General features: G+C 58.8%; 3 protein-coding genes across 9 annotated transcripts; 2 read left to right on the forward strand and 1 right to left on the reverse strand.

Annotated features, from left to right (window-relative positions):
* The first annotated feature begins 7,265 nt into the window (after nt 1-7,265).
* Nucleotides 7,266-23,023, forward strand: PPP1R9B (protein phosphatase 1 regulatory subunit 9B). Of its 2 annotated transcripts, XM_080827306.1 has the most exons (10): nt 7,266-8,798; nt 12,691-12,823; nt 14,057-14,177; nt 15,959-16,063; nt 17,133-17,268; nt 17,877-18,029; nt 18,118-18,171; nt 20,539-20,768; nt 21,107-21,203; nt 21,404-23,023. In XM_080827306.1, the coding sequence occupies exons 1-10, from the start codon at nt 7,413-7,415 to the stop codon at nt 21,455-21,457; spliced, it is 2,469 nt and encodes an 822-aa protein (XP_080683432.1). In that variant the 5' UTR covers nt 7,266-7,412; the 3' UTR covers nt 21,458-23,023. The 2 variants fall into 2 exon arrangements, with proteins under 2 accessions (XP_080683432.1, XP_080683431.1); XM_080827305.1 differs by lacking the exons at nt 20,539-20,768; nt 21,107-21,203; nt 21,404-23,023 and adding an exon at nt 19,482-19,677 and having other exon boundaries at nt 7,370-8,798.
* A 7,050-nt stretch (nt 23,024-30,073) lies between these two features.
* Nucleotides 30,074-42,562, forward strand: SAMD14 (sterile alpha motif domain containing 14; the record flags this gene model as incomplete). 3 transcript variants are annotated; one of them, XM_080826167.1, is made up of 9 exons in its annotated part: nt 30,074-30,122; nt 36,217-36,383; nt 36,875-37,163; nt 37,927-38,014; nt 38,114-38,188; nt 38,270-38,429; nt 39,634-39,753; nt 39,837-39,992; nt 40,868-42,562. In XM_080826167.1, the coding sequence occupies 9 exons, from the start codon at nt 30,080-30,082 to the stop codon at nt 41,021-41,023; spliced, it is 1,254 nt and encodes a 417-aa protein (XP_080682293.1). In that variant the 3' UTR covers nt 41,024-42,562. The 3 variants fall into 3 exon arrangements, with proteins under 3 accessions (XP_080682293.1, XP_080682291.1, XP_080682292.1); XM_080826165.1 differs by having other exon boundaries at nt 30,080-30,122; nt 38,270-38,480; XM_080826166.1 differs by having other exon boundaries at nt 30,080-30,122; nt 36,878-37,163.
* Nucleotides 42,563-42,837: 275 nt separating this feature from the next.
* Nucleotides 42,838-58,489, reverse strand: PDK2 (pyruvate dehydrogenase kinase 2). Of its 4 annotated transcripts, none has more exons than XM_080826163.1 (12): nt 58,233-58,364; nt 57,548-57,685; nt 56,222-56,363; nt 49,169-49,240; nt 48,604-48,788; nt 48,396-48,485; nt 48,113-48,190; nt 45,612-45,688; nt 45,424-45,522; nt 45,153-45,260; nt 44,474-44,587; nt 42,838-43,904 (listed from the first exon to the last, which is right to left on the reverse strand). In XM_080826163.1, exons 3-12 carry the CDS (start codon nt 56,287-56,289, stop codon nt 43,764-43,766), a joined length of 1,032 nt encoding a protein of 343 aa, XP_080682289.1. In that variant the 5' UTR covers nt 56,290-56,363; nt 57,548-57,685; nt 58,233-58,364; the 3' UTR covers nt 42,838-43,763. The 4 variants fall into 4 exon arrangements, with proteins under 4 accessions (XP_080682289.1, XP_080682288.1, XP_080682290.1 ...); XM_080826162.1 differs by having other exon boundaries at nt 45,612-45,691; XM_080826164.1 differs by lacking the exon at nt 57,548-57,685 and having other exon boundaries at nt 58,233-58,489.
* Nucleotides 58,490-60,140: the final 1,651 nt, after the last annotated feature.

A 60,140-nucleotide genomic window follows, 5' to 3' on the forward strand; every position in this document is an offset into this window, starting at 1 on the left:
GGCTGCCTGCTCAGTGGGGATTCTGCGTCTCCCTCTCCCACCACCCTACTCATGCTTTCGCTTGCTCCCTCTCTCTCAAATAAATAAATAAGTAAAATCTTAAAAAAAAAAAAAAAGGTGCACCAGAAAAAAAAAATGGGGGGAGCCTGGGTGGCTCAGTCATTAAGCATCTGTCTTCGGCTCAGGTCATGATCCCAGCATCCTGGGATCAAGCCCCTCATTGGGTTCCCTGCTTGGTGGGAGGACTGCTTCTACCTCTCCCACTCCTCCTGCTTGTGTTGCCTCTCTCGATGGCTCTATCAAATAAATAAATAAAATATTTAAAAGATAGAAAGAAAGAAAGAAAGGAGGAAGGAAGGAAGGAAGAAAGATAGATGGTTCAACAGCTAGTCTCACAAGAGCAGATGTGGGCAAGGATGTGGCCAGACGGGATGCTCTGTACAATGCTGGTGGCAAGAGCATAAAGGGGGGCTGTTGCTGGAAAGAATGGTCAGCAGAGCTAGCCGAGTAGAAAGTATGCCTGCCCACAAGCCTGTCTCCCTGCTCCGAGGTGTCTGCTCTCCAGGTGGCTTCACACCGGTACAAGGGTGCTCACCACAGTCCCGTTTACGACGGCAGAATGCAGCAACACGCCCAGTGCCCTTCAGTGGAGGAACCGATAAATGAACGATGGCTTAGCTCCGCGATGAAATACCAAACACAAGTTAAAATGAAGGAATCAAAGTCACAGGTATCATCAGTGTGGCTCGATTGGGAAAAACACACCGAATGGGAAAAAACGAGGTAAGTAAGGTGGTTGTTTTGTACATATTAATAATACAGAAAGTATTACTGCCTGCTAGTTTTGCAATATTTCAGTGTGTAGGGAAAACATCAAATTATGGGCTAGACTTATGAAGGAAGGGAATTCTGATGCTAGAGCGTGGATCAACCTTGAGGTTATTATGCTAAGCGAAATAAGCCAGGCACAGAGGAACAAATGCTATGTGATTCTCCTGGCATGAGGTACCAAGAGTTGTCACATTCATAGATGCAGGAAGTAGGATGGCGGTTGCCAGGGGCTGGGAGGAGGAAGACGTGGAGAGTCGGTGTTTAACGGGCATAGAATTTCAGTTGGAAAGATAAGAAAGTTCTGGAGATGGATAGTGGTGATGGTTGCACAGCAGTGGGAATGTACTTCGCCCTATTGGACACCGAAAATGGTTAAAAGAGCAAATTTTGTGTTATTTTACATATTTTACAGTTAAAAATAATAATAATGGTGGCACCTGGGTGGCTCAGTCGGTTAAGTGTCTGACTTCAGCTCTGGTCGTGATCTCAGGGTCCTGGGATGGAAGATCTCACTTTGTGGGCCTCCCCGCTCAGTGGGGGAGTCTGCTTGTCCCTCTGCCCCTCCCCCTGCTCACACGCAAGTGTGCTCTCTCTCTCTCACTCATAAATAATAAATACAATCTTTAAATAATAATAATAAATTATGGACTGTAAAAGGTGCATCCCAAATTTGTGATAGTGGGTATAGTGGACAATGGGACCCAGACAAAGAGAAAGAACCAACTTTCATGTCCTTTCCTAGGAAAGAACCTGAAGCAAAAATGACATAATGCTAGCATTTATAAATTCTCTTCTTTTTTTTTAAAAAAGATTTTATTTATTTATTTGAGAGAGCGTGAAAGAAAGCATGAGTAGGGGCAGGGAAGTAGGATGAGCGGACTCCCCGAAGTGCGGGGACCCTGACTCAGGACTTGATCCCAGGACTCCAGGGTCATGACCTGGACGGAAGGCAACCGCTTAACCCACTGAGCCACCCAGGCGCCCTGGTACTTTTAAATTCTCTTTGTTATGTGATTCTCTGAACTTTTCTTACTTTTGAAGAAACTTTTCAAACTAAAATGAATATAACAGATATATATCGTATGTATATGCATGCTTTTTTTTTTAAAGAAAGAAGAGTTGTCTCAAAGAGCGCTGCTCTGAAGCGGCAGGATTTGTCCCCTCAAGGTCACCTCAAGTGCAAGGGGTTGAGTGTAGGAGATGGGACGGCTGTGGCCTCTGGGGGTTGCTGCTGTTCAGGTACCATGCCGGGCTGAGCCTGGCGGTGCCCGTTCGGAAAGGAGCTGGTCTGGGCAAGATGCTCTTCTCCTGGCCCCAAAGCAGGTGAGACAAAAGCTCGTGGAGGAAAGTAACTCAGAGCCAGTCTCCTCCACAGGCACCCACTGCTCAAGATCCAGGGAGCAGATGAAAAATAGAAACCACCATCAAAACACAGGAATGTATATTATTAGCAGTTGGAGCCGGCAGTAGAAAGAGTCCTTCGAATCTGCTGATGACAAACTATATTGCCCAATCTTTCCGGGTAATTTTTTCTTTGACCTCCCTGCATATCTCCGGAGCTCCCACAGCTATGGCTGTCTGGGTTGCAAAATACATATTTACAGACCCTGTAAGCCTGGCTAAATATAGGCTTTCTTTAAAGGCAACTGATGAGTTGGAGAAATCTTTCCTGTGTCCCATCCCTTCCCGACATCCCAACACACACACACACACACACACACACACACACACACACACACCTGACTCCTCCTTCATCCCAAGGGACCCCTGTCCCTGTACAGGCAGTGGGGGAGTTGAGGCACCAAGAGGCAGGAGTGAAAAGTCTTTGGCAAGTAGAGAAGAGAGGTCACCTTCTCTCCAGGAATGACCCCAGAAAATTTGGAAGAGCTGCAGGCAGGAGATGCGTCTGTCTCTGATTTCCATAGACTTGACCTTAGAAGGAACCAAGAAGCCGGAAGTCTCATGCAGGCCCACACAGAGAGGCAAACACTGACGCCCATTTGGGCCACACCTGCTCACACATGGGCACACACCTCCATGCGTGTTCCCATACACTTGCTATCAGTAACAACAGACTCACCGAGCTCCTGCTTTGTGCCAAAAGCTGTTCTGAATGCATAAGGCCCTCACAGAGCTCATTTAATCATCAACTCTGTTGTCTCTGTTTTACAGATGAAGAAATTTGTTGCAGTCCCTTCACTGGGAAGTGGCAGGTTGGGAACAAAAACAGTCTGGCACCGGGGCCCCTATTCTGCTCTGCCCCACGTAGAGCAGGCGAGACCCGGGGTCTCTGAGCTCAGGAGACACACTCAAACATTCAAATTGAGCTTTTTGAGGAAATTAGGCTTGGGGAGGAGAAATGACCAACCCCAGGTCACCTGGCAACCGGGTGAAGCTATGATTCAGTTCAGACCTTGTGAACCACAGCCTGGTCTTTCCTCTAAAACTGGATAAGTCACTTCCCTCTGCATGTCTCAGCCCTCCTCATTCCCCCTGGGAACGGGTCAACTAAGGGCCATGGAAGGCCCCACCAGCACCGATATCCTGGACTTAAGTTTTCCTCTTGCAGTCATGTAACAACACATATGCCTTTCCAGCATGTTCTTATCTGCCCAAGTCCCAGGCAGAGGAGGACAGATGAAGGGGAGAGATTGGGGCAGGGACCACTGGCTCCCCACAAAATGGACGAAGGGAAGTGTCCAGGCCAGCCTCTGCTCAGATGATTGTGGCCACAGAAACACAATGTTCAGAGGCCAAGTCTCAAGGCCCCAGGGCTGGGAAGAGAAGCCAGCCTGGCACCCAGCCCAGGCCGAGCCCAGGGCACTGAGAGCTTGGGACTTATCACAGATCTCCCTGCCTTCATCACCCGTTACACCTGGTGTTTAAAACTGGCAAGCCTTGAGAAACTGTGTCAGAGGGCCCTCATCAGATCTGGGGGTAGAAGGAAAAACAGGGAGGGGCTCTATCAGGAGAAGAGTCAAGGGCAGATTATCTCTCTCTGTAGAAGCCTCCAGCATTTTTAGCAAGGACTGGGAAAGGCATCTCCTTCCCCACACCCCCTACCTTCTGTGTTCCAGCCACTTTCCTCAGTTTATCCTTTCGGGGGCAGAGACACCAAATGACTTTTCCAAGGTCACACAACTAGCAAGTGGTAGAACCAGGACTTGAACTCCGGCAGCCTAGCTCCTGGGTCAGCTTTGGGAACCTCACTCTCTCTTCCAGGCTAGGTGAGGAAGGACCACCATTTTTTTCAAACTTTTTTTTTTCATAAGATTTTATTTATTTGTCAGAAAGAGAGAGCGGGAGCAAGCAGGGGAAGAGGCAGGCAGAGCAGGCAGAGGGAGAAGCAGGCTCCCCGCTGAGCAACGAGCCTGATGGATGCTGGAGTCGATCCCAGGACCCTGGGATCATGACCTGAGCCGAAGGCAGACGTTTAACTGATTGAGCCACCCAGGCGCCCCAAGGACCACCATTTAAAGACCAACAGGCTACTTGGCCATCAAGGCCTTCTCCATGAAGGACAATAGAAAGGATGGTTAAGTCAGCGTGGGTTGCTGAACAGGAGAGGTGCGGATCACAGCCGGAGGAATGAAAATTAGGTTTAAACCTTTCCAGTTGGATGATGATCCCCCCAGCCTGCTCTTCTCACCCTCCTGGCAGGTGGGATTTCTGTCCAGGCAGGCAGGGAGGGCATGGAGGAGATAATACTCCATTCCCCACCCTAGTCTCTTGCAGGCCAGCCAGCTTGGTGCCTGACCCCAGTAAAGCACTTATTGCTCCATAAAAGCTTCTTTGGGAATTCTGGCTGGGGGTGTCACTGAGCTAACCAGGAGCCCATGAAATAATAATCCTGCTCATTAGCCTCAGCCATCCAAGCTCAGGCGAACTCCACCCTCTGGCATCCCAAAGCACTTAAAAGGGTTTCTCCCTTGGAAGTCTCAGGACAAGGGAGATCCAAGCATCCCAGAAATTCCAGTTCACCCCAAGCTGCTGCTGGAGGTGTTTGGGGTCCCAGGGTCACTGGGCCTGACTGCTGGTTCTCAGCTCCTCCCCCCGCCCTTAGGAGCTGGCTTTCCCACCTGGCCAGAAGCGTGGGCCCAGACCCCTTGGGCTGGGACCAGTTAAGATGACTCACTAAAGGGTGTGGGAGATTCTGGGCAGAACACCCAGGGGCCTGCACCCTCCTCCAGTCCACACAGGAACTTCTGGGGACAAAGCCCAAACTCCCATCCCTCAACTAAGTGAGGTTTCTGTCTCCCCCAGCGACCACAGTGGGGTTGGGGGGCCTGCGGGGGAGGCAGGTTTCAAGTCTCAGACTTTGAACTTGGAAACCCAAGTCCCAAAGCTTCTTCCTGAAAGGTCTTCTATAAAGGGTTAGGAGGGAGGGGAAGGTTGAGGCTGGCTTCTTCAGTCTGTCCCATCCCAAAGTATAAAATCAGGGAGGGTGAAACGTTCTGGGCAGCTAGGCAAAGAGGCAGGTGGCATTGGAAAACCTGAAGTCTGGGTTCATTTCCGGTCTCTGCTCAGAGCCCAAATCTTCCCTCTCCCTTAGTCTCAGGATCCAATCCTGTGGTTCCAGGCCCCTCCCCATCCCAATATTCAGGATTCCCAGGCAGCTTCCCACACCCCATCCCCCACGCTCTTTTGCACGTGCTAACCGGCTTATATCGGCAAAACCCACACACACCCCTACAGTGGAGGGGTGGGAGGATTCCCTACAACAGCCCCCCTAGGCAGGCTGGGGGAGAGAGTGGGAGATTGGGACGAAGAGGAAGAGGATGGAAGAGAAGAGGGCGGGGGAGGAGGCAGAGACCGCAGGAAGGCCTGAGATGCAGGAAGCAGCTGGGAGTGGGGGGAGGCTTTGTGCCTGAGTTGTTCTCTGGGTCCTAGGGTCCACACTGTTCGTCATTTCCTGGGATCTGTGGCGTGAAGTAGTGCATCTGGACCCGTCACGGTCTAGGCGGTGGACCTTAACTCCCAGCCCTGGCAGCTGGGGACAGGTCTGGGGCTGCCCCAGACTCCTTTCTGTGTATCATATGGGGGTTAGCGAGAGCATCACAAAAGCTTTCTGGGTTGCCAGGACAGGGAATGGGTAGTCACTACCATCTTTCCCCCTGCCTCCCTAACACACACTTGCACACAGTGGCCGGGAGCCTTTAGATCAGAGACCCAAGCCAGAGCTCTCACTGGTGAAACTTTGGCCCCAGGCCTCCAGAATTCCTCCTCCCAAACGCCATCTTCCTGTTTAAGAGGCAAGGGTGCGCGGGCAGGGGCTTGAGAACAGGGATTCTGCCCCTCCCTTGCAGCCTGGGCGCAAAGCAGACAGGTGACAGGACACCCCCCTTCAAACTGCCAAAGGGCAAAGGACAGCTTTGGGCTGCCACCTGGGGGACGAGGACCATTTCCTTTCTCTGTTCTTCCTCCTCAACCACGAGGCCAGCAAACCTGGGCTAAACTTTCACACCTTAGAAGATTGCAAAAGGTTCTCTAGGAGAAATTGTTAAAATGCAGATTCCTGGGCCGGCCTCTGAGCTTCTGCTTCCCAAAGTTTGGAGGAGGGCCCAGAAATCTGGATTTAAAAAATTTGCAAGTGCCCAGCTATTTAGATGCTGCCAGTCTTGAACCACACTGGGGAACTCCGAGGGCCTTGAAGGCAACCATCCTTTGCCCCGCCCCACTAATCTCCCTTCCCATTTGGGTAGGAGAGGGGCCCACACTGAGACCACTGGGGCAGGCTTGTCTCCCCCAATATTTGGTGGGGCTGTGCTTTTGTGGGTTGTGATGATCCGCAGTCAGAGGTTGGGATGGAAGGGCTGAAGAGGACAGGCCAGGACCGGGGGTTCAGCGTCAGGCAGTCGGAGAGGGACGGGCAGCGGAGGGGATCCATTCGGGAGGAGGGGAAGGGGAGGGCTCACAGACTCCGGCCCCGGAAATCCGTTCCCTTTAGGACCCAGAGGTGCCAGTCCCCCAGCGGCGGCGGCGAGAAGGGCAGCCGCTCGGTGTCGGGCAGCCGCCGCTCCGGCTGAGCCAGAGAAAGACCGAGGCTCGGGGCGCGGGGGGGAGGGAGGGAGGGAGGGTGGCGCGGCGGCAGAGCGGCCCGGGCCGGCCGAGCAGCCATGGGCGCCGGGGTGCCGGGCCCCCCGAGAGCCGAGGCCCCCGGCCGGGGCGGGGGACGCCCGGGCTGCCAGCCCCGCTGACACCGCCTCGGACGATGTGAGCCGGCGCCTCCGCCGCTGCTTCGCGGGCAGGGCGCGCGGTCCCACCGGCCCCGGCCGCCGCTTCTCTAATTTGGGTGGGGGCGACCGTAGCAGGCCGCTCGGGCTCTGAAAGAGGGGCTGGCTGTCTGTGGCAGCTGGATTGGGGGAGGCGACCCACACAGGGCGCTCGGAGATTTTTTTTTCCTTTTTTTTTTTTTTAAGCGGGGTTAACTGTTTTTGGCAGCTTGGTTTGGGGGGAGCCTAAAAAAGGCCTTCCGGGGTTTCTTTTCTGGGGGGGGAGGGGGCGGTGGTCCCGACTTGGCCAGCCGCCTGTTGGAGGGGGGGAGCGGGAAGCGAGGGGATGCGCCCCCGTCTCCCCCCACCATGATGAAGACGGAGCCGCGGGGGCCCGGGGGTCCCCTCCGGAGCGCCTCCCCGCACCGCAGCGCCTACGAGGCGGGCATCCAGGCGCTGAAGCCGCCCGAAGCGCCCGGGCCCGACGAGGCGCCCAAGGCGGCCCACCACAAGAAATATGGCTCCAACGTCCACCGCATCAAAAGTATGTTCCTGCAGATGGGCACGACGGCGGGGCCGCCGGGCGAGGCGGGCGGCGGCGCGGGCTCCACGGAGGCCCCGCGGGCGCCCGAGCGCGGCGTGCGCCTGTCGCTGCCGCGGGCCAGCAGCCTGAACGAGAACGTGGACCATAGCGCCCTGCTCAAGCTGGGCACCAGCGTGTCGGAGCGCGTGAGCCGCTTCGACTCCAAGCCCGCGCCCTCGGCGCAGCCCGCGCCGCCGCCGCACCCGCCGTCCCGGCTGCAGGAGACGCGGAAGCTGTTCGAACGGAGCGTCCCAGCGGCCGCGGGCAGCGACAAGGAGGCCGCGGCGCGGCGGCTGCTGAGGCAGGAGCGCGCCGGCCTGCAGGACCGGAAGCTGGACGTCGTGGTGCGCTTCAACGGCAGCACCGAGGCGCTGGACAAGCTGGACGCCGACGCCGTGTCGCCGACGGTCAGCCAGCTCAGCGCCGTCTTTGAGAAGGCCGACTCGAGGACCGGCCTCCACCGTGGGCCCGGGCTCCCCAGGGCCGCGGCCGCCGGGGCTCCCCAGGTCAACTCGAAGCTGGTCAGTAAGCGGTCCCGGGTGTTCCAGCCACCGCCGCCGCCGCCGCCGCCGCCGCCCGCGCCGTCGGGGGATGCGCCGGCCGAGAAGGAACGCGGCCCCGCAGGGCAGCAGCCTCCGCAGCACCGAGTGGCCCCTGCCCGGCCGCCCCCCAAGCCCCGGGAGGTGCGCAAGATTAAGCCCGTGGAGGTGGAGGAGAGCGGGGAGTCGGAGGCCGAGGCGGCGCCCGGGGAGGTGATTCAGGCGGAGGTGACGGTCCACGCGGCCCTGGAGAATGGCAGCGCCTTGGCAACCACTGCCAGCCCCGCGCGCGAGGAGCAGAAGGCCCAGGCGGCCCCCGAGGAGGCCACGGCGACCGTGGCGGCGCCTGAGAGAGGGGTGGGCAACGGCCGGGCCCCGGACGTGGCCCCCGAGGAGGCCGATGAGTCCAAGAAGGAGGACTTTTCGGAGGCGGACTTGGTGGACGTGAGCGCCTACAGTGGGCTGGGGGAGGACTCTGGGGGCAGTGCCCTGGAGGAGGACGACGAAGAAGACGAGGAGGATGGGGAGCCCCCCTACGAGCCCGAGTCGGGGTGCGTGGAGATCCCGGGGCTCTCGGAAGAAGAGGACCCGGCCCCGAGCCGGAAGATCCATTTCAGCACAGCGCCCATCCAAGTAAGTGAGCCCCCCTCCCCGCCCCTGCGCCGCCCCTGCCACGTGCACGTCGTCGCCCCCGCCTCACCAGCCGGGTTTGGCAGGCTGAGTCAGCCCCTGCCACCCAGCCCCCTTCCCAGAAGTTACCACCCCGAGGGGGCGTGGGGGAGTTCCAGCTGTTTGTCAGAGGGGGACGATTTTCAGGCCCGAGATGAGGGCGGCCTGCCCTGACCTGTCCTCAGGTTCCTCTGTCTGATGCCTCGCCCTGGCTCTGCGGCACCCACATCCCGGGACACCTGCTTCCCCTTCCTCTCCCAGGCGCTCTTCCTCCCGAGGCTGGCGCTTGGGTGGTGGGAAGGGTGTGTGTGTGTGTGTGTGTGTGTGTGTGTGTGTGTGTGTGTGTCCTCAGGAGACCCTCCCCACATTGGTCCTTACTCCACTGGGGGGGAGAGGTGGGGGAGCTTAGGAACACCCCCTGCGTTTCCCCTATAGAGGAGGGAGGAGCCAAGAACTTCCTAAAATGAAGGTGTAGGGGACTGCAACCCTCCTCCGTCCTGTCTGTAGGCCCCCGCCCCAAGTTTGCAGAAGTGAAAGAGGGAAGCAGATCTTTGAGGGTGAGCTGAGCTGGGGCCATGTGACTGGTGGTGGGGGAAAGGCCTGGCACTGGGGCCCTGTTCCCTGGGGTCTGTGCTGGGCCAGCTGGGGAGGTGGAGGTGTTGGGTTCAGCAGGCAGCAGGCCCCTGGCCTGGCTCATGAGGAGGCTGGGCCTCGGGCAGGGGCAGGGCACTGGAGAAAGGGGTGGGGCTGGGAAAGCCCCCAGGATGCCTGGCAGCTGCCCACATGCCTTTGCTTTTGGCTGCTGGGTAGGGCAGACCTCCCATGGCCTTGGTGAACTCCAAGTGCTCTTGCCACATTCTCTGGGTGCCCTGAGAGATGGATGGGAGCTGCCCCCTTTGGGGGTCTCAGTGTCCCCATCCCCACCAGCAGTCTTAGCAATTGGTCTGTGGCTTGTGCCAGTGCCCCGAGATCCTCACAACAGTGCCGATGCGGGGGGGGGTGGATATCCCCAGGAAGAATTAAGAGCCCTAGGTCACCCCTGCTTCCTGCCACCCTCCAGTCTTGGCTGGCACATCCAGCCTAGATAGCCCTTTCTCAGTGCCCCAGGCTGCCCAGCACCAGCTTGGCTGCACGGGGTTGTCCAGGCCCTAGACTCTCTTAGGCCTGGACCCTGCCTTTATCCCTCCCCAGCCAAGCCCTTGTCTGTTTGCTCAAAGTTTCCATAACTGCTTCTGGACACCGAGGCTGCCCACGATTCCTCCCAGTCCTCCTAGAACGTCAGTGGCTGCCCTGCTCCCCGCCCCCACCCCAGCAGAGGCCTGAAAAGGTGCTACTCCCGCTAGGCCAGCACTCCCCCTTCTGGGGCTGTGACCTTACAAGTCCTTTCTCTGCCCTCCCTGTCCTGACAGCTAAGGAACCCTGGATGGAATTGAGGATGAGGGTGTTTCTTGGGACCTGAGGAGGAGGTGGGGACCACTGAGGGGCTCAGGACCCTGCACCCCCAATCCCAACCAGCACCACCATGACCAGTTCTCTGAGCAGCCTGATCAGAGATGGAGTTTGGTCTTTCAGTCCTGGGCCTCTGACTGTCTATATTTGACACCTTACCCTGATTTTTGGGTAAAAATAGCACATGATTCGGAGCAGTGCTCCCCAACTCCCTGGTGACTGCTGCTCACAGGAGTGTGGGAGCCAGTGGTCTGTGGTGCCTCCTTGGTGTGTCTGACTTTTGACTTTGCTGGGGATTTCCTTCTCCCCACCTGGACAGTGGGTCCCCATTTTTCCCCCTTCTGGCCCCCACCCTGAGTTGATGCTGATTCCCGGGTCTGGTGCCCTGCGGATGACCCAGTTGTTGCCTTTATGGCGTCTTCTGCAGAGGATAGAGAGCCCAATTCCATGTTGTCACTTGGGGCAGGGGACTGGGCCCAAGCCACTGATAGGCTGGGCACATCATGGTGGGCAACGTGAGGGGCGGTCTGGGGCCTCTGAGCCAGAGTCCTGCAGGGGGCAGGGTTTGATCAGCTGAGAAGAGAGGGGCGGGCAAAGCACAGGGCAGGCTGGGAGGGCATTTTGGAGGTCACAGTGTGTCCTCTGGCTCATGCACACGCATTGGGGAGGTTGACCCAGACCACCAGATGCAAAAGCGGGCCAAAGCTGGTTTGCCAGGCCCAGGACCTGAGTGCAAGGGGGACAGAGTCACAGGTGACCCAGCCACCAGGGCTCAGCTGGGTGCAGTCTCACCCTGCCCCACCACTGGCTGAGCCAGGTGACCTTGGCAGCAGACCTGGCATCTTCTACTGTGTGCAGACTGGGTGGCCCCTCCTGCCAGGGGACGCGGAGGCCAGATGCCCCGGATGTCAGGAGGGCAGTCCGACCCCTGCCCAGCAGACAAGGAGCTCTAAGGGCCTGAGCTCAGATTTCTCTGCTGTCGCGAAATCGAGGGCAGTGAGTGAAGTGACCACACAAGCCCTTCCCAGCTGCACTTCTCATCTCGAGAAAGCCCACCGGGGAGTGAGGCTCGGGTGTGGGGGACTGGGGGATGACACCAGGTGAGCCCAGACAAAGGCTGGGACACAAGTCTGCTGCCTGTGAGGGTGCCCATGGACCTGCTCCTGGAGGACAGGGAGCCCCGGTAGGGGCCTTGAGGACACGGTGCTCCACTCCAGCTGCTCAGGCCTCAGGCCTGGCCATCTGATAGAGCTGCCCCCCCTTCCTCGCCCCCACTTGGCTCCAAGTGGTGCCAACCTGTCGCAGCAGGCAGCGAAGCATGAACATGTCATGGTATCCCAAATGGCACTCATTAACCTCCCACCAGGGGTACCCTGCCTGGACCCAGAATTAGGCACGCCCCCAGAGCCCCTGCCCTAGTCTCTCTGTTCTGGAGGAGGGTTGGAATTCCTCATCTCGCTGAGAGACCCAGGAAGGAGACAGCAGAGGGGCACAGGGGACAACAAGGTAGGGCTGGCCTTGGGGCACCCAGGCAGGCTGGGTTCACTGGGGACAAAGTCAGAGAGGCTGCCAGCTCCCCCAGCCCCTTGCTTTCACCAGGGTTCTGGGCCTCTGGCCTAGGCCTTTTAGTGCGCTGGGGATAGGGGGCACACCTTGGAGCTGCTTCTCTGGAGGGAAACTGAGGTCTGGCCGTGTAGGCAAGGTCATGTGGGTCTGGCATTCTGCCCCATCCATGTCCTGCACCTCAAGGGGAGGCTGCCCCTTTCTTGGGGGGGGTGGGGTGGAGGTGATCGTTCCTGCTTCCTTCCTCCACCCCAGCCTCAACTTTAGAGGTTCAGGTCAGGTGGGTCCTGGGTGCCCCTCCATCTTCCTCTGTTTCTCTCTCTCCTCCTCCCTCCGCTGTCCCCGCGTCTCACACCCCCTCCCCTCCTCTCCCCATCTGGCCTCCTCCAGGTCTTCTCCATTCTTACTCCCCTCCTCCTCTGCCCCCTGCTCCTGCTCAGCCTGTTCTTTCCACTCTTCCTGCCGGCTGCGTCTGCCTCTGTCTGGCTCTCTGGGTCCCCGTGTTTCCTTCTGCCCCCTTCTCTTGGTCTGCTGCGGACCTGGGGATCTGGCCTCCTAAGTCGGCTGGTTTCTCAAGGAGTGTCCTTCTTTCTTTCTACAGCAGCCACGCTCACACCAGTTGCGGCTGTGGGAGAGAATAATGGTGTGGATGTGGCCAGTGTGTCCCTTTCTCCATTGCCCCGCGGGCTGGAGCACCAGAAGGGCCTGCCCTAGGAGCTGGGGTCACGTTGGGGCGGGGGGAGGCCTGCAGCAGGACAGGAATGCGGAGGGATGCTGGGCACCTGCCATGGCGGCCCCTGGGCCCCAGCTCTGCCCCTGCCTCTGATGAGCGGCCTCTCTGCAGGTGTTCAGCACCTATTCCAACGAGGACTACGACCGGCGCAACGAGGACGTGGACCCCATGGCCGCCTCGGCTGAGTATGAGCTGGAGAAGCGGGTAGAGAGGCTGGAGCTGTTCCCTGTGGAGCTGGAGAAGGGTGAGAGGCTGGGGGAGGCGCAGAGGTCTCCTCTCTGGTGCCAGCCCTGCCCTGGGCCCCTGTCACCGCCGCCAGCCGCGCAGACTCCAGCAGCCAGAGCTGCCGCCCCCACCCCCCACCCCCCACTGCACCCTGCGCTCCTGCGAGTGCCGGGTCCCCAGGGCCATGCAGTGAGGGAGCAGCGGTGACGGCTCAGTGTGTCCTTATACGCTGCAGTAGGTGCTGGGCAGGGACGGGAGAGGCACTACGATAGCACATGGACTCGGGTCACTGGGGTCCCCAAGCAAGTCATGCTTGCATTGAGCTCTGAAGATGGGAATTCAGGAGAGTGTGCGGGAAAGAGAGGAGGGGCTTGGCGAGATGTTGATCACCAGGACAAGAAGGGCACGCAGGGCCTCACAGGCCACGTGGAGGACACTGTTCTCTCTCATGGATGGGAAACTGCGGCAAGGCGTGGGCAAGGGATTTGAGAAAGACCACGTCAGGTTGTGCTATGGGGAGAAGGGTCCCAAGTGGATGGAGAGAGCCCACGGTGGTGTGGACAAGTTGCTGGCTGTGTGGGGAGTGGGTGTGCTCGAGAGATCCTTGGGAGGTGGAATCTGCAGGAGCTGGTGGTTTTTGGGCTCTGGCCGAGACAGTGAGGGGGAGGGAGGAATCCAGGTGACTTGGAGGCCCCAGGAGGGAGTGTCAGGCAGGAAGAGCCTGTTGGTGGGGGAAGATAAGAGTTTGGATGTCAGAGCCCATGAGACAGGAGGGGACAGTTCTGGAGAGAAGAGCGGGAGGTCTTGGGTCATGGAGACTCCATGGATGAGTCTGCGTAGAGAAGAACCCCATTGTGGCTACCCCCATGCCATTCCACCCCTCTCTGCCCCTCATCTGTGTATACAGTTGTCTCTGGCACCCTGCCACCCGCTGCTCCCCCCTCCCACCACCGGCCCCAGGGCCACCCGCCGCACACCCTGCTGCTCATGTGTTCTTGCAAGGGGCAAAGGGCAGGGGGCGAACCAGGAGCTTCCCAGTTGGCTTGGCAAAGATGGGGTGGACGGGACGGTGTCCCCTCCCCAGTTGTGGACCTCCCCTAAGTGTGGGGACTGCTGCTTGAGGTTGGGCCATGCCCTGGGGTGAGGTGGGGGATGGGGGGCCTCTCACTCTGTCCTCTGCAAGCCCTGGCTGGGACGCCTCACCTCACCTTCACCCCCAAAAACCCACCTGTCCCGACTTTCTGCTCTACAGACTCTGAGGGCCTGGGCATCAGCATCATCGGCATGGGGGCCGGGGCAGACATGGGCCTGGAGAAGCTGGGCATCTTCGTGAAGACAGTGACTGAGGGCGGTGCGGCCCACCGGGACGGCAGGTACCCCCTCCCCTACCTCCTGTCTGCTGCAGGCCACCCATTGAGCCGGGAGGGGCCCCTATCTGTGTGGGGCTCAGGTGTGGGTGGAGACTTCCAGAGCCAGGTGCGGGTCCAGGCAGCCAACAAACCCAGTGGGACCCCTGCCCTCTTGGTGATTACATTCTTTGGAAGGTGGGGAGGGGGCTGTGCGGAGGCATCGTATGCCCTGGTTTGGGGCTTGTGTGGGCTGTGGGAGGGAGAGCATGGCCCCAGTGTGGCTTCCTGGTGGATACATCTGAGCTTTTTTCTTTTTAAATTTTATTTTCACTTAGCAAATACCGAGTCGCTGGCTCTGTGGTGGGGCTGGAGGCAGGCCCGGGGGAGTCAGTGACGACTTCCCTGGCCCTTGGGAAGCACGTGCTGTGGTGAGGCAGACACACATCCAAGTGGACACACAGAAAATGTGGGGAAATTGGGGGGGGGGGCGTGAAGGCATAAAAAGCAGGACTTGCTCTCTCTGGATAGCAGGGAAGGCTTCCTGGAGGAAGTGACGTTGGCCCTAAGGCCTGAAGATGAGCAGGATGCAGTTAGGTTGAGGGAGTAGAATGTGTGAAGGTTCCAGGAAGGGGACTGAAAGCAGGCAGGCATGGCCAGAGCCCTGAGAGCAAAGGGGGTCCAAGTGTGTGGCCTGCCCACAGGGGAGGCTGTTCCTTGTGTGTGCGCATGTATGAGCATACAGGTCTGTGTTTGGCCTCTGAGGCTGGAGGAGTCAGAAGGTTCCGGGAGGGCCTCCTGGAGCCCCAGGTAGCCCAGGGACCCCTCTGTGGGCCACTCCACTGTGTATGTGTCACAGGGGGAAGGGGGAAAGGCTTTGGGGCATCCCCAGGGTTGGTATAAGTTGGCAGTTGGTATCAGAGGTGCCTTGTGGGGGCATCTTCAAACTCAGACCCCCTCCATATAACAGAGACAAGTGGGTGTCCCTGTGGGGCTGGGTGACTTTGGGGTCATGTTGCTAGAGCTTCTGCCTGCTGTGGCCCAGGTGGCATGAGGGGTGGACAAAAGGATGGTGACAGCCAGTGCTCTTTCACTCACCCCCCCATCCCCCGGCTTGGATTCCCAGAGCCATTCCTTTGGTCACCTGTTGGCCACGTGGGGAGTGTGTGCACATGGGAGAGAGGGCCCACATGCGGGGCGCAAAGGGAGAGATGCTCACAATAGGCCATTTCCTCCGCTTCTGCAAAGGAGCCCTGAGAGAAGGCCTGGAGCTCGCAGCGGGTGGTAGTGGAGGAAGGAGATTGCCAGGGGTCCTGCCGCCCCCTACCTCTTTCCTTCTGGGGTGGAGAACCAGGGCTTCTGCTGCTGCACCAAGCACGTGGTGGGAGCTGTCTCGGGGTGTGGTGAGCACAAGAGTGTGCCATGGGGCTCTCAGGCATCTGGGAGAAAATCTGCAGACCCGTAAGAGGACTGTGTGTCACCTGTGCTTTGGACGTGCTTGGTGGCCATGAATTCTGTGGGTGTCACACTGCTCTGTCGGGTGTGATGGAGGAGGGAACAACGGTGTGATTATCACAGGAAGTGTGCTTACTCCAGCCCGCCTGTGTCGGATTTGCTTGCCCAGGTCTCACTGCCCGGTGGTGGGTCTGTCTGATCCCTGACCCTCTGGCCCCATGTGCTTTGCGCCAGTAGACAAAGTACCAGGACCCAGTGGGGACTGAGCCTCAGCTTTCTGACGGAGGGAGACCACTGCTCCCTCTGCTCCCGTTCCTGTGGTGGCCCCCCCTAACCAGTGTGGCCTCTCCCAGGATCCAAGTGAATGATCTCCTGGTGGAGGTGGATGGCACGAGTCTGGTTGGAGTGACCCAGAGCTTCGCAGCCTCCGTGCTCCGGAATACCAAGGGTCGCGTGCGGTAAGGGCCGGGAGAGCCCGGCTGGGTGGGGAGTGGGAGCAGACTGGAGGCCTGGCCCTCATCCTGCCTCCCTGCCCGCCTGCCCATACCCAGACTGGGTTCTAGGTGGTCCACCTCGTAGAGGAGCTTCCACAGCCTTCCTGCCTGAAGGAACGGCCGTGCCCACAGCCCCGGCCCACTCCCGCCACCCTCTCCCAAGCCCCTGAGTGCTGCTGGCCACCGGCACTCGGGCTTCAAGGCCCGTGGTCTGCTGCGCCTCCTGATTGGCCTCCTTCCCCTGCCTGCCCGTGACCCACTCACTGGAGAACCAAGATGTGCTGGGAGAATGCCAACCAAATTGGGGTCCCCCCACCAGGCACTTCATCCTTTGCTCCTCACCAGCTGTGTAATCCTGGGAGGACTCGCCTCCCTGGGACCTGTCAACCGAGGGAACTGGGTTTGAGGCTCCTTGGGTCGCTCTCTGGCATAACACTCAGGGACCACTCCCTGCCCTCTCCAAAAGGGGCATTGCCCCCCAGGAAAGGGTGGTGGAGAGAAACAGGATGTGGGTGGCCACCGAGGGGAGGGGCTAGTGCCTGGAAGTTCCACTATTTCCTCTCCATCCTAATCTCCACTCACCATCATCCCGCCCCTTCCTGAAGCCTGGGGGTTTGGAACTCCCACAGGACACCCCACCACAGCCCCAGGGCAGGGGAATGGGGAAGCAGGCTGCTGGGATGGGTCAGCTGCCCCATCTCCCTGCCTTGTTTTCTACCCTGTGGTGGAGGGAGAGCCCCCGGCCCTGGCAGCCCCTGAGCAGCCCTGGCAGTCCCTGAGCGCCTCTCCCCTGCAGCCCAGCAGGGGGTTTGACTGATACCACCCCTCCCCCAAACCTGGCTGTCCAGGGCAGGAAACCCAAGAAGGGCCCCCAGCTCCCCCATTCATTATTAATACTCTCGGGCCTCTGGACTCAGCCCTCTCATTTCCCCTCCCTTGGGAGGGTCTGGGTGTGGAGAGGAGAACACCAGCAGGGAGGATGGTGTCACCAGCCAAAGACAGAGGCAGGGGGATGACGCTCATGCCCCTGCAGGTTTATGATTGGCCGGGAGCGTCCAGGCGAGCAGAGCGAGGTGGCCCAGCTAATTCAACAGACCCTGGAACAGGAGCGATGGCAGCGGGAGATGATGGAGCAGAGATACGCCCAGTACGGGGAGGACGACGAGGAGGTAGGGACTCACGTCCTGGCTGGCATTATCATCGCCCCCTGGTGACTGGACGGAGCATTACACCCATCCTGCCTCTGCCGCTTTCCCAAGCCTCCTGAAGGAGGCCAAGACACCTTGCCCTATCCTGGGGGAGTCCCCAGACTGAGGGAGGAGATGCAGACCCTTCCTTCAAAGAGCCCTTAGTCTGACGGGCGAGTCATACTCTATCTTCAGAGAGCCTTCCTGCTCCTAAAAAAAACACAGTTCTCTCAGAGTTCCTGCTCTGAGGGGAAGGCATGGCCTCTACCCTTGGGGGACCTAATCTGAAGGAGGCAGCTCCAGACCTCAGAGGACCAACAGCGTGAGATTGGGAAAGCACAGGCTCTTTCTTCAGGGGTCCCAGTCTCATGGGGGAACTACCTGTGCCTTCAGGGGACTCCCTGGGCTGTTGGGGTAAGACAGACTACGCATCACCATTGTGGCCCCAGCCTGATGGGGGAGGCATGACCCACAGCTCTGAGTAGCTCCCAGTCTGACGCGGACAGACTGTGGCTAGTCTAAGCCCTGCTCATCAGGGCTCAGGGAGGCAGAGGTGGGCAGGGCGCATAGCCTCTGCGCTCCCTTCGCAGACAGGAGAATATGCCACCGACGAAGATGAGGAGCTGAGTCCCACATTCCCGGGTGGCGAGATGGCCATCGAGGTGTTTGAGCTGGCGGAAAATGAGGATGCCTTGTCCCCTGTGGACATGGAGCCCGAGAAGCTGGTGCACAAGTTCAAGGAGGTGGGAAGAGGGGGTCCCTGGGGTGGCGGAGGGCAGAGGCGGGCCATGACCCAGCCAGAGCCGAGCGCCTGCCTTTCTGCCCCCACAGCTCCAGATCAAGCACGCGGTGACTGAGGCAGAGATCCAGCAGCTGAAAAGGAAGGTAAGAATGAGGGGGAGTGAGGGCTGGGGGGATAGCCCCCCACCGGCCTCACCCCTGCAGACTCTGGCACTGTTGGTCACCCGCAGAGACACAGAACAAGCTCCTCTGAGGCAGGAGAGCCTAGTGTTAAAAGCTTGAGCTCTGGACCCCTGTGTGCCACCATTAGCTTGCTGCTCTGGGCCTCAGTCTCCTGCCCCATAGAATGGGATGGTAACAGTGCGTTCCACTGTGAGAATTCAATGAGATAACGCATATGAAATCCTTGGCATAGCACCTGGTTTGTAAAAGGTGCTGAATAAGAAGTCAGGCTATCAGCTGCTAGACCAAGGGACACCAGGTCACCATAGATGTCCTCCCACTCTGGCTGTCCCACACCCGTCCTCTACAAGCAGGCCCAGCAATCAGTGTAAGCTCCCCAGATACACTGACCCATGCCAGCCTGAACCCCAGGCCTGCTCGCCAAGATGTCTGGAGACACCCGCTCTGTGTCACATGGAGACAGCAGACCCAGGCCTCGCATGACACAATACCCGGGAGCAGCAGCCCGGACACGTAGAGACGTAGACTCCTTCTTCTTCCATCGGCTGTGAGACACACGGGCATAGCCGTCTCTCTGGAAGAGTGTCACAGGCCTTGTGCATTCTCCTGGAGGGGCTGGTGCTGACCCTCCCAGATGGGGACGCTCCTGACACACAGAAACACGCGTATGTGCCACGCACTGACACTGGAAGCACGTTGGGGGCCAGCACATTCGCCGGCATGCTGATCTGTACACTTTCTGTTACACCCCGCATTGGGCCCCTGCTGGGCCTGGACACAAGGCATCCCAACTGCCACAGGGCTTCTGGTGTAGCAGGGACAGACAGCTCGTGGGGGCTGTGCGGCCACGGCCCACCCACCACACGGAGACAGGCAAGGTCACAGCTGAGCCTTGGTTGGGGGGGGGCAAGCAGGGTTTAGTGACTGAGGCTGAGGAAGGGCACCCCTGCCCCTGGGGGTGGAGAGGCTGAGCCTGGAGGAGGCCCACTGACTGTGGCAGCCATTCCTGTGGGAACCAGGTGGGGGCTGTGGCTGGCAGGGTCAGGACTCCCCACAAAGGACTCTGGCTTTGGTCTTCCATCAGAGGCCCTGGCGGTGTCCTTGGGGGAATGGTGGCTGGGGCTGCCTGGAGGGCAGGCAGGGGGTATGGAAAGGAAAGGCGGGTTGGAGCTGGTTTCTGAAGTTGAGATGATAGGCCACGCTCCTGGGTGGTTGCAGAGCAGGAAGGGGGTGGGGGGGTCAAAGGCCTGTTCCTCCTTTTTGACTTGTAGATGCTGCCTGTAGCGCCTGCCAAGTGCCACGCACCACTCCCATCCCTGCAGGGCGCAGAAGCCAGTTTGATCCCTGCCCTTGTGTAGCTTAGTGCGGCTGTCCGGACCCTTATCAGCGGACATGGGGCTCTGCAGAAGAGCGCAGAGTGGCTGAGCTCCTAGAGCAGGGGATAGGGGGCTGATCCAGCCAGGGGGCTATGTGCGGAAGGGGATGCTGCTGGAGAGCATCACAGGAGATTTCTCTGGGGAAGCGATACACTGAACAGAGAGCAGAGAGCTGAGCTGGTGGGAACTAATGAGCATGGGATCGGAAGGGAGGATGGTGGGGACATTCCAGGTAGACGGAATGGTATGGGCAAAGGCCCTGTGGCCAGAGGAAACAGGGCAGTTCTGAGGGTCTGCGGGAAGGCCCATGTGTCTGGGGCACAGACAGCAAGTGGCATTTGCAGCATATGAGGTTGAAAGGATAGGCTGAGCACCAGTGTGGCAGTGAGATAATGGAAAGGAGGACTAGGTTTGTGCAGGTGGGGTCGGGTTTGGGGCATGGTGCCTGTGGAGCTGGGAGACGAGGTGGGAGAGGAGCCAGGATTGTGGAGGAAGCCACAGAGACAGGGACTGGTCAGCAGAGCCAGAGCTGCAGAGGGGACAGAGGGCAATGGTGACCCTCCCCTGGCCTGCTCTTTCACATGTACTGTCTTCCTGGAGCCCTGTGAGCTTGGCAAGGCAGGGATAGGTCCCATCTCACAGATGGGAAGACTGTGGCTTAAGACAGAAGTTGCCTTGCCCCAGGTCACAGAGTCAGTGACTAATCTGGGCCTCTTGCCCTCTAGGAGCGTGCTACAGTGTGGGGGTCCTGGCTGGGGGCTCTGCGGCTGAGCCCCCACTTCTTTCCTCTCCAGCTTTTAGTTCTCAGGCTCAGCCAAGGAGTTAGCTGTTGGAGGGAGAGTGGGCTCCCCATCAGTGGGAGTCATCCAGAGACCCTCCTGGTGCTGGGATGGGGGCGCCCCTCAGCTCCCTGTGGCCGCCACCAGTCCATAGCCCCTCCTTCCTCCCTCAGCTGCAGAGCCTAGAGCAGGAGAAGGGGCGGTGGCGGGTGGAAAAGGCCCAGCTGGAGCAGAGCGTGGAGGAGAACAAGGAGCGCATGGAAAAGCTGGAGGGCTACTGGGGCGAGGCCCAGAGCCTGTGCCAAGCCGTGGACGAGCACCTGCGGGAGACCCAGGCCCAGTACCAGGCCCTGGAGCGCAAGTACAGCAAGGCCAAGCGCCTCATCAAGGACTACCAGCAGAAGTACGTGGTCAGGGGGCTGGGAGTGGGGGGGTCCTGGCCCGGGGAGGACTGAGAGGCCATTAGTGGCAGCCCCTCCCCACCCCCAGCTGAGTTAGGGAGGCAAGGAGCACAGAAGTTAGAGGGCCCCGTGGTGGGGGTACCTGGGCCCAGAATGACAGCAGGGAAGCCAGCACAGTCAGGCCCCAGAGGCTTTGGGAAGAGCTGGGGCCTCCCGACTTAAAGAAGAGGGACAGAGCTGCCCAGGTGGGGCTGAGGACAGGGCTGAGGATCCTGAGACTCCTTGGATGGAAGTCAGACTCTACACTGTTACCCATGGTCTCTCCCCTTCTAATCTCTAGGGAGATCGAGTTCCTGAAAAAGGAGACCGCACAGCGCCGGGTTCTGGAAGAGTCAGAGCTGGCTAGGAAGGAGGAGATGGACAAGCTCCTAGATAAGGTAGGCTCAGGGTGCCCCGGGGGCAGAGGCCTATGGAGGGTGCAGCAGAGAAGCCCCCCTTTAGTCCCCTCTCTGTGCATCCTGGGGGGAGAGAGGGAGTCATGCTGTTGGCTTAGGGTCATGTCCCCATTAGGGGGTCAGAAGGGGCAGGGCCCCTGCCTCGTATCCAGGCCTGACCCCCTCTCCCTTTTGTTTGCCAGATCTCAGAACTGGAAGGAAACCTGCAAACACTGAGGAATTCCAATTCTACTTAACAGGAATCATTCCTTGACGGGACAATAATTAATCCCCTCCTGTTGTCCTCCCTCCCCTGTCCTCAATACTTCACCCCGCCCCCTACCAGCCTGGGGACAGGTGCCCCGACTTCCCCACCCTTCACCCCACCTCCCCCAGCTTCAGGGACCAGAGGGCCTGGGCAGACAGAGGTGGCTGGAAGGATGGCCTCCTTCTTGCCCTATGGGGCTGAGGCACAGAGGCCAAGGGATGTGAGGGTTGGCCTGGGTGGTGGACGGACACAAGGACCTGCAGACCATACTGCCAGACTTTACAACCTCCAGCCTTTGTCTCTGGACTGGAATGGGGCTGGGGGCTCTCCCAGCATCTCACCACCTGGAGGCTGCTCCCTGCCCATGGGGCTCCTAGGTGGCCCCTGGGCCTCTTGACTTGAGATTCTACCTTCTTGGCCCTTTCCCTGTCCCCCATCATTGTGCTGTCTCTGTTGCATTCTGACCCTCCCACTGGGAGGGGCTGCCTCCACACCTCCCCCAATCCTGGTCCCCCCACCCAGGAGGGATAGAGCCCACCCCTGAGCCTGGAGGCTGGGCCTGGCCCTGCACTGATTTCTCATGCACCCTTCAGGAAAAGGGGAGAGTCCAGGACACCTGGTTCCCAGCTCCCCCTTTCTTGGGGCAGCAGCCCTCAATATTTCCTTGTGCCTCCCCACCCCCAGGTGCCAAATAGCCATAACCTCCTCCTCCTCCTGGAACTGTTCTGTGGCCTCCCTGGGCTCCAGGTTTCCTGGCCAAGCCTGGGAAGGCTAGGGAGGAGAGGTCAGCTTAGGGGGCCTGGCTACAGAGCCCCTGGTCTTAGGCAAGGGGAACATTTCCCACTGGAGAGCCAGGCCCTGCCCTGCCCAGGGCCACACCTGGAAGCCTTGTACTAACATCGCAAATTCAGCCTCACTGCGCCCACACCCACAGTTTTCCAAGGTTTTGACTGGAGGGCAAAATTTTACTACTACTCATCTTTTTGGAGACCAGGGCTGCCCCACTGGCAGCCTGCTTTCTAAGTGAAATCCGCTCCGTTTCCCCACTTTAACCCCAAATTGGGGCTTGGACCAAGGGAGGTGAGACCCCCCCCCCAGGTCCCCTCCCCATTCAGGATCCATCTCTCATATTGCCTCTTCCTCCTGCCCTTGCCCCAGACTGGATTTTTGTTCATTTTTTAAAAACAGACAGCCCCCATCACATCCGTTTGGGCTTCTCGTCCCCTGTAAATAGACCAAGCCATCTATCAGTATTTCTCGGCCCCCTCCCCACCGCCCCCCGCCCCCCAGACGTGCGCCTACCCCCTGAAAGAGCTGGCTGTCTCAGTACCCGGGCCCCCGCGCCTCACCTCCCCTGCCGCGGCAGAGGGAGGGGGCGGGGCCAGGTGGGCGGGGCCGCGGGGCGCTTCCGGTCTTTCGGGCCGGCACCGCCCCTGCCCCCGCCCCCCCGCAGGACTGCGTCTCTGTATATAATATATATATGTATGTATTGTTCCCGGTTTTGTACGGACCATGCCCTCTGTCAGGTCGTCCCCATAAAAGCAGCCCCCAGAGCCTCGCTGCCTGGTTTCTTGATTCGTGGATGGGAGCGGCAGGGGGAGGGATAGGGTCGTCTGTCGGTGCCCCTGGTCCCCTGCTACTGGTGCCTTCTTCACTGTGAAGATCCTTCTCCTGGGGATCCTGTATTTCCCGCTTCCAGCAAACTCCCTCTTTGCCACCATTTCCCCCATCAGCACCCATGCCTTTCATCTATTCCTCTTGGTTAGGGCTGGAGTTTCTAAAGCGTCCCTTAGCCCCCATTGCATTGCCTCTTTTTAGGAGGCCTCTGACAAAATTTGGAGGCTGGGTTAGATATGAGACGATAAGGTGAACCGCAGATCCCTTCCCTGAGAAGTCTAACCTCATGTGGATAGGCAGCCTCTACTCTCACAAGGCACCCTGCCTAAAGTACCTGAAGGATCCAAGGTCACCTGGGGGTGGGTGGGAGGTGACATGTCAGAGCAGTTTTGTGCGCAGGGTCCTAGAGAATCTGTATGTCCTAGAGAATGTAAATAGCCCCAGGCCCCTGCTCTGTGCCAGCACAACTCACCAGCTCTAATAGAATGGGTCTGGCAGTCCAGATAGATGCCAGGGTCCTAAGGACAAGATTTGGTGAAGTCCCAGAGAGCAGAGAGAGCAGGTGGATGGTAGGGCCAAGGCTCAGGCAGTCTCTGACACCAGCCTTGCCTTGCTCTGGGTGCTGGAGTGTGTATGTGTGAGAAAACAGAGGCATAAGGCACTTGTGCTCAGTGGCCTGGCCCCCAAGGGGATTCTCACATTCCCTTTTGCCTGAAGGAATGAAGTCCCAACATCAAGGCTCTTCAAGGTCACTCCGATGGGTCCCTGACAGCACCTGAGGTGACTGATCACTACCAGAACTCCACTGGCAATCAGTACCTGAGGCAGCCACTCCCTTGAGGACAGTTTTGTCACCCAAGTCTCATGTCAAGCCAAATTCAGACTTCCCACTCCTTCCTCTCAAAAATCCTAGTTCTACCCCACAGGGCCAGAGAGTGGCCATCCAGCCTGCCACTCCCTTTGGGGGGCATTTGGAAACCTGGGGATGGTGACCATGCCTCTCAAGGCATCTTCTCTGGGTGGCTTATCTTTGGGACGCTTCTGGGAAGAAAGATCCAGATCATGGTTCCACCCAAGAAATTCCAAGATGTGAAGTGGCTTGACCAACCTGGGTGGGAAGGTGGACGTGGGGTGGTGATGGCTCCTGCTGGTCTGACTGGAGCTCTTTCTAGGTTGAGGTCCTGCTGCCCGCACTGCCCCCCTCCCCACCCATCTGTCCTGTGTATCACATGAGGGGCCCATACATTGCATGTTCCAAAGGGTCGGCCACGTGGTCCCCTGTTTCTAAGCCCGAGTATGTTGTATGGCTGGGGCAGGTGGGGGGGCGGTTTGCTTTGAGTTTCTCAGGCCTAGGATGTGACATGACCATGAGCTATGTCCACGTTTGGGGCTATGTCAAGTGGCCATGGGCAGGCCCATGGGAGGCTTGTGGCCTCAGCCCTGCCCTGTCGTCTGCTCCATTCTCAGGAGTTTGAGCAGCTTTGCCACAACCCCAACACTTGTCATGGGGCGGGGGGAATCAAATGAGGAACATTTTCTGAACTCCCTGAAGCTTAAGCATCACTAGGAACAGGGGTTCCTCTCAGATCCTATGGCCTAGAAGACACCCTCCCACAGAACCCGCCCCTGCCTCCCAGCACTGATGTTACACACCCATGATATTCCTATTTCCTACAGGCCTATATAACACTCCCCCACACACTCAGATCTTACCAGGGGCCTGAAAACCATGTCCTCTTTCAAAACCCCAGACTTAACCCTGTAGGATGTCACCCAGAGTCCCCACCGCCTCCCCAGATCTCCACAGCACTCCACGGCTGCCAGCAGATTCTGAAGACATGCAGAGACCCCCAAACTCCCACAGGTATCCTAGGCTACCTTTAGCCCTCAAAGCTTAATAATTCCATCTTCACCCACAGCCCCAAGACCATCCTGGCTCAACACACCACCTCCCACAGCCCCTCAGAGATCTGTGACTACAGAGAGTCCAGTGGGCCCTTAGGGAACTGTCCCTACAGGCTGTACCGCCCCGCTGAGCTCTGGACCCCTCTATCCAACCTCACCATTTGCTATTGGACAGATCGCTTTCATTCTTCAAAGTTTCTGTTTTCCCCCTCTTCGAACGGGGGTTGACAATCAGGGAAAAGTGCTTAGGGCGATTCCCCGCTCCTATGCCATCCCATCGCTGTATGGCAGCTTGTTGATTATTACACTGTCTCCCTCGGGTTGGCCTGCCACCACCTCCAGCTCACCACTCCAAGTGTGATCTCATCCCTGCCCGCCCTCCCTCCAGAACTCCAGCCTCAAGCCAAGGCCTCCTCCCTCGGTGGCCGGTGGTCCCCAAATCTGATCAATTTCTTCCACTCTGTATCCTGAATAGTGCTCAGCTTGATCTGCAATCTTCACACCTACTGCCCTCATCTCTCATCAGCCTCACCAAAGATCTATCTGCCTCGGGCTGCCCTCTACAATCCACTCTCCACAGAGGAGCCAAAGAGTTCTCCCTAAAAGGCAAATAAATCTGAGCCCCCTCACTCCTCTGTTACTTTCCCCTATGGCTCCCAGGATAAATGGCAAGCATTCCCTCCACCCCCGCACCTTCGCAGCTTCACTCCTCTTCCTACCTTGCCCTCCACCGCCCAGCTCCACTAACACTTCTACCCAGTCTTGGCCTGCCTGGTAGCCAACAGCACCTCCACCCGGGAGGCTCCCGGATCACCTCCACTTCCACCCTCACCCACCCCCCGGGCCGCGCCGGCGTCCTCCGGTGCGCGGTCTCGGCGTCGCCGAAGTGTCCTCTGTGAACCGGGGCTCAGGGCACCCGGGCCTCTGACGGCCTCCCCACTGGTTTGTGCCCCCCTCCCGAGGAGCCCCGACTCCTGGGCCCGGGTGGTCCTGTTCCCCGCGATGGCCTCAGGCCTTGGCGCACACGATTGCTCGATGGACGTCCAAAGCTTGGATGAATCGGGAGCCCGCACAGACCTCGGAGACCCGGCGGAAGCCCGCTGGGTCCGGAGGCGGGGCTGCTCCCGCCCCCCGGACTTCCGCGGCCGGAGTAGTAGCGGCAACTCGGAATCCCCTTGCCCGGCCGCCGCGCGGGGCCGCCTCCTCCCTCCCCGGCTGCCGCCTCCGCCCCCTCTCCCTCCCTCCCTCCCGCTCTTTGTCTCCCGGCGCCGGCCTCCCCGCCACGCGCCCCCCGCACCGCCCCTTCCCGGGAGACCCCAGCGGACCCCAGCGGACGCGACGCGACGCGTGTGGGCCTGCCCGGCGGGGGGCCTGCGTCCGGCGGGTGGCGGGGAGGGGAGGTGGTTCCCTCCCTCTCTCCCTCTCCCTCCCCCCTCCCTCGCTCACACGCACACACACAAACACGCGCACACACACGCGCGCACACACGCGTACACGCGCGCGCGCACGGAGCATCCTCCCGTCAGGGCTCTGGTCCAGCCCCGCCCGCGCCTCCCGCTCCCCGCAAACCCTCTCCTCCTCTCTCACTCCCCCCATCCCCTCCGGCTCCCGGACCCTCGGCGCCCGCTCCCGCGCCCGCCCCTCTCCCGGGATGGAGCGGCTCGAGCCCGCCCGCAGCCCCCCGCGGCCGGGGTGACGGCCCCCCCGCCCCTCCCCGCCTGGCCCGCGCCCCGAGCACCATGGGCCTGAGGGGCTCCCGCGGCGCAAGACGCTGAAGATGATTGATGCTGGAGGTGAGGACCCCGACGTGGACGGGGAAGCAGAGTCGGGGTCACCCGGGCTCGCGGCGGGACCCTGAGTGGGGTTGGATAGGGCCTTTCTTCCCCATCCCTGGGGGGCTGCGCGGAGCTGGGGTGCTGGGCAGTCGGGGGAGGGGGCGGAGATAGGATTTGTGTCCCTAATCCTCTCCCTCCCGGAGAAATTAATTTTAAAAAACTGGTGTGGGGGGAGGGGGAGAGGGCTTAACTCCTTCTTGCCCGGCGCGGAGTTGGACGGCTGGACGGGAGAGAAACTAGCCGCCCGGCCCCAACTGGGAGTGCGGTAGGTGCCCCGGCCTCCGCGGTGAGGGGAGCGCTGTCCCACTCGCCCGACGCCGCATCCCAGGCCTAAGGGAGGGGGCGCCGCTTTCTCCAGCTCCTACTGCCCCCCTACCCCCAGCCTCCCCTCCCGGCCTTTCCTTCCCGGCCTTTCCCAGTTGCACTTCTGTCTCGGTCTCTTTCTCCTCTTCCTGGGCCCCCTTCCTCTTCCCTGCCCCGCTGGGGCCCGCGCCTCTCCCTACAACCGCCCCTTGGCTCTCTCCTCGAAGCCCTCCCTGGGGCCTCAGTCCGAACCGGGCCAAGGGACCCCGGTCTCCAGCACTGCTTCCTCCGCCCAACACATCTCTTTCCTGCCCTTCCCTCTCTCTGCAGCTCGGTGGACAGTCTCCACCAACCTGTCTGTCTCTGTTCCTACTTCCCACTCCCCTCTGGGGCTTGTGCATCCTTTTCTCTTTCTCCTTCCCTGGCTCTCAGGAAGCCTCCTGTGCTCCCAGAGAAGAGTCAAAGGTCACAGGTGCTACTCCTCTGGGAATTGGAAGCTTTTGGAGGAAAGAGTGGCCTGGTAGCCCTGGTGCCCAGACTGTGTCCTGAGGGATATGTTCATTTCCACCTCGTGGCAGTTCCTGGTTAAATGTGTACCCATGAGTGTGTGTGTGTGTGTGTGTGTAGGAGGGTGAAGGTGGAGGGGGGCTTCTCCAAATTTCTGTTTTGGTGAGAGGGGCCTGGTGACCTCTTGGATGGCCTGCTTCCCAGGGTTCCCCATGGAACAGTGTAGAATGGATCCCCCAAACACACCCAGGGAGCTGATGGAGGGAAAGAAAGCCATTTGTGCTGAATCAGGATGGATTAGACACAGGTGTGGACTGGAAGGCCCAGCCTACCCCCAGAGGATACCCGAAAGACTCTGTCCACAAGGGGGTCTTCACCCTGGACTGGGACTTTGAATAAAGAACACATGGGATCTCCATTCTCAGCTAATGTAAGAGAGGAGGCACCACTACTGGCCTCAGAGAGCCTCCCTTCTGATGGGGGAAGCCGTTCTTATCTTGAGAGGGTCCCTAATCTTATGGGAATACCCTCCCTTCTCCTCAGGGAGCTCTCATCTGATGCAGAGGAGATCTGACCCATATTAGGGAATCCGTGAAGTATGAAAAACCCCTATTTTCCAGTGGTTGGGAAAGGGTGAATTTAGAAATTGTGTGGACAAATGGGAAGAGGGTGGGCTGTCTAGGACAGCTTTCTGGAGGAGGGGGCAGCCGGGTCCTGGTCAGCTGAGGCTTTGTGATTGAACGAGGGAATTTTACTCATTCGTAGGGGCAGCCTCTTTCCAATATGGCCCTTCAGGCAGGAAGAGAGGTTCTAGAATTTCTTTGCTACTAGCACCCAGAGTTCAAGAATGGCAAGAGAGTTCTTGGAGGGCCCATGTCCCCTGGCCCTTTCTCACACCTCATTTCCTGCTTTCAGCCCCAAGCATCATCCATGGAGCTTGGGGTGGAGATAGTTTAGAAGCTTTTCCCAGTCCTAGACAGGATGGCCAGCTCCCCTTCCTCTCCCTTTCTCCCTTCTCCCTGCAGGGTCCTCTCCTCATGTGCACCCCTCCAAAATTGCAGACCATCCCCCAGGATAAGGCTGGAGGGCAGGAGACAGGTGGAGTTTGAATTCCGCCTCTTCTCTCTTGCACCTCAGTTTTCCCATCTGTAAAGTGGGCATACTAAGAATCTCAAGCCCACACGGCTCACTGTGAGATGATGTGTATGTAATATCAGGAGAGGAATGTTGGAAAAGACCCCAGCAAGCATGAGGCCTAGCCTTCCCATGCCTGTCAATTGCATGTCTAGCCCAGCACCCTGCCCTGCTCATGGGCACCTGAGTGTCAGCAGTAACTGGAAATCATGTCCCAGCCCTGCAGCGTGCCCCTGCCTCTGAGCTTCCCCCACCCCCAACCCCCATTCCCTTGTCCCCCCTTGCTTGGTATTCCCCTTCCCCTCTCACCCCAGGCCTTGGTTTAGGGCTGCTGCCATCCTGCCTCTGCTGGGAAGCCTGCCCAGATTGTTTCAGCTGTGTCCGTCCCGCTTCCCCACCTGCCTCCCTTCTTGCTTCCCACCAAAAAGCAAAACCAAACCAAGTCCCAAGCCGTCTCACTTCCTGCCAGAACATACTTGCAGCACAAAGATTTGTCCATTGTGTTGCTGTGAGTACTCCTCATACCCTTCTGCATCTGTGAGTCTGTCTGGAACGGGGAGAACTGCGAGTCTGTCAAGAACAGGGGCTCTGCTGATGGTGCCAGGTTCCCAAACAGCTCATGTTCAAAGGCAGGTGGTGAGCACACCAGTGACGGGGGGTGTGCAGGGGCACACCAGTGACAGGGGCAGGCAGGACTGGGTGATGGACGGCATGATGGACGGGGGGACTAGAATGAGCTGATGGATGCAGAGATGGGAGGGTGGATGGATGGGTGGAGGGATGGATGGAAGGACCTGGATTCTGCTCCTGAGTTTGCCATCGCCTTGTTATGTGACCTTAAGCCAGTCATTCTTCCCTCTGTTTCTTTATTTGGAAAATGAGAGGATTGCATTTAATCATCTCCCAAGATCCCTCCCAGGTTTGCTGTTGGACAGTTTATGATGATCAAACGTTTTGAAGGAATGCTGATGATGGAAAGACCCAAGACATTGATGGGGAGGGGAGGTTCAGTGAGCCATGTGAATGCACACAGTAAATGAGCCTGACCAAAACCACAGGACTCAGCCTGTGTCTACACTCTGAATTTGCTTCTGCCCTTACTCTCCCATGTCTGCTTTCTGCCCCAACTCCCATCCTCCGGGCTGTGGTTCCGATGACTTCTTCTCCAAGGGGCTGGAGCAGGAGTTCGAGGGGAAGGTGAGGGACCAGAAGGCCAGGAATAGGCAGCCAGGGGCAGCCCCCTTGTCTCCCTCCACCAACCTGAACCTCTTATCCATCATCTCTCTCTCTTCCCTCAGCTCTCTCGAGTCATGGCTTCTTCAAAGCTACGAGAACCTGCGGATGAGGTTTTTGGTAAGTTCTGTTTGCTCTAACTCTAGCCAAGGCCACCGGCACTGGGGGGATTCCCTCTGGGACTTCAGTGTGTGTCTTTGTGCCTTTGTGTGTGTGTATTGTGGCCTGGCCGCCTGAGTCTCTGCCATGGCACTCTATGCTAAGGACAACCATGACGATTAAGGGTCTCCATTTATGAAGTGCTGCCTCATGCCAGGTGCTGGGCCAAACCCCCAACTCACAATGTCGCTTATACCCCACAATAAGGCCAAGAGGCGTGCCCATTGTACAGACAAGGAGCCGAGAGCACAGAGTACCCAAGTGGCTTGCTTTAAAGATCACGTGGCAGGTTAGTGGCAGAGCTGGGACTAGAAGTCCGGACTGGGTGGCCGTACACCTGTATCCCAGCCCAAGTGACAGCCATTATGGCCATATTGAATGGTAACGGCCCTCAGCCTACAGGATATGTGTGGAAATCAAATGCACAGAACACAGAGTCTCAGTGCCCCCAGGCCGGCCCGCTCTGGACACATGGGGGGGTGGTGTGCAGGCACACACCTGCCTGCTCCATCGTGTACCCCCTGCCATCTTTCCATTGGGGGTAGCGTGGGCAAACCCCCCCCCTGGGGGGGCAGGGCAGAGTTCCCAGCATGCACTGGGGCGGAAAGGCTGGTTCCCAGTATGCACAGGGGTGGAAAGACTGGTTCCCAGCTGGATTTGGTGGAGGAGTCAGGGAATAAGGAACTTGGAGGACCACGAGGAACATGGAGGGAGAGGTTGAGACAGAAGCCCTTGCCCAATGCCTGTAGCATGTGTATAGCCCTTGGGACTCATGTTGGTGTGCACAGCCTCAGGGGGCTCCTGGCTTCTCATCTCTCCCTTCTCTTCCCTCTCCTCCTCCCCCTCCCCAGCTCACCACCTTCTCCCCTGTGCGGCCACATGCCTCCCAGCTCCCAGGAACGCTGTTTTCCCTGGCCTCCCTGGGGCCCCGGACTCCCCCAGCCTCCAGCCAGCTCTGGGCCTCAGACTCTTGGGTCTCACCATCTGCACCAGGCCTGGCCCAATAGAAGCGAGCTCCCCCTCTCCTAGGCTTCTGGGCCTCCATTCCCACCCCCAGCCCCAACTCTTCCTGTTTTCCTTCTCCCGGACCTGCTGAGGTAGCTGGCTGCCTGGCCTGCTTCCTGACGGGCAAGGCAATTAAATATTCATGACTCCCCACTGCCCAGGGCTGGGAAGAGAAAGACCTACAGAGACTGACCCACCCTGAGATGGAGGAAAGCCAGGCAGGCAGGTAGAGCGGGGGACCAGAGGTGAGGCAGGCCCCGACCTTGCCTCAGAAATGCCTCAGCCCCCTAGGGGTCCCTTTACTCCCTAAGACCCTCCAAGATGAGCTACCTGCAGTCCAGATGTGGCCCAGAGTCAGGAGAAGGGCCCCCCTCCCTGGCCCTGAGAGTCTGGGCACCACGGAGAGGATGGTGGGCAGCTCCCTGCCCCACCGCCCAGAGCAGGAAGAACACTAGTCTGGGATCCAGGAGGCCTGGATGCTTCCTTAACTCCCTCTGCACCTCTGGCCAAACCTTTCTTCTCCGAGCCTCGGTTTCCCCACCTGCAAAATGAGGGGTTGGACTCACGAGCTGCTCCCATGTCAAGCCTCAGAAGAGGTAGCAGGCTCGGTCCTTACACACTGAGCCTCTGGAGTCAGCCTGCCTGGAACCCTGGCTCCTCCCTTCCCTGGGGCAGATTAAGGCTGCCTTGGGGATTCCTGGAGTCTCTTCCTCCTAGGGTTGTGGGGAGTTTAAATGAGCTAGTAATTGTGAAGCTCTTAGAACCGGTGCCTAGCACAACGAGAGCTCAGTCAGTATTAGCCTTTATTATTCTGTTCTGTCCTCAGTCCTTTCTGCTTGCAGATAGTGCTTGGAGATGCCATGTCGCTGGGGAGCAGGGGACAGAAGGCTCCCTTCCTCAGCTCAGCCCCAGGGCCTGGAAACGCCAGAAGCAAACCAGGGGCCAGGAAGGAGCTGGAGGAATGGTGTCAAGGCTGGGGTCCCAAACAGCAGTCCTTTGACAGGACCTCTCCTCTCGCCAAACCCCCACTGCTGCCTCTGGACACCTGCAGCAGGCCCTGCGGGGGTCCACCCTCCCCTGCGGCCAGGCCAGTCCCCTCTCCTTGCAGGCTGCACTGGCCCACACCATCCCTTCTTCTTAGAAAGCTCCTTGTTCTTCCTACTGCCTTGGCTCTTTCCCGTCTCCCAGACCTCAGCCAGACTGCCTCATCTAAAATAGAGCCCCCAGCCCCTGCCTGTCTCTTTCTTCCCCTCCGCAAATACCCCAGGGACCCCACCGTGTACCAGACTCTGTGCGTGCGAGGCCCCAGGGATAGAGTCACTGCCCTCACAGGGCCTGAGTGCCTGGATGAGGAGCATGTCCTGGGGAGGAGTGCCCCGCAGAGGAGCACTGGATATGGATGTGACGGATGTGATGGATGTGACCATGTGACCCTGTGGGCATCAGCGCTTCCCTGTGCCTTGAGGCCATCTCTGCGGGGCTGTGCACTGGCCCCGAAGTGTAACTTGGCTTCCTCAACACCGACTGAGCCCCGGCTCTCCCCCAGGCTCGACCCCAGGCTCTCTGGGTCCCCAGCTCGCCCCTCTGCATTGTGCGGATGGGCGAACGGGACGGTTGCTTCTGACCAGATCCTCTTGCCAGACCTGCAGAGGTGCAGGTGTCCCTCAGGGCTGGGGAAAGGAGGGCTTTGAGGGGACAGACAAGGAAGGGGTGGGAGGTCGTGGCACCTAGCGCGCTGAAGAAGCGCAAGGTCAGAGGCAGGAAAGGAAGGTGGAGACAGGGAGCGCAGTGGGGTCAGCAGGTTAGCACCGCTCCCAGCTCGTTCTCGCTGGGCGCACAGCAACAGGCATTCTGTCGAAGCACTGTACCTGGGTCCTCTTATTTGACACTCACACAACCTCCTCTTTTGACCCCATTTTACTGATGAGGAAGCCAATCCCTAAATGAAAGGAACTTGCCCAGAGTCACCCAGGCAGCAAATGGCAGAACTGGATTCAGCCCCGGCCAGCCGGCTCCTCCTCTGCTGTACAGAGGAGGAAATGTGGGGAACACAGAAGGGGTGACCTGGAACCCCCCTGCCCACCGGGGCCCAACTGGAGGGCTGAGGGGCATAGACTTCGTGTTATTGGCTTTGGGACCCCTTCACCACTCCTCAGCCTCATCCTGGGTTTCAAAAGCAAGCAGTTATAGGACCAGTCAGAAAAGTGCTTTAGAAAGTTTCCTCTAGCCTGTGGGAAGTGGGGAGGGAGGCCGACTGGAGGCCCGAGGCAGGGAGAGCCTCTGGAGTCAGCCTGCCCAAGTGACAGGATGCCCAAGGCAGGATGCCTGGAGGCTGAGGCCAAGCTTGGGGGAGGGACCGGTGAAGACCTGAGTAAGGCAGTTCAGTCCCCAGGGAGGGGAGAGGCCAGGTTCCAGGGCTGTGAGGAAGGCAAATCAACAGAACTATGTGGGTTTTTTTTTTTTTCTTCATTAAAATCCCATTTTCTAAGCACCTACTACATGCCAAACACCAATTCTGGGTGAGAGCAGTGAACAAAATAGAGGAATGTCTGCCCTCACAGAGCTGACATTCTAACGAGCAGAGAGACAATGAGCTAAGTCAGTAAAATAGACAGCATGCCAGAGAATGACACATGATGCAGGGAAAAACCAGGTTGGGGATCTGGGGGGAACTGTACAATGAGTGATCAGTAAAGTCATCAGTGAGAGAAAGCATTTAAGCAAAGGCCTGAAGGAGGCAAAGGACAGAACCCTGTAGAAATCTGTGGCAAGAGTCTTGCAGGTAAAGGGAAGAGGAAGTGCAAAGGCCCTGAGGTACAGTGAGGCTTGTGTGAGGAAGACCCAGGAGGCTAGCATGGCCAGAGTAGAGGGAGCAAGAGGGAGAGAACTAGAAGCCCAGAGTGGTAAGAGGAGAACAGACTGAATCCGGAAGGCCCCTGGGAGAACTTGGCAGTTACTCTGCAAGATGGAAGTCCCCGGAGGATTCTGAGCACAGTAGTGACAAGGGCTGACATGTTTTATCAGGATCACTCTGGTTGCTGTGGTGTTGAAAATAGACCGTAAGTGGGAAAGGGAGCAAAAGGGAAGACCAGCTGGGAGGCTTCTGTAATAACTGAGGCAGGAGGTGATAGTGATCTAGACCAGGGAGGCTGTGTGTCCCCCTCTCCTCTCTCTTCCCCTGATTTCTCCTCCTACCCCCCTTCTCTCCCTTCCCTTCCTCTCCTCTTTTCCCTTCTTTCCCTGCTCTCTCTCCTCTTCCTCTCCGTGTGTCTGCACACATGTGCATGTGTGCACACACAGACACAGGGAAACAGCAGTTTTATTGCGGGAAGTGAGAAGTACAGAGACAAGCCAAATGCATTCCATCGTGCACTCTGGGACTGTCACTCAAGGCTCATCGGGTCGTGGCCGGCCTTCCACCTCTACCCGCTGCCATTGCCCTGGACTAATTTGAACCTCATCCAAAACATCATACCATTTCGCCATAAATATTTCAGTATGTCTAGATGTATTTCGAAAGTAGAGCTAACAGGAATTGTCGCTAGATGAGTTTGGAGAGTGGGAGGGAAAGAGAGTCAAGGGCGACTCCAGCACTTGGCCTGAGCCATCGGGGAGATGGAGCTGCCAGTCACAGCCAGATACAGACACCGAAGCTGCCCGTGGCACATCCAAGGGGAGGGGGCCAGGAGGCAGCCGACCTGGGATCTCCTGGCTGGAGCTGGGGCTGGGGGCAAAGCATAGCTCGGGGCTGTTTGCATCGGGTGGACGGGCCTTTCATGGAGCCGAGGGGCAAAGGGGAAGCCAGTCTGAAGCAAGGTGGTGGGTTCATTCCGATGGATTATTTGAGGACTGGGGTGTGTTTGACCCGGCAAGTTCCCTGGTGGGTCCTGAGGTGCCCAAGCTTGGAATTCAGTGGGGCTCAGGGCTGAACCAGTAGGTGATAGTGAAACCAGGCCAGCAACTGGAGTGGCTTGGGGGGTATCTGCAGACAAGAGAAAGAGGAGCAGGCAAAGCTGGACCAGCATGAGTGATGGGATGGCAGAACCATGAGATGGTGGGGCAGGGGAGTGGGGAAGAAAGGTCTTAACCTGTGCTGGGAGTTGGAAAGAACCTCCTCTGTCTGGAGACCCCACGCTTGGGGACACTGCAGAGCGAAGGCTTCATTCCCCACGGGGAGCAAGTAGGAAGAGAAACTAGGAGCAGTCGGTTTTACGCACAGTCCATTGGCTTTGCCTACTCTTCTTTGTCTTCACCCGGGACCCAGCCCCGCACCACGGACCCCCAGGATGGGAGAGGCAGGCTGGCCGCGTGGGGACTGGGTTTTCCTTGATGCCACTACTGTGTTCCCATTCAGCAGGTCTGGGTCTGAGTGCAGATCTGGGTATGGCACAGCAGGCCAGGGTCCCAGCGCGGTCAGTCGGGCTCAGAGCCCAGACCACTGCTAGCTGGTGGCTGCAGGCGAGAGACTGAACCTCTCTGAGCCTTAGTTGGCTCAGCCGTAAATTGTGTGTAACCGCGGTCCCTAGCTCCCTGGGTTGTTTTGAGTAGATGAGGTAATGTATGAACATTCTGGCACATAGTAGGCTCTTCTTAAGTGGTAGCTGTTATTACTGTCATTGGTCTGGTCTCATCCCCAGCCCTCTCCACAAACCTACCCTCCAGGAGCCCTGGAAGGGGCGCCCCCCCACCCCCGCACTTCCCTTCTGCCCAGCATTGCACACCCACTCACCAGCCTCCTCTCTTGCAAACTCCCACCCAACCTTAGACTGGCTTTGGTGCTCCCTCCCCTGACCCATCCAAACAGGACTGTCCTGTCCTCCTCTGTGCCTGTGAGAGGTCCCACCACACTGCTATATTTCTGTGCTGATGTGTCTGGCTTTCTCCGAGACTGTGAGGGACCCCACTCTGCCTCTCGTTGGTACTCCCTGTGCTGGGCGCTCAAACCTTTGTGGAATGTCTGGGGGTGTGAGTGCTGGAGGCCTGAGGGCGGGGGCCTCTGGGCTTGCTGTCCTCACGTGTCTGGTCTCTGTCCCCTTCACCTGGTTCACAGACCTGGACTTGGCTGTGCCAGAGACCGTCAGACTGGACAGCAGTTTACACAAGGCCCGAGCCCAACTACTGGCCAAGGGCCGGAGACACCGGCCCTCCCGCTCCAGGCTTCGGGACAGCGCCAGCTCTGCAGAGGATGGTGAAGGCTCCGATGGGCCAGGAGGCAAGGTGGGGACAACCCACCCAATCATTGCCCCCACCCCGAAAATCCCTCCAAACCCTTCTCCAGGGAAACCACAGTCCCAGACTTTTTTTTTTTTTTTTTAGTCCCAGACTTCTGACATAGTAAGGCAAACAGGGATTACCTGCATTCATTCTGGTTCGCCTGAAACTTTTAAGGAAGGTATTATCATTCCCATCTTACATGTGGGGAAACTGAGGCTCCGAGAGGTTCAGTAACAAACTCACACAGTTAGGGAGTGAGGGAAATGGGATTCGACCCCAGCCTACGTGACTGAAGGCCCCCCCCCCCGCTCCCACTTCTCACTGCCCAGCCACCCCCATGGACCGTGGGCACAAGGACAAGCCTCCCTTCCCAGGACCCCAGTCCAGGCTTCTCGCTCCAGAGGCTCCCTCGCAGTTTGCAGGGTGAAACCAACTCCCAGCCCCTGGGGAAGCGGGGAAGAAGGTTGGCAGTGAGCAGCCGCCCCTTCCCCCAGGTGACCGACGGATGCGGGAGCCCCCTGCACCGGCTGCGCTCGCCTCTGCACTCGGGTCCAGGGTCCCCGGCCGGGGGCTCTTTCTGCCTGGAGCCTCCGGGGTTGCGGCGCAGCCTGGATGAAGACGAGCCCCCGCCCTCGCCGCTCACACGCTACCGGCCCCTGCACAACGCCGCCTCGCACGAGGGCCTGGCCGCCGCCTCCTGCTCGCCGCCCCGCTCCGCGCCCTCCTCCGACAGCTCGCCCAGCTTCGTGCGCCGCCACCCGCGCGCGGAGCCCCACAGCGAAGGTGAGTGGCAGCCGGTGCGGCGCCCCCTGCTGGCGAGCTCTGGGACTGCAGCGGCCCCGCCGGTCTTTCACCCCCACCCCCGCCATGCAGAGGGTTGTACCAAGTTGGGCAGGGCGGTGAGGGACGAGGAAGGGGTGGGGGTGGGGGGACAACACACTGTGGCTTCCTCCATCACTTACCCAGAGCCAACTATGTCACTGTTGGGCACTGGGACACACAGGGAAACAGAGGCACTCTTTGCCCTCAAGAGGCTTGCAGTTTGGGGGAGAAACAATCTAATAATTCCTTATAGTTTAAGGGAGAAGTGATCAAACCATCCCTTCATTAAATATGTAGTTACAAGTTGTAATAAGTGCACGGTTGCGGCCGCGGAGGGGGCAGCACATAGTGGGGTGAAATGACCTCGTGGGGAGCCTCCTGTAAAGCTTCTCTGAGGAAGTGACATGTGAGCCAAGATTGGAAGGTGGGTTAGAAGTCAGTCAGGATAAATGAACAGTGAATAGTAGTGGTCCCTACTTTTTCATGGTTTGCTTATGGCTTTCATAGCTATTCCCTGAAATAGGCAGGTTTGTTTCCTGTGGGTCAGGTGTTGGCCTCATATTTGGGATGAAGGAAGCTCAGAGAGGTAGAGTGATTCCTCCAAAGTCGCATAGCTAGTGAAGGGCACCCGAGCCAACTTGCCTGCTTCTAAGTCAAAAGAGGCAGCTGAAGGAGGCAGGCAAGTCACTCCATGGGCTATTTTCTTCCCTCTCTTTCCCAAAAGATGACAGCCGGGATGCCAGCCCACCTGAGCCTGCCAGCCCCACCATCGGTCTGGATAAGAAGACTCGCCGAAAGTTCCTGGACCTGGGGTGAGTGGAGGAGGGGCCGGAAACAAAGGCTTGGAGCCTTGGGGGGCAGGGTAGCACAGCGGGCAGCACCGCCCCACTCCCCCCCACCCTCCCTCACAGGGTCACCTTACGCCGAGCATCCACTAGCAAGAGCCGGAAGGACAAGGGCAGCAACCGCTTGTCCATGGGCAGCAGGTAAGCTTCCGCTCGTAGTTCCGGGGGGATGGGGCGCCCACCCCGCGGTGCCCACACCCATGCTGGGTGCTCTCTCCACAGGGAATCAGTGGAGGGGTCCAGCAGGTCAGGGGGCTCCCCGTTCCTGCCCTTTTCCTGGTTCACAGACAGCGGCAAGGGCTCGGCATCCTCTGGCAGCACCACCTCGCCCGCCTGCTCCCCTAAACATGAGGGCTTCAGCCCTAAGAAGTCAGCTTCTCAGGTGAGTCCATGGCTTCCCTGCCCCTCCACAGGGGCCCCAGACGCAGGTGATGTGAGGGGGTGGGGCTGGGATCCAGGCATTCCTGGGGTCCATTTGTCTATCTGTTTGTCTATCCAGTTGGTCCATCCATGGAGTCATTCTGTGATTCACTAGTTCATCCATTCTCTGAGTTCATTCATTGGCTTCTTCACTCATTCACATTCTGAGTAGTTCCTCCCCTGAGTCATTCACCACATCCAACCCACTGAGCACCAGGCTTCCCTCGTTAGCCACCCAGCCTGAGGCTGCCCCCGTTCGCACTCTTCTGCCTGGCTCCCCATGTCCCGTCCCAGTTGTCCCAGTCATCCTAGTCATCCCAGTCGTCCCAGTCGCTGGGCAACCTGTGTGGTGGGGTGAGGCTTGGAGGAAATCGGGATGAAGGGGACCCAAACTAGCTAGTGCTCAGGAAGCAGGGAGAAGTTGGGGACAGAAGCAGCCACGAGTGTCTGCTTCTGCTCACGCCGCGCTCTACACTAGACAAGGCTCCAAGGGCTGCTTTGGCTTTCCTTTCACAAAGCGCAGGTGCACTTGTCCCAGTTGTCCGGATGAACGACTGAAGGCCCAGAGAGAAGGGACTTGCCATGTGGGTTCAATGCGGGCTCCATGCCTGTTCTGTGGTTGTTCCTTATGTGCTACTGGGGCTGAGGAGATCAGAAAGCTGGGAATTCAGGGGAGAAAGAGCTCCGTCTAACTTGGGACTTCCTGATTTCCTCTCTACCTGTGTAGACTCCCTTGGTCTCTTCCTTCCCTCGTGCTGGGCCCTGGGATAGCAGGGTGAACAGACAGCCCAGGGCCTCATAGAGCTTCTGATCTCCACCCAGGCACTTAGAAGCCAGGGTGCTAGGGGCTATGAGGGGGAAGCACAAAGGTAGGACCCCCGACCTAGCCTGGGGGAATCCTGGTCAGCTGCCTGCAGGAAGCGACACCTGGTCTGAGACTTCCGCCTTTCCTGCTAACTATTCTGCCTCACTTCTGGCCCCACGACCTCCTAGAAGTCTTACATCCTGATGCTTCCCATTAGTGCTTCATAGACTAGGAGGCACTGAGCAAGTCCTGGTGCCCAGCCCCCAACTTAGCTCCATCCAAATGCAAGCAGTGGGTTGGGGGACTCCCTTGGGCTTGAAGGTGAGCTGTTTCCTCAGCAGCTCATACCCTCCCTCTCTAGGAATCCACCCTGAGTGATGACTCCACACCCCCCAGCAGCAGCCCCAAGATCCCCAGTGGTCCCCGGCAGGAGACCAAGTGCTCCTACCCTTACCACACACTGTCCCAGTCTTCGGATGAGGTAAGCAAGCCCTGGGCTCTGAGTGTTGGCCCGCAGGCCACGGGCCAGGTCTTCCCCCTCACCATCCTTGGTCTCTACCCCAGTTCCTGGATGAACCTCTCCCCACGGTCCACCACTGGACCAGCCAGCAGGTGGGCCAATGGCTGCACAGCCTCAACCTGGAGCAGTATGTCGCCGAGTTCGCTGCGCGGCAGGTGGACGGGCCCCAGCTCCTGCAGCTGGATGGAAGCAAACTGAAGGTGTGTCAGGGGAGGAGAGCAGTGACCCAGCTGGAGCCCAAGGCAACCTTCCAGGATTGGGATTTCCCCCCCCAAACCCTGATCTTTCATTGCCTCTAAGGCCACTGCCCTGACCTCTGACCTGGGCAAGGTCCTTGGCCTGATCTTTGCACTCTAGCACAGGTCCCCTGTCGGACATGAAACTTGAGCCCCGTCCTTCAGTTTGACCTTCAAGCCCCAGCTAGAGGCTCCTGATTAACACTGACCTCTAGGACTGTCAAGAGTCAGATCACCTGACTCTTAACTCTGAGTCCCTTGCTGTCATAAGAAACCAGACCTCTGCCTGATCACCTTGCCTGATTCTCAGTCTTGGAGGCTGCTGGTAGTCAGGGGAAGTCAGGGAGGGGGAGTGGGCTCAGATCTCTGCACTGAGAGGTTCCTAGCCTGTTCCCCACCCTCTGCTACATTGCTTAGGCAAGAGGTGGTGAGGAGAGGCCCCCAGGGAGTCTCTGCAGTAGGGAGGGGCCTCGGCCACTGACTAGCAGTGTGACACTGGGCAAGTCATTTCCCCATCTGTGGGCCTCTGGGGGCTGGGCAGAATGGTGCCAAGGCTGAACTCCTGAGTGGAGGAATGGGAGCCGAGGATTGCCGGGGGTGGGGGCAGGGGGCAAAAGGTCTGGTACCCTCCATCCTCTTTCCCAAACGCTCCCCTTTGGAATTCCTGCCCTGGTTCTGATCTACGGGCCCGTCTGGGAGGCAGAGGCCACACTTTCGGGAGGACCCGCCCAGCTCCAGGCAGAGTACACCCACCTGGGGCACTGCAAACGGGGGGCCGGAGTTGGCCAGGGCCGGAGGGATTCTGGGGCTCTTTCCCTCACCCTTGAATTCCTCCCCAGAGCCTGGGGCTCAGCAACTCGCATGACCGGACGCTAGTGAAGCGGAAGGTAAAGGAGCTGGCAGCCGCCGCTGAGAAGGAGCGCAAGGCCCGGGAGAAGGCCGCACGGCAGCGGGAGAAGCTCCGGCGCCGGGAGCAGGAGGCCAAGAAGAGCTAGGGGAGGGCGGGGGCAGGCACTGGCACCCAGGCGCTGGCGGCCGCCGGGCTCGGTGGGCACAGGCCTCAGCGGGGATGCGGGGCCTGGGCGCCAAGCTTGGGCTGGCCGGGCCCCACACTCTCAGGGGGTACACGCCCTCTCTCACCCTGTCACTGTCTGGACCCAGATCCCCCAGAAAGGGAGACCCCAGGAGAGGGCCCAGTAATAAATCCAGTTTTAAGGACTTGTTTGGCACAGAGTTCCTAGGGGAGCTGGCAGGTTATGGGCAGAGGACAGAGAGGCCAGGGTTGACGCAAGTCAGGGAACCCTGAGGCACATGGGTCAGTCTGATCAGCTACCCTCCGGCCACGGCCATGCTGGCCAGACATGAGCTAGGACACCTGCCTGCTAGCTGGCCTGTCTGCCTTCTAGAGGCTCTGAGATAAGGCCTAGGTCCCAGGGCTCAGAGAGGCAGGAAACCTCTCAGCAGGAGCGAGTGAACAGTCACTCCTCTCCAGCCCTCCAAGGTGGCTGTGTGCTGGGAGAGCTCTCTTCTGCTCCCAGGGGAGGCTGGTAGGCGCTGCAGCAGCCCGCACTCAGGGTAGACTCCTAGCCTCCACACGGCGGGAGAGCACAGAGAGCAGCATGGGTAGCCCACACAACCTTGGCCAGGATTTTGGGAGCAGGAAGGGACGATGAAAACGTCCTTCTCTTTCCCCTTCCTGGTCCCGTGGGTCCCAGTGGTGAGATGACATCCATACAGGTCTGCCCCTCCTGGGGCCCACTCGAGGCCTGGTCTTTGACCTACTCTCTGACACAGGGCCCACTTCTATTGCTCCCTCAAAGAATGGCTGAGCCCTCTCTGGGGACAGAGCCAACTTGGGAGCTGGGGGTGTGTGTGACAGAGGACACCCCTAAACAATGCCTAGGTCACGCTGAACAGGTGAGCCCTCACCCCAGCCAGGTAGAGAGGCAAACTCTAGGAGTTCCCCTGGAATCTACTGGAAGGGTTCATCAGCCTTCCCCCATCTGCTCTGGCCCCTGTCAGGGTCTCAGTGGGTTCCAAAACTGGCACACTGTGCAGGCTCTGGTTCTCTGGGCCATGACAAAGGGTCAGGCCAGGCAGCCCAGGGATGACATCCATCCTGTGAGGAGGAAGCGTTCAGGTACAGCACTGGCTGGTGACCAGCGGGGCTGGGGGCCCTCTGGTTAGAAGTCCACCTCCCCCTTCACCTGCCCAGAGTGGCGGACAGGACCCAGTGCATGCCAACTCCCCTCATTCCTGCTCCAGGGCCGTGGCTCCAAGGCCATCCCTGCTCTGGCCACGGTCTGGTCCCTGGGACTCAGCCCTTTACTCCTCTCTGCCATCTGTACGGGGAGAGGAGCCACACAGGAAACTGAGCTATGGGGGCAGCGGCACCATCAGGGTCTGCTGGAGGGGCTGGTGGGGAGGGTGGAAGGCACCCAGGCCTTTGAAATTATCAGGAGCTGTATGGGCACCCACCTGCATGTGAAGGGAGGGTGGTACTCCATTTATTTCAATAAACACTTACGATGTGCCAGTGACCTTTGTCTGCCCCCGCTGGGAGGCTGGGTTGGGGCGGGAGGCAGCGCCGGGCCCTGAGCATCTGCCTGCCGGGGCTGCCGTGTCAGGTGTCCTGAAGGGATGGCTCTGCCTGGCGGTGTGCTCGTGGGACGCACTGAGTCATGCCCTGGGCTGGGGATCCCGAGTGCGTCATATGGCAGTCACAGGGTCTGCGGTCTGGTCTGCGTGCCTCTGTGCCTGTGGATCTCTCCCCTCCCCCTCCCACCCCAGGAAAGCAGCCAGGCCACGGTCTCATTCAATCTCCTCTTTACTGCGGATGTCACGGTCATCCTCACAGCCACTGGGAGGAGCACACCACTTTAACCCCCGTGTGCTAAGGGGAAGGGTGGGGGCTTTCCGGGGCTACAAAACTAACTATGTACATAGAGCATTCTAGGGAGAAGCCACCCCAAGCACGTGCATGTCCAGGCACGGTGGGAGCAGGGGTCTGGAGCTCAGGCGGGACCGTGTGGGTGTGGGGTGGGCAAGGGGCCGTGTACGTGTGAGGACATGCCGGGGAGGGGCTCTGAGCAGTTTGGCTAAACAGCTGATCTCTGGGTCCTCCCCAGGTCCTCCACTTTAAGGGGGTGCTCTGGGTAAGAACTGTCCCCTCCTAACCTTCACCTTCAAGCCTAGGGTGGAGGGAGAGGCTGCAGGACTACGTCCCCAAACAGGGGCCGAGGGGGCAAACCCTTTCTCTACCCAGGGACACTGGCCCCTGGCTAGCGCTGACCCTGGGCCAGGGCTGGAGTCCCTGCATGGGCCGGGGCGGGGGGTAAGGCAAGCAGGGTGTCCACTTGGAAGGCCAGGGCTGTGGACGGCAGTGAGGGGGACCCAGGACCCCTGGAAGAAAAGTGGCAGCTCTGGTCTCAGAAGGAGGACTGCCATGGAAACATGACTCTGGGACACCCCCCCACATCATGATGGAGACGTCCCCCTATCCTTAGGCACCACCCACAGAGACCAAACACCAGGGAGACCACCGAGGGGTCTCCGCGGAGATGGAGATTGGCACTTAGACCACAGACTGGTCACCGCAGTGACTTCCACAGAGACAGAAGCTGGTCATAAGGGAGAGCCCTCCCCCCACCTGGGGGGGGGAGGGGAGGGTCACTGTGGTGGCCAATCCCAGAGACAACAGTCCGTCTTCTCAGGTGCAGGGGAGCAGGGCAGCCCTTAGCTGACCCGGTATGTGGACGTGTTCTTCGGCTCTGTGCTGGGCACACACCAGTCGCCGGCCTCCTGGATGGTCTGGTAGTGGCGCCAGGCTGACTTGTTGTAGACGGGCAGGCGTTCCACTGAGTCCGTGGACAGGGCCTGGAGAGCACCGGGGTCAGCCCATCCCCCTTCCCAGTGCCTCACCCACGTCTCGGTCAATCACCCTTTTCCCGGGGTGGGTTGTGGGGGTGTCGAACCATGACTTGCCCGGTGTCTGAGTCAGCCCAGCTAGGTGCCAGACACTGGCTGAGACAACGAACCCTGGCCCAGAAAGACCCAGGAAAGGACCTGTCCCTTCTGTGCCTTGCTCCTGCCCGTTCCAGAAGACTACTCACTCAAAGGGTCAGGGAGGTGGAGGTAAGGTGGACTGTGACCTTGAACAAGGTCACCAACTCTGGGTCTCAGTCTGGTCCTGAGCTGAATGACAAGTTCTCTATGGCAGCCCCCCTTCCTTCTGCATGTAAGAAGTCAAAGGTCCCCAAAACAGGGGTCCTAGTCAGGGACCAAGCACTTCCTTAAACTGCCTGCCGAGGTGGGGATGTCTGCAGGCTGGGAACTATAGCTTTGCTCTCTCAGTCTGGAAGGAGTGGAGGGGTGGAGACGGAACCTAGCAGCAGGCTGACCTGCCAGCACAGCCCGCAAGCTGGTCCCCGCACCAGGACCCTCACCTTGAGATAGATGACCGCGTCGGTCCCAAAGCCCTCCATGGAGAAGAGCTGCAGGTCTCCCTGGAAGTACTTGGCATAGAGGCGGGAGATGGGGAGCCCGTACCCGAAGCCAGCCTACAAGGGGGCGGGAAGGGAGAGTGACCAGGAGGCGGGTCTGGGCCTCCTGAGCAAAGGGACCAATGTGTTGAGTTGGGGTCGGGCCAGGGGATTCCCAGAATCCCTCAGGAGTGGGGGCAGTTCGTCCGGTGGAGCCAGAAAGGCTGAGCAGTCCCAGCTGCGGGTGGTAGTCAACAGGGGTGGCAGAGGAGCTCAGCCCTGGGAGCCAGCGGGTGTGGACAGGTCTCGGGGCTCCTGGGTTTCAAGTTCCCAAACCCAGCCCCACCTGCTCTACTGGGAATGACAGAGCTGCTGATGAGTGAACTCTGTGGGGTGCCACTGGGAGAAATGAGGAGAGACAGACACCCGCAGCTCAGGTTGGGGGGTGGCTGCAGTCTGGAGGGAGTGGGAGGAGCAGGGGGGCCCAGACTGGGAGAGGTGACCGATGCTCATACGGCTACACAAGAACAAAGACCATGGGAGGTGAGAAGATGAGAGGCGGGGAGAGTGACAGTTTGATGAGAAGAGGAGAAAAGACAGGAGGCCTTAGGAGGCAGGGGGCACTGGAGGGAAACCATCTCACCAGTGGGGTCCCTCCGGTGCCGGGCTGGGGGGTGGGCGCCGTGGAGTACATGTAGCTAAAGAGTCGCTCGATCTTCCGCAGGGGGACTCCCCCACCTCGGTCACTCATCTGGGGGAGATGGACATGGCTTCAGTGCTCACGTCCCTGCCCCGACACCCCTGACCTCTTGGTCATCCCCATCCCCAGGGTCTCCTCTGAGCCCATCTCCTGGCAGGGGCAGAAGTCCCCATCCCACTGCTCTCCTCCGGCCCCCAAACCAAGGGCCACATACTTTGATGGACAGATCTTCCTCACCCAAGGCCACCATGACCTTGATAGGTGGGAGGACAAGGCTGGACTCGTGGCTTTCCACAGTGGCACGCATGGCATTCTGTGGAGGGACAGGCAGAAGAGACGAGTGAGAATGGCCTAGCCCTAACCATCCCCCAAGGCTGCAGAGGACCATCCCCGCCCCCTTACCTTGAAGAGTTCAAAAAGCATGTGGTAGAGGTGAGAGGGGACATAGACCATGTGAATTGGCTGTTCAGAGTTGGACGCTGCTGGGGAAGTCAAGACCAAGGATCAGGAAATTGTCAAGAGGTCACCATTCAGCATTCACTGACGCAGCACCTAGCACCCAGCACTCAACCAATCACCCATTTATCCTCTAACCATCTGCCGGGCCATTCATCTAGCATTCGTTCACCCACCTGTCTGTCCATACGGTATCCATCCATCACACGGTGTCTGTCCATCCACCCGTTCGTCCATCCATCCAACCACTGTATCCGTGCAACATCCACTAAATCCTCTAGCTACCCTTCCAGCGTCCATTCAACCATCCGACTGTCCCTCAACTACGCATCTGTCCCAACATCCATCCATCCCATCTACCCATGAATTCGGAGTCCAGATTCAGCCTGCCACTCATCCACTGTTCATCTAGCCCCTTCATCCATTCAAAAAGTATCTATCCAGCCTACATCCGGTCTACTAGCATTCACCTGGACCCCAGAGGCCCTAGAGAGCTTTTTAATCCAGTGGGGAGAGGGGAGGGCTGCCGCACACGGTTCTGACTCCAGCACTCTGCCTCTCAAGAATCACTCTAGCCTTGAGAGCTTCTTGGTGTGAGGGGTGCCTGGCACGGAGCTCTGTCTGCGGCAGGAGCTCAATGACTGGGCATGCATTAGCGAATGAAGGAATCTCGGGCCCCGTGCTGGGCAGCGGGGCATAAAGATGAATAAACTTCAGCCCTACGCTCTTGGAAATTCAAGTCTAGACAAAGGCACGAGTGATTTTAATGTTGGGTGTTGTACCCAGAGCTACGTGCCAGGCCCCGCGCTTGAACCTAGGGATACTGAAGGAACATGGCCTGTCTCTGTCCTTCCATCTCTGCCCCCAAGTTATTTATTCATTTATTTGAAGAGATTTTATTTATTTAACAGAGAGAGAGAGAGAGAGAGACAGCAAAAACGGGGGGAAAGGGAGTAGCAGGACCCCCACCCCGCCCCGCTGCCCAAACTGAGCAGGGAGCCCAATGCGGAGCTCCATCCCAGGACCCCAGGATCATGACCCAAGCCAAAGGCAGATGCCCAACCGACTGAGCCACGTGGATGCCCCATGCCTCCAAGTCATTCAGACAGTGACAGTGCATGACAGAGGTACACCCCAGGGGGCTGGGTGCCTAATCATGTTTTCTAGAAAGTCCAGGAAGGCTTTTCGGAGGACCTGGACTTGAACTGGGCCTTAAAGAGGTGGGCAGCATGACTTCCAGGCACAAAAGCCCTCAGGTTTGTGGCGCACAGGCAGGGGGTAGCTGAGGAACAGGTTGGGGAGGGGAAGGGTAGAGAAACTTCCAGATCCCTGATCCTCCTTTCCCCTACGACCCTGGTTCCTCAGCAAGTTCTAACCTCTCTACCTCCAAAATATTTATCAAATCTACCTCTTTCTTTCCATCTCTGCTGCCTTTCCGTCCTCTGGATTCCTGCAGTGACCTCCTAACTGGTCTTCCTGAGGTCTTGCCCACCCCCTCCTACCTCTAAGTATCTTTAGAACAAGTATCAGACCCTGGCATCACCGTGCTTCAAACTCTTCAATGGGCTTCCCTGCTGCACACAACATCCCAGCTCCTGTCTGTGGCCCACGGGCCCTGCACGCCTTCGCCTCTGTCTCCAACCCCTCCCTGCCCATCTCCCAGCCCCCCTCCTGGTCCTGCTGGTCCCTGACCACCCACCCCACCCAAAGTTAAGATCCCCATAGCCATCCTCTTGTATCCCTTCTTCCCCTCCTCTTGTCACAGAGATTCCCTCCCCCGAAGTTCTAACGGGCTCCTGGCTGCCCAGCTAGAGACTGAATTCCCAGCCTCCCTGGCCAGGTGACCTAAGGCAATGACTGTCCAGCCTCTGGGTCCTGTCTTCTCCATCCTCTTCCCCTTCTCCAGCTGGAGCCGAGACACAAGGGTGGGGAGCTGACTTTCACTGTCCCACCCCAGGGGCTTCAAAGAGGGAAACCTCTCTCTTAATTAGGCCACTGTCACCTGGATTCTGAAAAGGCACCCAAACCGACACCTTAGTAAATACACTGCTCCTCCCCATCGCTGTCACGTGACCTCATCTTGTCTCCTCCCTGTCACTTGTCACCATCTGAAATTAGCTTGTGGGTTATCTGCTCGCTGGCTAATGGCCCCCTTCCCCAGCCTCCCCAGCATCAAGAACGTGACCTCCGTGAGAAGCGCGACCTTCCCTGGCAAGTTTACTGCTTAATAACGTTTACTTAGCAAATATATTAGTAATAATACTGCTAACAAGAAGTCAATAATAGCTCGGCTTCTGTCCCAACCAGTTCTTTTCCCTTTTTTCCCCTCCCCCCGTTCTTTTCCTGACTCTCCATCTCATCTTTCTCTCCAGAGCCCTTAGACAGACAGACACACACACATAGACACACACACAGACACACAAACACACAGAGCCTCCCTCACTCACTGTTGATCTCCTGGATCTCCAAGTCAGGCGAGGCCATGTAATACTTGTCACACAGGAGCTTGGCCATATCGTAGGCATCTGACAGAAGACAGTGGCCATTTAGGGAACGGGATGGTCCACCCAGCAGGCAGTCCTCCTGCCTTGCACTGGTACAAGGCATCCCCAACATTAAACCCAAGCAGACGAGGCCCCTACTCACAGGGGAACGGCACATCCTCTGGCAAGGGAGCCAGAGGGGGTCTCTGGGGCTCCTCTGTGGGCTAGCATGGTGGGGACATCTTACCCTTTACCACCTCAGAGACATTGCAGTTTGGGTCGATGCTGCCAATGTGTTTGGGGTGGGCTGGGTTGGTGCTGCCGTCAAAAATCAGGGCTGCGGGCGAGAAGGCAGAGAGCTGTTGGTGGGCCTCCCCTCCTACCCACCACCCCCACTCTGGCCACCGTGAAGCCAGGGAGGCGCGCTCGGTCCTGAGCACCCCGGCCCCGCTCACTGTGCTGGTTGATAAGCATGCGGATGGAGATGCGGCTGAGGTAGAAGCGGTCCAGAAAGTACTGGATATTCTGGTTGGAGACGGGGTCGTCGCCGTATGTGTCCTTGTACTCCAGCACGCCCTGCGCCATGGTGGGCACCACGTCGTTGTGGCGGTTCCGGATGGTGACCAGGGCGTCCGTGAACCTGCAGGGCATGGCGGCTTAGTCCCAAACTGGAGATGCCCCCAGACTCTCCCCCACTTCTGACCTCCTCTCCACGGGTCTTTGTTCATAGGACCCCTCCCAACTGACAGACACAGTGTCCTCCCTGCTGCTTCCCGAGCCCGCCCTGAGTGTCCCACCACCTGCCCGACGGCCAGGGGAGTCCCTCAGGGGCAGGAGCTTGGATCTCCCTAATCAGACCCAGGGCCCTGGAGGCCAGGGGCTAATTCACCCTCAGACTAGATATCCTTGAAGACAGGGATCATTTCTCCCATCCTCCTGCACATTTCTGCCTCAGGGCTGTGATCCAGGGCCCCTCGCCTGCCCCTGCCCTCCTGACTCCCCACTGGGGCCTTCACTCACTGGCTCAGCGTACGGTGGTCCTCCGGGTCCTTATCTAGGAACACCATGATGTCCAGGAGGCTTTGGACATACCTGTGTGCATTAGAGGGGGTGCCATTCAGCTCCAGGCCAAGCCCGGCTCCCTTTCCAACGGACTCAGCAGCCCCCGCGCCTATCCCACCCCCCACCATGGGCAGTGGCACACAGAGCTGCCCCCGCACCTGCCTCACCCCTACCCACACAGAGCCGCCTTGCCCGACAGGCTACACCACACTTTTTCTCAATTCATTTCATCTGCATGCGAGTCTCCCTGACAACACAGTAAGTTATGCAAGAACATCTCTCATTTGCCGGTCCCCCTCCTAGCACCTTTGCTGTGCAATCTAAGAATAGCAGTCTTCGGAGGGCACCGGGGATCATCCCGTCCCCGGGGTCTCGTGGATTATTGGCCAAGAGAGAAGGCTGGGGCAAGTCGCTTAACCTACCGGAGCCCCTTCATGGAAACTGATCCTAGCATTTGTCCCCCAGGGTTCCCGCTGCCTCCCTTGGGGCATGCCTGGCAGAGCGGCTGGCCCAGGGCACTTCACAGAGCAGGGGCTCAGTGAAGATTAGCGCCTACCATTCTGGGCCCCTGCTCAGGGGCCGTGCAGTCTGCCTAGGGAAGTGGATTTCAGATGGTGGGTGGGAAGGACACAGAAGTGGGGAAAGGCATGCCCAGCTCTGACCGTGGTGGGGGGGCCACAGAGCCCACGGGGAGCCGAGACAGTTCACTCTACTCCAAAGGCCCAGCAGGAGTGCGCGGCCCCCCACAACCCCCCATCTGCAGGCCTGGTTGGGAGGCCGATTTCCCCAGGACCTAGAAGAGCTGGGGAACCAGGGGAGTGCTGGGAAGCAGGGGGCCAGCCTGTGCAAGGCTCACCTGTGGCAGCAGACAGTGCCAACCTAGAGCTACTGTCCCACCCTGCCCTTGTAAGCCAAGACCCCCACTGTTCCCCTGCTGCCATGCCCAGCCCACGGGTTGTTCTGGGGATGGCCACACTCTGGCAGAAACATTTGCAGCCAGCAGGAGGCAGGGGCTGCCAAGAGTCCTGGGACAGACAGCTCTGTGGCCTAAGGGTCTCTCTAGAAAAGGGCCTTTGATGGTACATGAATTCCTGTGTACAACAGTGCTTTGACCTTGGCAGGTCAGAAAGGCAGGAATTAGCCCCATTTTACAGGCCCCTAAACTGAGGCCTGAAGTAGTCATCAGGCTGGGAGGCGGTGTGGTGATACTCAGTCCCCCACGCTCTTGTCACTGCCCCGTGCCGTGTCTGCTCAGAATGCTCACCTAGGCATCCCTGAGGGCCTCTCTGCCCAGAGTACCTGTCCCCCTTCACCTCTCCCCCGCTGCTCTCACTTTGGACACTAGAGGAGAAGGTCAGGGGCACTGGCTGGGGTGCTGGCTCTGCTGAGTCCCAGTCCTGGCTTGTCCCTTGGGGCTGTATGACCTGGGTAAGTCATGAAGCCTCTCTGGGTCTGAGTTTCCGCCTCAGGAAAGTGGAGGGTTTCATAGCTCCTTCCATCACTGCCTTGCGGTGAGGGCCAAAGGTGATACTCAGCCCCGTGCCTGCCACGCAGCGAGCACTCTCTGGATGCGTGCACCCGTTACGAATGGTGGTTTATACATCGGCCACTGCTGAGCATGTCCTCTGAGCCCCCACAGGGCACCCAACACCCTCCTCCTGGTCGTACTGGCTGTAGGCTCCAAATCCTGCTCTGGACAGCCATCATGCTGTGGATGGCAGGAACGGGGCCGTCCCAGCCCCGGTGCTCCCTGCCTGCCCTCCCGACCCAGCAGGAGAGACCAGCCTCCCCCCATCCCTGCAGCCACAGCAGACAATCAGAGAGGTGCTCCAAAGGCAGGGCCTCAAGCTTCCTGGAGGGTAGGTGCCTGCTAGTGCCTGCCTCTGCCCAGAGTCTACCCAGGGTCTCCCCTCCCCCAGCAGTCCCATGGAGCATGGGGTATTCCCCTTTTTGTAGCCGGAAACCAGCTCAGAGGTGATATGGCCCAGGCCCCACAGTGAGGGGCGGTGCTGGGATTCAAACCCATGTCTGTCTGACTCCCTGCCCACACGTCATGGCCAACCGTTGACCATCCACACGGGTCCCAACAGCGCGGCTGCCGATGTGACCGTTGCCACCGGCCTTGGACAGCGCTCAGCTCTGTGCCTGCTGGCTGCCCTAGTCTGGCCTCTGTGATACCCTGTGCGGTGGGTGCTCGTGCTGCCCTCATTCTACAGAGGAGGTGGTCTCCGTGCAGAGCCGGGCTTCTCTCTCGCAGGCAATGTGCCTCCAAATCCCTGCCCTGCCCCTGCCCCCAAGCCCAGAATCCAGCTTCAGGCTCCTGAGTCTGGGATGATGAGGGGATTTGGGGAGAAAACCTGCAAGTGTGTAAGGCTGGGGTAGGCAGAGAGAGGGAGGGGAGGAAACCAGCTGGAGAGCGGGGCTCAGAACCCCTTCCTAAGATGGGGGGTGGGGAAGAGTTGGGGGGGCAGGCAGGGACAGAGGGGTGGGAGCTAGGAGGCCCTGCCTGCTGGGCCAGGAGGTGCAGGGGTGGGGACAGTGGGCTAGCTGCTGGCACCACCCCTCTGAGGCTGCCTAACGGGCCCTAGAGAACAGAAGCGGGGCCTGGTCACACGGCTAGGAAGTAGAGCAAAGGGCAGCAGGATGGATGGACAATGGGCAGTGCCCGCCGGCACGGCAGGGGGAGGGCTGCCGGCGGGCACTGCCAGCCTCGGGCCTCCGTCTCCTGCACTATGAAGCAGAGTGAGGACCCCTGCCTGCCCCCTACAAAGGGCCATTCCTTCCGGGGAGTAGTTCCACATGGGCTCTCGGCAGGGAGACGACAAGATGGGAAGGATCTTCCCAGAGGATACTGGCCCTGGCCTGGAGCCCGCCGAGGTCTGGCACCCCAGATGTCACTCTCAGGCAAGATCTGGTCCTAAAGGGGGAGACACTGAGGAGGAACACTGGCTGCTGGGCTGCCCACCTCGCTGACCTGAAGGGAAAGAACTGGGCTTGGAACTAGGAGGCCTGAAGCCTGGTGTAATGACAGATGTAGTGCTGACCTCCCCCCTCAGCTGGACAGAGCAGGCCCAGCAGGCAGTGGGGACCCAATGTAGCTGCTCCAGAAAAGGCCTGGGCCTGCCCACCTCAGCCCCAAATCAGGCCGCCCAGGCCTCCTGCTTTCTGGGGCTTTCTAGCCTGCCCAGAGCCCTGGATTTGGGAGGCAGGGGGTGGACTGTGTGGGGAGGTGGAGGGGGCGTGTGACCGGTAGCATGTGTAAGTGTGTGTGTGTTTGTGTGTGCACACCATGCACTAGCGCCCACAGCCGCGGCAGATAAGGAGTGTGAACAAGGCAGTAGCCATGTGAGGAGGGGGCGGTGGCAGACCTGTCCCGAGTCTGGAAGCTGCTCTCTGCGGGGGAGCTGAGCGCAGGCCCTGAGCCAGGCACACCTGGGTCCCGTGGCTGGCTGTGCCACCAGAGGCCACTGAACCGCTCCAGTCCCTGGCTCGAAAATGGTGTTCACGGCAGTACTACTCTGACATCCTCAGTCTTGACTCCGGTTATGGAAAGAGAGGCCAAGGGATTCAGCGAGGGTGAGACTCCAGCCCTAACTCCATGCCTGGCGTGGCACCAGCCCCTGGGGCCACCGCCACGGCACTGGTTCTTCTCAAGGGCTGTGGTTCCCACAGGGTGGGGCTGCGGGTCTGCGGCAGGCTGGGTTTGCCCACGGGCGGGGGAGATCCCGAGAGGCTGCTGGCCACACTGCCTCCAGCCCTTTTCCCTTTTCCCTCCAGCCCCTGCAAGACCTCTGTGACAGGAGACTCACTGTCATCTGATTCTACCCTGCGACTCTCACTTAACCCCCCACTTTCTGGAAGCATACTCCTACCAGCTCCATGCCCTCCTGAGACGGCCTTTCTCGCCCGCTCCGTGCTCTCACATCCCAAGCCAGCAAGCGCATTCCAGTAAGGTGAACCCTACCCTCCCAAGGCCTCTCTCGGGGAGTTTGGCCATCTCTGATCCAGGTCACTGCTCCAGAACCCAGCACTCGACCTCTCTGCTCACAAGCGCGGCTGCCAGGTCACACAGCCTTAGGCGGGAGTCTCAGCTCTCCCACCTGCTGCCTGAGTGATCTCACGCACATGTCCTAACCTCTCTGAACCTCAGTCTGCTCATCTATGAAATGGAAGAGATGACAAGGCCTCCCGCAAAAGGCTATCGGGAAGGCTAATTGAGGGAACGTGTGGACATGCCTAGAACAGTTCCTGACGCATGGCAGGCCCTCCAGGTCTGTTTGCTTTCATCATCACCATCGCTGTGAGGACCACATTGTCTCAGAGAACCTTGGCCACACTCACATCTGCGGCGAAGCTCGGGGACACGGCTTGTGTTGACAGAGTTCTGCACACTTTTGCATCAAACGGTAGCATCTGCCCTTAGAAACAGAGCAGATCCCCATTTTACAGGTGAGGAAGCCAAGGCTCAGGGAGGCCAGGGGTCTGCCAAGGATTAAGGTCCAACAAGCAGCGAAGCCACGCCTCCAAGGCGAGCATGCTGACAGTGAAGCCAAAACGGTCGGCTTCCTACGGCCTTCCAGGCACTTCCAAAATGGGCTCCCTCCGCACTAGGTCTGTCTGGTTGAAACAATTCACCAGGTTTATTTCAAACCAGGAATGCTCAACTCGTCCTCAGTGACTCTTGCCTAGAACCTCTCTGCAGCTGAGTAACAACTCCATCGGCCTCCCCACTTTGTATCACTACCACTACGAACAGCATTTATACCGGACTTTTCTATTTTCCAAAAGAAGCGTTCGCTCTTTACTCGTCAGCGACTGAGGGTAGAGGCCCTCTTGCCAGGCTCCTTGGTATGCTGTCCCCCTCCTCTCATGCAAACCTGCCCACCGCCACCACTTCTGCATTCAAGCCGGCAGCGGGTTCTCCTAGAGGGGGTCTGCCCTCTCTCACAGGTGGCCACCTCGTCTCCAGCAGAAAGTCCCTCCTCCCCTCAGACCTCAGTCTTTCTCGCTGCAGCCAATGATGCCCATTCCCCAGAAACAGCCTCAGCGGGCTCTGGTCGGTGCGTCAGGACATTCTAACAATCCCATGGCCTGTTCTCAGCTAAATCAACCACCGGGAAGTGCTCTCTCTTGTCTAACTTCGCTCTGTCCTGCTGTTGCTGGGCATGACTTAGAAGCTTCAAGGGAAGAAAGGCCAGACCCAGCCCACACATGCAAAACTGGTTTTCAGAAATGGCTTCTCCTGGGGGAGTCACGGGCAGTTCAGCAGCTCCCTGCTCCCCCACATCCCGACACACATCCCCCAGCTCTCCTAAGAACACAGTGCCCAGGGAGGGGCCCGAAAGGGCCTTTCCTGGCGTCAGGGGCTCACCGGAGAGGCAGCCAGGCCAGTCAACTGGGCAGAGCTGGAGGATGAGCGGGCAAACAGATGGCACCTTCTGTCTCCACCCCATGACTTCCCCACTACCCCGCGCTGGGAAATGCTGCTTGGCTCAGATGTCCCACACCTCCGAGGGCCAGAGCCCAGCGAGGGGTGACCTGGTTGGGCTACAGGAATGCCAGCCCCTGCCCTCTGTCCCTGTCCCCCTTCACAGCTTGCACCAAACAGTGCTGCTGGCACAGAGTCAGGTCCTGGAGGCCCTCTCTCGGCCCCTGTCTGCCTCCACGGCCGGGCACAGGCAGCTCCGAGGCCTGGAATGCCCTTCCCGTCTTTCTAGGTCTAGGCTCACTCCGGCCCCCTGGGAGGCCTGGTGACACGTCACCTCCTCTATGCATCCACTTCAACTTCCCCACAACTCTCTGCTTCACCTGACACCCAGTGTGCACCTGCTAGGAGCCTGGCCTTGTGCACTGCCACTGTCCTTCCCGAATCTCATTAAACCAGAGTAAGTCCTGCCTCTGCGTACATCCATGCATAGAAATGATGCTAGAAGCACACCACTAGGACCTTCTGAAACCCGACTAGTGTTTGGTTATGGTGTGGAGGGTAGTGGCTGGCACTCTCTTCTGTCTATTTTCCCGTGTCTTCCAAATGTCCAGGCAGACGTGTTATACTTCCACCACGAGGAGGAAGAAAGCCCCAACCCATGTGACTTTTTAAATAACATTTTCATTCTTCAGTAAAAGTAACTCTTTGCCAGCTCCCTGCTCCCACCACCATCTACAATCTCCGGAGCTCCCGGAGGGCACCTGCTGCTGCTCTCCTGCCTCCAACACCACGCTGGGCTCGCAGCAGGTGTGGACCCCTGCTCCCGAATCCAACAGGGGACCGCAGCCACGCTGCACCACAGCCAGGAGAACTGGCGAAGCGTTTTGGCACAGGTGCCACCGAAGACCAACCAGAATTCGTCATTGGTGTGCCAGTCACACAGCAAATTCTTGTTTGTTCCTCATGTGACCAGCCGTTGGTGTCTGTCATCCAATTACTTAACCTGGGACAGACTTCTAGAGGAAACTTTACTGAGGATTTTCTTCTGCTACCGGAGCAACTTTTGGTCTTTGCCCCTCCAAAGTTCTCGGGGCTGGGTACGATGCCATCCCTGCGTCTCAGTGTTTCTCAACATCCAAAACAGTCTGACTTGTAGCTTGGATTATATCATTAGAAAATTCGTTTCTTCCTGTTTCTGTTTCCCTATAATGTGGCCTGTCCCCAGGTAAATAGGACCTAGTAGGTGCTGGGTATTCAGAACCAGAGCCGGTGGTGAACGCTGATACTGGCATGGTTTGGGTTTTGGCTGTGAAAACAATTCCCCGGGTAGACCCTGGGTTTCTGGAGAAAGTAAGAATGGTAAGCATAGGGCTGGTAAACATGGAGGCTAGGAGCTTTATCTCACTCCCTGCTCTGGCCTAGTATTCCACTTGACCTTGGGGCAACTCTCCAGCCTCTTGGAGCCCCTGTGCTTCCCCTCTGTCCCCACCCCCCTCAAGGCTGCTGAGAGCACAGAGACTCTGGGAGCCCAGGGGCATCTGGCAGCAGAGCGGGAGGTACAGGGACCTGGCCAGGGGTCTCACCAGCTCTGGACCAGCTGCACCGAGGGTGTGCTCAGCACTCGGTCAGGAAGCAGGTTGATCTCTTTCATGATGTTGGCCAGGCGCACAGGCAGCTCCTGCCTGAGGAAGGTGAATGAGGTTTTCTCACAGGCATTGCTGGACCCTGAGGGAAAGAGAGAGAGAGAGAGAGAGGTGAGCCCACAGAGCTGCAAACCACTGGAGCCAGAGGTCATCTCGGGGGTCAGGTCAATTAAATCCTTCATTTCCTGAGGGTTCAGAGAAGTGACCAAGGGCACAGAGCACAGCAGCTCTCTTGATCTCCTGCAGTGCGCCCACTGCCACGCCACCCTGCCCAACCCTCTCCAAGCTTGTGTCCCACCACCCCAAGCCTGCTTGCCTTCAACCACAGGGGACATCTGGAGCCAGCTCTGGCCTCAGTTACCTCGCTTCTTCACTTTCTGCCTCTCCTAGCAGACACTCGCTTTGAGAGGTGGAAGGGGTAGAGTGGGGTGGATCCAGTGGGCAGAGGAACCTGGGAAAACCACGCCTTCCCAGGTCTGGGTCTGGCTGAGGGGCACTGTGCCCGGCCCATGGCATCTGCAGGGCCACAGTGTTCTTTCTGGCTCAGTCTGTCTTCACCCAGGCTGGTCTCGATGACTACTGTAGAGTTCTCCCTGCATTAATGCCCATGTGGGAGGCACACAGGGCCCAAGGATGGGAGCCCAAATGTCTTGGTCCTTGGTCTGGCTTCAAGATGAAGACGGGAGCGGTAGCTAGCCATGGCCTAGAGTCAGAAGAGCTAGATGCTAGTCTAAGTTCTGCTTCCAAGTCTGCCACCTAGGGCATGTGACTACCCTTCTGAAGATCTGTTTCCCCCACTGCACTACAAGTGGACCAAACTCTACTGGGAGCCCCACCCAGCCCATTTCTATAATTGGGGTCCAGTCTGGACTGGACAGCTACTGGTGGCTGACAATGGGCCCAGGGGGCTTTTCTACATGGGGGGAGCTCAAACAGGGCAGGGGGACAGGCAGACTAGTCCTGGAGAACAGGGGCCCTGTGTCCTGGTTGCCTCCTCCCCACTCTCTCCCCTCAGTGACGCAGCTGTAACTTGAGCCAGGCACTGTCTCTTCAACTCGAGAGAGACCTGGGCACCCCGTGCTAATCCCCAGCTGGCACCAGGGAAATGCCGTGTAGACAGACAGGGGACAGGGCCCACACAATGCCTGTTTCAGTGGCCAGTGGCACAGCCTTGCTTCTGCTCCAGAGGCAACCCCAGGGCGTTGCTGGTGGGTGAACTGGCCCAGGAACCTAGGGGCTGCCAAGGCTGCAAGCCTTCTGACTCACTTCATGGTGCTCCAGGCCTCCACCAGGTTGGGGACAGGAAGCCAGGCCCAGACAGATTTGCTCTTCAAGTGTCCTTGCCTACTGGGCCAGCTGGGGTTTCTTCAGTGGGTCGGGGTGTGCTCATCAGCCAAGTCCCTCCTGTTGACATTTTTCTTAAAGAGCTGGGTCCCCACCTGACCCCAGGTGCCCACCCCAGCCCAGGTCTCCTTCCAGCTGTCTGCACCTCCTAATACCGCCTTGTTACTCCCACCAGCATCCCTGCCCCATTTCCTCTCCATCTCCAACACTCTGAGTCACTAGGACAACCACCATTAACCCTTTCTGTCTGGATATACCCCACTCCCTTCCTGCCCTAACATCCCCTCCTTGCTGTGCCTTACTGGGCAAGACCTTTCATAAAGCCCAGGGAGATACTCAGACCCCTCCTTCTCAGTGCCCCCACTTCCCACTGACAGCCCAGTATAGAGCTTTTCCCCAGGATACCTTAACCCTTTCAGGGCCAGTCCCTGCCCCTCCCCCCACCGCCTTAACTCTTCCCTGCCTGTACCCCAGCAACCCTTCCCTGTCACGCAGGGCCTCTCTTCTCCTCCGCGTTAATCTTTCAAGGCCAGGGCCCCCTCCCTCACCGCCCCCCGAGCTCCGCGGGCCCCCAGGGCCAGCCGCCCCCACCCCACCCACTCCGTACCAAAGTCCAGAAACTGCTTTATGGACAGCGGGGACGGGGAGAACTTGCTGAAGTGTTCGATATACTTGGGCGCCCCTGCCAGCGACGCATTCTTCAGCAGAGCGCGGACCCAGCGCATGGTGGCGGCGGCGGCGGCGGCAGCGGCGGCCGCAGCTTGGGCTCGGTCTCGGGTCCCCCCGCGGGCAGCGCGGGCGCTCAGCTCGGCCCAGCTCGGCCCAGCTCGGCCCAGCCCGGCCCAGCCCGGCCCAGCGACTGGGACCTGCAGCCTCCTCCCCGCCCCTGGGCGGGCAGTCCTCCAAGTCCCGCCAATCGGCTCGTCGCGGCGCTCCGACGTCGCCAATGGCCGCTCACAAACAACGCCGGCAGAGCCAATCGCCTCTCGCCTCGGCACGTGTCTTTCCCCCCCCCCCCCTGGACCCGCCCCCTTAACCCCGTCCTGCCCCGGGCGGCCTGTTGTTTTCGCGAGGCCGAGGCGAGAGCCCGCCTCCCGAGCATTGGCTCCGCCCTTTCCTCCAACGGGCCAAGTCCGGCTTAACCCCTGCCTCCCCAGAGTTTCGTCATTCCTCCTTCCTTTTACTTCTTCCTCTCCCTCGCCCTACCACATCTCCTTCACTCGCCTTCCCTGGTATTGTCCGGGTAGCTTCCCTCTCGAAGGGACCTGTTTCACTTGTCCTGACCCCCACTTGCGCTCCTTGAGGAGGACGATCTGATGGGTTCCCAGTCCGGATGACAGTGACTTGGACTGGGAAAGTTTGCAAACTTCGGGATCAGCATGCAAGCCCATGCTTATCCCTCATACAGACGTGCCCGCCCCCCCCCCCCACCTTCCACAAAGATCCAAGCGGCTCGGGAAAAGACTGCCGGAGTCAAAACCCTAAGGACTGACGGTGATGGAGGCAGCCCTTAATATCGGCGCTGCGAATGCAGTTTTCAAAACACTTCGATTATTCGCTACTCATTTGACCTGATAAAGCGACGATCTTCGCATTGGGCTGCCTTAGAGAAAGGTCCTGGCAGGTGATCTGGACGCCAGGATGCCCGCCCTTCCCCAGCAGCCCTTAGCTCTCGGCGGAACAGAGCGCGCGCTCTTGTGGTGAAACGCGGTACGCCCTGACCCCTCTTCCAAACTCCTTCCGCCCCCCTCCCGTCTTGTCCCTTTGATGTTTTTGCTTTTTCACCGTTCAGTCCCTGGACACCACTGACTGAGTGCTCAATATGTGCTGGGCGTTGTCTTGGGGACAGGAAACACAGAAAGGATAAGGAGGTAGTCTTCTCCCCGGATCATTTCATTTCTTAGTTTGGGAGGTAGCTGCATAAGTAAATAAGTAGTTACTGTGTAACAGAATGTGATTACAGTCAACACGGAGCTATGCGCGAGGCTTCCCTTCCATTGGGAAGCCTGAATGAATAATAACCTATGTGCCAGGTACTGTCTGCATCGTTATCTCCTTTAATTCTCCAGACGGCTCTCTGGTGCTATTATTATCCCCATCATATAGATGAGGAAACAGACTCAGGGATCATTCTCAAAAGCAAATCTGAACTTGTTACTTCCCTTGCTCACAGACTTTCAGTGGCTCTCTGCTTCTTACTGGTGCCTTTCCAGCTCTTGCATGATCTGCTTTGGCTTAACTCTCCAGCCTCCTCCCTCCACATTCCCCTGCTCAATTCCTAGTCATACTTATCTACTGCCTTGAACCAGCCTCCAGTCTCCAAGCCCTTGCAAACGCTGTCTCTTCTATTGGGAACATTCTTTCTTCTTGCCACCTGTCTATTCTTCAAGTCTCCAGCCCTACCAGGCTGGGTTCTGGGCTCCCTCTAAGGGCTCTTTTGACCTCCCCAACCTTAGCACCATTTGGCCCCTATCAGACTGAGTGGAAATTGTCTGCTGACTCATCTGTTTCCTCC

The sequence above is a fragment of the Martes martes genome (genome assembly GCF_963455335.1).
Source record: "Martes martes genome assembly, chromosome: 16".
Classification (NCBI taxonomy): Eukaryota; Metazoa; Chordata; class Mammalia; order Carnivora; family Mustelidae; genus Martes; species Martes martes.

Excerpts from the sequence above, each read along its gene's own strand:
- PPP1R9B (XM_080827306.1), top strand. The coding sequence starts at position 7,413 with ATGATGAAGACGGAGCCGCGGGGGCCCGGGGGTCCCCTCCGGAGCGCC. Across the intron at positions 17,269-17,876 it reads ACGGGGAGGACGACGAGGAG|ACAGGAGAATATGCCACCGA; the intron begins GTAGGGACTCAC and ends CTCCCTTCGCAG. Across the intron at positions 18,030-18,117 it reads TGGTGCACAAGTTCAAGGAG|CTCCAGATCAAGCACGCGGT; the intron begins GTGGGAAGAGGG and ends CTGCCCCCACAG.
- PDK2 (XM_080826161.1), bottom strand. The coding sequence starts at position 58,350 with ATGCGCTGGGTCCGCGCTCTGCTGAAGAATGCGTCGCTGGCAGGGGCG. Across the intron at positions 48,789-49,168 it reads GACCACCGTACGCTGAGCCA|GTTCACGGACGCCCTGGTCA; the intron begins GTGAGTGAAGGC and ends CATGCCCTGCAG. Across the intron at positions 48,191-48,395 it reads TGTCTCTGAGGTGGTAAAGG|ATGCCTACGATATGGCCAAG; the intron begins GTAAGATGTCCC and ends GTCTTCTGTCAG.